At 38.2% G+C, this 72,089-nt stretch overlaps 1 protein-coding gene across 1 annotated transcript; it reads left to right on the top strand.

Annotated features, from left to right (window-relative positions):
• The first annotated feature begins 41,968 nt into the window (after positions 1-41,968).
• On the top strand, positions 41,969-62,523 carry LOC143637084 (uncharacterized). Its single transcript, XM_077104540.1, has 3 exons — positions 41,969-42,479; positions 42,550-43,337; positions 62,287-62,523. The coding sequence occupies exons 1-3, from the start codon at positions 41,969-41,971 to the stop codon at positions 62,521-62,523; spliced, it is 1,536 nt and encodes a 511-aa protein (XP_076960655.1).
• Positions 62,524-72,089: the final 9,566 nt, after the last annotated feature.

Here is a 72,089-nt window from a genome sequence, read left to right as displayed (position 1 = left end):
TGAGTTAGAAAGAAGCACAAAAATTAATTAAAATATACAGTACAATGAAGTAAGAAACAAAAGTTTGATTGTTTGGTTACACTTTAACAACATGGTGATTGCAAAATTTAAAGAAGGCCAAAAGGCATATTATAATATAAATAGAAAATGAAGTTGATAATCATTTCATAAAAAGATACATTGCATCAAAAAGCCTACAGCGCGCTTATGGTTGTATGAAACATAACATGACCGTAGGAGCTTTTCAATTGTGTCATTCTTGGTTTTAAATTGCATATTATGCTAATGCGCTGTTGTGAGTTCGAAAACGCATCAACTGTTGTGATGCGTAGAGATCCTGTGTTGCGTCAATATTGCAGGTCATATTAGGTTATTAAGATATTTGGGGTCATCTTAAGTTATTAAGGTACTTTGAGTCATATTAAGTTATTAAGGTATTTTGGTTCACATGTTTAGAGAAGGAAACAAGTGTATCCTTAGCTTAATATCAACAACACTTTTCCTTTGTTTTGAATGACTATGCCGATATGCCTTTGTTTAAATTTTAGCTTGATGTCATTTATTAGTATGCCTTTGTTTTGAATTTAGCTTTATGGGACAGCAAGAAACTGCATATATTTAAGCATGTTTCAATATATTTACCTTTTTTTTATTATTAGCATGTGATGCGCTCGCATTGCGCATCTCGCACCGGTTTTTTGAACGAAACGCATCGGAGCGCGTTACGCAATTTAAAACTAAGGTGTCATTGCAACTATTTTGTTGAATTTTATTTTTAACTCTTATTTCTTAATTTTATTTAGTTCTCCTTAAGTTTTTAACTGACTATATGCTTAATTTTTAGTAATTTAGATGTTTATCTATTGATTTTTTATGTGTTATCTATTAGATTGTGAAACTTTGCAATTTGTGATAGATGGCATGGATGACCATAGGGTTCATTTCGGGTTCTTGCAAGTAAATGCTACCATTAATAAGTGAGCACTATGAGGTAACTACTATGAGGTAACTGATAGCATTGATTTAAAAATTTCAATATAAAACAAATGGATTTTCATTTTATATGAGCATTTGCTTGAGATCGGCTCCCTAAAAGTTTGAATTGTACTGAGCTTCAACATGCTCGAACTTATATGAGTGAGTTAGTGCTCAAGGCTAACTAGCTTAAAGTCTTAAACGAGTCTCCTATTCATTGTTGTTTTCTATTTAATATAATAAATACATATATACAATAGTTTTTTTTAAAGCATAAAATTATGATAAAAAAATATATATTATGTTGGATAAAAATATTAATGAAATGATAAAAAGTGCATATAAACTTATATTTCTATATAATATATGTGTAAGCGAGTCCAACCGAGCCGAGCCAAAGCTCAACTAGGCTCGAGCTCGGCTCATTTAAATGAGTGCTTGAGCTCGAGTTTGAGTTTGAATCTTAATTACTTTAGGTTATTATTAGGCACAAGAAGGTATACAGTTAATGAGGTTTGCTACTACTCACACTAAATTTTTATTCTTAAATGCCTAACTATAACATTTAGCTAATTGTATTGTAATGCTTGTATAACAAATCTTTGGTTATTTATGGTGGACTCAAGTGTTGGCATGAATGTATGAGTTTTGAAACATAAAATTGTATTCTTATTTTTGTCAAACTTGTTAAACACTGTTGATGTAACTTAGAATTAATATTAAGGATTTAAAGGTAATTATGATATGACGACTATATGTTACTTGTCAAAAGCTTTTTATTGGAGATGGTCTATTTTTTTTTGCACTATACTTATATACATATGTATTCCTTATGATCACATTGTTGTATTGCAAGTTACCCCGCTGCATTGTGCGGGTTTCCAGCTAGTCCTTCCTATTTACATTTTAATATAGTATAGATGTATAATACATACATGTAAGACCATTTGAAATTGAGAACTTTAAGAACCATTTGAGCCACACAAAAAATTCTTATAAAAAAAATAAAAGAAATTTATACAACAAAAAAAGGACAAAAATAAAAAAACTAAAATTTTTAGCTAAAAGAATATCGGTTTAGCAAAGTTATACATATATGTATAGAACTTATTATTTTAATTTTATACAGGTTATTCTTTATACTCATATGTACAATTAAGATAAATGATAATGTACATACGTGTACATTATGTAAATCGAGATTAAAACAAAAAAAAAACATAAGGGTATAATTGGTTTTTGTTATGAAACCAGGATTAAAAATAAAAATTTTAGTTTTTTTTGTTATTTTTAAAATTTATGGTTATTTATGTTTTATAGTTTAATTTCATATTTTAAGGGTTTTTAAGGGCCAAAATAGTTATTAAAGTTCTTAATTTTAAAAAGTTCTTATAGAATCATGTAGCTATGTGAGAACGATAAGTTTCAATATAAAATTAACAAATGGCATTTAATGAAATTTATGTAAGGGGTTAACCTTTTCATCTTAAAAGTTAATTATTAAATAATTGTTACCTACATTCTAAGGAATTGGTTTACAGATCATGGTTACTATACATCAAATATCAAATGATTATTTAAAATATAATAGTAGTGTTGAGTTTAAATAAGAAGTTTGGTTTTCCTAAGAAGGCTAAAAAGGAGGGTATTTAAGTGTGCACAAAACTGAAAAGACCGAACCAAAACCGAAACAACCAAACAAACCGAACCGAAAAAACCAAACCGAATTAGAAATCGGTGGTTCGGTTTTGAACTTTAGAAAAAACCGAAATATTGGTTTTGGTTCAGTTTTGTATTTTGTAAAGAACCGGAAAAACTGAACCGAACCGAAATGACAAAAATCGTAATAACCATAATATCTTAACCGTAACCATTAAAATAAAATCTGTCAATGACTATTTGTTTAGTTTTAACATAAGGTTAATAACAAATATATTTAGTTTCTGCATATGGTTAATAGCTAATAATATTGATACTTTTAGTTTGATTTCAAATTTTGATTTTAAAGTATCCTTAAGCTTTTAATATTTGAGATAAAAAAATATTCAATGTTATATTAATTATTAGTTTAAAGAAAAAAAAATGTCATGCCTAATTTCAATATCTTAGGTCTAAGTTTTTTTTTACCCAAAAAGTTTTTGCTTGATTAGCAAAACCGAAAAAACCGCATCCAAAACTGAACCGAACTCAAAAACCAAAACCGGAAACCGAAAAAACCGAAACCAAACGGTTTTAAAAAATCATAAAACCGAAAGTTTGGTTTTCGGTTCGGTTTTAGTTAAAATCGCACCAAACTGCACCACGCACACCCTTAAGGATTTTTATCCAACTAAATTAAACCTTACATCTCTAAAAAAACCCAATTATGCCATGTGTAATGGGCGTGGGTTAGGGGCGATTTGGGGCGAGAAAGGGCGCAAACACCGCCCCTCCCCTCGACGATATTTGGGAGATTTGGGGAGGGGCCGGTGTAACATCCCAAAATTTCAATAAATAATATTTTATATATAATCTCTTTTGATGGACAAGTTTACTTAAGATGGTAAATAAAATAATAAAGGATGGTGAGATAAGTAAACTAATTAGATGGGTTAATCATGGACTAAAAAGGGAAAGATGGGCCTTGGGTCCATGGGCTTAAGGGAGTATAAATACCCCTTAAACCCTAAATCTTTCCATTTCCATCCATCTTATCCATCTTATTCTCTCTCTACACATAAAACACACACATCCAACCTTTCCTTTTTTCGGCCGTAAGATAGAGAGTGAGAACCAAGGTCAAGCAAGTCAAGATCCTTGATATCCTCAATATTCAAGCTAGCTACAAGATCCAAGTTCATAATCAAGCCTATCCGTAACTTAGAAACATAAAAAAGGTATGTTCTTTACGTAAAGGTTGCGTTGTTGTAAACGGTTTGCTATGAAACTTGACCATAAAGTAGATCGGGTCTAGATGCTTCATAAAATGCAAACTTCATGATTAAAACGAAGTTAATGAATAAAGGGTTATAGACGGATCATAAATGAAACCCTATAACTAGCTTAAAGAACGTTTTAGATTAAAGGTTCAACCTTTATGACTAGAATGGGTTAGATCTTGAAGCCATTAGGTTAACGGGAGGTAGCAAGTGAAAAACGGTTAAGGTAGTTGGGCTATAGATGATTAAAAGAATAACTATGGACCGTTAACCGTTATAAATGGGTTCAAAGGTAAGAACCTGAGCTGAACGCATCAGACCAGGGTCTCAGTGACCTGAGCCTCCGTCTGGGGTTCTCAGTCAACGCGAGAACTCGGTAAAACATTGGTTTTCGGCCAATTGGAGTTCTCGGTCAACGAGAATTCTCGGTGATGAGCGTTCTCGGTGATCCGGGTTTTCGGCCATGTGGTTCTCGGCCATGGGGTTCTCGGTCAAGACCATAGTTCTCGGTCACGGGCTGGGTTCTCTGCCAAGAGTTCTCGACTGACTAGTCCTCTGTTGGGTTTTGGGCTGAATCCAGTGGGCTCAGATAGTGAACAGTTGGGCTTGAAACAACTAAGCCCACATCATGTAAAGCCCATAGTTAAAGCCAGATCAGCCCATCATCATGAACTAAAATAAATAAGCCCAACTTAGAGTCATGTTGGTTAACTTAAATACCAACTTAATCAAGTAGAAGGTTAATTAACAAAAATATATATTACAGTTAGCCGAGCCCAGTTAAAGAAAGGAATTACGATAAACGGCGAGCGCAACAGGATCCAGGTGAGTTTCTTGCCCCATTTCTATGTTATATTTTCGGGGCTGTGTACATACTCGTTGTGGTTGTTAATACCCTTATTCTAAGTGATAAGTGTATGCCTTATGTGGTTATGTGAAAGTTAGGAATGATGGCTTATTGGTACGCGAACGATCTTCCGATATTGCACATACTGATACATTGAAAGGTTAAGGATAATGTAAGTATGATATGTGTGCTTATATGTATGAATGTTGTAAAGTAAGGTTAATGTATGGTAACGAAGAAGGTACCGGGCCCCAATAGTACTCGAGGTATGATGTATGGTTGTATGGTAATGAAGAGGGAATCGAACCCTACTAATATTCGAGAACTAGGAAACCGAACCCTACAAATATTCGAGGAAAGAGGGTACCGAGCCCTAATAATACTCGAGGAAGGAGGGTACCGTACCCTAATAATACTCGAGGAAGGAGGGTACCGAGCCCTAATAATACTTGAGGTAGGAGGGTACCGAGCCCTAATAATACTCGAGGAATGTAGGGCGTAATTCTCTTTATAACGTAAGATATGAATGTAAGTAAGTATGAACTGTATGAAAGTATAAATGAAGTATGTATGTATGTGCGTATGTATTGTATGAGGTATGTTTAACTAGAACTCACTCAGCGTAGCTGAATTTTAGTATGCTCGCAGGTGAGTAGGATGCGACAGCTGGCGTGAGCGGGACACATGGCATAGGAATAAAAGCCTGGCATCTGAAGACCTATTATGTTTTATAAGTTACGTTTTGATTTTGAAAGACAAGAAGAATGTTTTAAGACATGCTTATGATTTGATATGTAATGTTTTATGAAAGTTTTATATTCCGTGTAAAGTTTTTTATTCATTCTGATTATTAGAATTATGTTGATGAGTAAATCCAACGTCCAAATGTGAGGTACCGGTAACGGGGCCTTACAAGTTGGTATCAGAGCAAAGTTCGAGAGATTTAAGCATCCTACATGCTTAGACTCGAACAGAGAATGTGATTAAATTAAGAAAGGAAAGAAGATTCGAGTTCAAGAATGCCATGTGTCGCTCAAGCAAGCTCAGTAAAGGTAAGACGTATGATTAAATATTAAATGATAAAGAAAGGATATGTGAACGATAGGGATAGGATTAATTGATTGTTTTGATTGACTAACTGTTTAAAGTAGAACCAGCACAAATAGACTCATAAAGGGGAGTGTATAGGACACATAAAGTAACGTGATCAGCTAATCACAGCGGGCCACTGTTATTGGCCACTGTTATTACCTGTTAGCCTTACTATCCTTGTACTAAATAGTTCCTTGAGTGATGACGTTTGTGTTTTCCTTTTTAGAATACGAATGGCTGGAGCTAAGAAAGTTTCTGGAAGAGGAGGAGGACGTACGGGACGTCGTGGTAGGCCACGCGTTGTCCGAGAACCGTCAGTAGGAGCAGCTACTAACGCTGAGGGAGAAGGAAGTGCAGCCGGTAGAAATCCGAGTAACAACGAGGGAGTTCAACTGGACCCCGCAATTCAAACGACCATTGCTCAAGCGGTGGCAGCTGCTGTGAAAAACATGAATGCTGAAGGGTCTGCTGGAGGCCGTGAAAGAACTGCTAAAAGGGCAGGGGGAGATGGTAGGAAAGGTGATGAGGAGGAGAGAGAGGCTTCGAGTGTGGTAAGGTCTGTGAAGGTTGACGATAGAAAGAGGGGCCGAGGTGGGTGCAACTATAAGTCATTCAAGGGGTGTGACCCGCCGAAAATGACTGGTTTGGGAGACGCAATCACTACCCTTCAATGGATAACCGCCATTGATAAAATTATCCGAATCAGCGAATGTCATCCCGACCAAGCAGTCAGTTATGCCACCCATTCATTCGGGGATGAAGCTATGTATTGGTGGGAGAGTGTGGAGCAGAAGAAGACCTGGGATGATATTAAAGCTCTAAAGTGGGAGGATCTGAAAGAGTTAGTGATGAAGAGATTCTGTTCTGACGCCGAAGTTGAAAGGGCGGAGATGAAGTTCCTGAACCTGAAAGCTGGAATGATGACACATCATGAGTATACCACCGAGTTCAATCGAATGTCTAGGTTGGTACCCGATATGGTCAACACTGAGGCTAAAAGAATCAAGTGCTATGTGAGGGGATTGCCACAAAAAGTCCGCACGCTAGTCTGGGCAAGTAAACCTGCTACTTTTGACTCTGTTGTCGAACTCGCGGAGATGGTCTATGCGGACCTTGCTGCGGATGACGTTGGGGTGGGAGAAGAAAAGAAGGATAAGAAGTGGGTTGCTCCTGTTAAGCGACCCGGTACTCAGTTGTGGAACTCAACGGATAAGAAACAGAAGGTATGGGAGAACAGGTCGTGCAAGACTTGTGGCAAAGCACACGGTGGCGAGTGTAGGTGGGGTAAGGGTTCTGACGTTTGTTATAAGTGTGGCAAGATGCATGCGGGGGAGTGTAGAGTTGGGTCTAATGCTTGCTATAAGTGTGGGAAGATGGGTCATTATGCTCATGAGTGCAGTGCTAAGCCCGCATGTTACAAGGGCGGCAAGACATGTCATTTTGCTAAGGAATGCACCGATGGTGGAGCCGGAGGAAGCGGAAAGAAGGATGCTGAACCAACAAGGCCAAAGACTAGAGCCTACATGCTGACTCAAGAACAGGCCAAGGAGATTCCAGATGTTGTCACAGGTACGTTTCTAGTAAACGGTATTTCCGCTCCAGTATTATTTGATTCTGGTGCGAACAAAAGTTTCGTAGCTACACCATTTAGTAAGTTAGCTAAAATGAAATGTTGCCAAGTGTCGGAAACTTTTATAAGAGAAACTGCCAGTGACACTTCGGTTAAAATAATGAAAATGGTTAAGGATTGTAAGATAGAGTTAGAGGGACATGAGTTCCCTGTTACCTTGTACGTAATGACCTTAGGAGGGTTCGATGTGGTTTTGGGAATGGATTGGTTGTCTGAGTACAAAGCTCAGATAGTGTGTAAGAGTAGGATGATAAGGTTAAAATCCTTGGATGGTAGTACGGTGACGGTTTATGGTGATAAGGAAAGTTCTGGGCTTAATGTCATTTCGATGATAAAACCCGAGGGCTTGTTAAGGCGATGGTGCAGTGCCTACCTGGCGTATGTTGTCAACGCTACGGCCGAGACGAAAGAATTGAAAGATGTTCCTGTCGTGCACGACTACCCAGAGGTATTCCCAGAGGATCATCCGGGGTTGCCACCGGAGCGAGATAGAGTTCCAGATAGATTTAGTACTAGGAGCCCAACCCGTCGCGAAAGCGCCTTACCGTCCGAGATGAAAGAATTAATGTCCCAACTGCAAGAACTCCTAGACAAGGGTTTTATTAGATCAAGCACCAGTATTATTCGTGAAGAAGAAAGATGGAAGCATGAGAATGTGCATAGATTATCGAGAGTTGAACAAACTTTCGGTAAAGAATAGATATCCTTTGCCAAGGATCGATGATCTGTTTGACCAATTGCAAGGTTCAAGTTGGTTCTCGCGAATAGATCTCAGATCAGGCTATCATCAGCTGAAAGTGAAGGAGGCGGACATCCCTAAAACAACGTTTCGGACACGGTATGTGTCACACCCGGCCCTGAGCGGCGGAAACAGCCGGGCGCGCGCGAGTGGGGATTGATAATTAAGCACGGGCCATTGCAAACATTCAAAGTAAGATTTCATTGCGCATGAAATGTTTAATACAATTACATTACATTGTTTAAAAATTACATAAACACATCCAAGTATAAAAACTGTTGAAGATTTCCACGCCATATCCCCTTGCGCGGCGGGAACAACCACGCGCATCGAAGGGATAGAACTAAAATCTTCCAAAAAGCTAGTTTTAGATGTTCAGCGTGAGGTGCTCTAAGTGTGACTCCATGCGCTACTTAGTTATCTCCTGAAAGACACGTAAAACATTTGAATCAGTATAAACTGAGTGAGTTCACAAGTTTTAGTAACTTGATAAATCGTATTGCATCATAATCTTGATACAAATCATTCTGAAACATAATTCTGATAGCATCATTAAAACACATGCTTGGTAAAACATAGTTCTATCAACATATTCTGATAAAATCGTTCCGCGGGTTACGCGCGAACATTTCTGGGAACTGTGCTAATCTGTGTAAGTGGCGCTGCCACTACGAGCGAAACAAGTAATACTGTCCCGCGGGTTACGCGCGGACACTTCTGAAAAATCGTGCTCGTCTGTGTAAGTGGCGCTGCCACTACGAGCGAATAATACCGTCCCGCGGGTTACGCGCTGACGTTGTGCCGGAAAACAAGGCGCTCGTCTGCGTAAGAGGAGCGACCTCTACGAGCGGGCTCAAACCCATAGTACTGCCCCATGACCATACTAGGCACTCGTCTGTGTAAGAGGTGCGACCCCTACGAGTGGGCGGATCAAACCAGCAGTCCCTACCCTTAGAGTTCCAATGGTAAAGTGATCACTTACTCGAATTCTGGCGCACATACATCGTAAACCAAAGATAACCGTTTGCATTGCTCATCATGAAACATAATTTAAACATAATCGTTTACATAACTTGTAAGTATACCATGATAAATCGTAATTTAAGTACGTGTCCCTCGCCCCGAAAACAGTTTAAAAATAGTGAAAACAGTGAGAATAGGGGCTGTGAGACTCACCTGTGGTTCTTGTTAAGGGATTAATCGAGATTCGGGTTTTCTTGGTGTTGGCCTCGGAATCGAAGGTCTAGAATACGATTAAATAACAAGTATATATATTAAGATCAAGAATTAGGAGAATATAAGGGTTGGAAAGCAGGTCTCAAGGTTATATTCTAGGCTTACCTGGTAACAGGATCGGAAACGAAAACAACGGATGCTTGGGAGATGATTAGTGCAGGTTGCAGTTCTTAAGAGAGAAGTTTGAAGTGTGTTTTGGGTGATAATTTAGGTTACATATTTATAGGCAAATTCAAGGGAACACAATCCCTTGCTTTAGGGGATTGTAATCTCTTCATATCTAGGTGTAGTGATGATAAAGTATGGAAATTATTATTATTTATTTAAAAGTGGAGTAGTGGATAAAAGATTTTGATTTGATTTGGTCAGGACATGCAGGTCTGGGGTTGGTGAGAATAGGGTGGCTGACAGTTGACTTTTCATGTTACAGTGTGCTTTTTCAGGAACTTTTGTCAGTGTACAGTAAAAAGTGGAAAATCTCTGAAACACGCTACTGTTTCCTTTTGGGCGGGAGTAATCTCCCTACGTCTGGAGAATAGACTGTGTTCTGTGCGTATCACTTTGTGCGCATAGCTTTCTGCGTGAAGGACATTCCTTTGCTGCGGGTAGGCACGTAACCTTCTCGCAGTTAGGGACATTGAGTTTCATTTGTAGATTCTCCAGGTGGCCTTGGTATTTCAACATAGTGATCAGTTATGTTGAAGTCAATTCCATCTTGGAGCTTCAGACAAACTAGCTCTCAATGTTCCCGCCATGCGGGGAGGTTAGTTTCCCTTCCGCACGCGCATAAACGATTTAGGATGCACCCGCCTTAGCATCATGCGGGATGGTCAACTCATTAGACAACATAACGTTAAGGTACATGAAAACATAAAGCCAAATCATTCGCGTATGGCGCATATAACATATGCCCACGCTGGTTCTTAACATGGCGTGCTCGCGCAGGGCGCACATAACAAATGCACGCGCTGATTCTTAACATGGCGCGCTCGCGCAGGGCGCACATAACAAATGCACGCGCTGATTCTAACATGGCGCGCTTGCGCAGGGCGCACATAACAAAATTACCTAATATTTAGGTTGATTACTTGGTTTAAGGGATTGGGAATTTACCGGGTGTCACATTCTCCCCCTGTTAAGAGAATTTCGTCCCGAAATTTAGGAGACGTTGCTGGCAGAAGCCATGCTCTGAAAGAGGTGTGGGTATTTCATGCGCATCTGGTCTTCTCTTTCCCAAGTGAATTCAGGCCCACGCCTCGAGTTCCATTGAACCTTTACTAACTTGATTCTGCTTCTGCGTAACTTTTGTTCTTTCCAATCGGTTACTGCTATAGGTTCTTCTACGAAGTGCAGCTGTTTGTCGATGTGAATCTCTTCCAACGGTAAAATCAACGTTTCGTCAGATAAGCACTTTTTGAGGTTGGACACATGAAACGTATCATGAACTCCACTGAGTTCGGCGGGTAAACGGAGTTTATAAGCAACCGGACCGATCCTTTCCAGGATCTCAAATGGTCCAATGTAGCGTGGATTCAACTTTCCTCGCTTGCCGAAACGGGGGACTCCTTTCCATGGAGAGACTTTCAAAAGTACTTTATCCCCTACTTGAAATTCCAATGGTTTCCTTCGCACATCCGCGTAGCTCTTCTGTCTATCGCGCGCTGTCTTAAGGCGATCCCTTATCTGAAAAATCTTGTCTGTTGTTTCTTGGATCAATTCTGGACCAGTCATTTGCTTGTCACCCACTTCAGCCCAGCAAAGTGGGGATCTACACTTGCGCCCATACAAAGCTTCAAACGGCGCAGCCTTGAGGCTTGTGTGATAACTGTTGTTGTAAGAAAATTCAACCAATGGGAGATGAGTATCCCAGCTACCTCCGAAATCGATTGCGCACGCGCGTAGCATATCTTCCAATGTCTGGATTGTTTGCTCGCTTTGCCCATCCGTTTGAGGATGATAAGCTGTACTCATATCAAGGCGAGTACCTAGAGCTCCTTGTAACGATCTCCAAAACCTTGATGTGAACCGACTATCTCTATCAGAAATGATGGACACTGGGACTCCATGTTTTGAAACTACTTCTCGAATATACAATCTGGCTAACTTTTCCATCTTATCGGTTTCCTTGATCGGCAGGAAGTGCGCTGACTTAGTTAGCCGATCTACAATAACCCAGATCGTGTCATAACCCCCAGGTGTCCTTGGCAGTTTGGTGATGAAGTCCATAGAGATTTGTTCCCACTTCCACATGGGAATTTCTGGCTGCTGAAGTAACCCCGACGGCTTCTGATATTCAGCCTTTACTTTTGAACACGTCAGGCACTTACTGACATACGTCGCGATGGCGCCTTTAAGATTGGGCCACCAATACAGCGCTTTAACATCATGGTACATCTTGTCTGCGCCAGGATGTACGGAATACCGTGTCTTGTGAGCTTCGTTTAATACTTGCTCGCGCAATCCTCCCTTGAGAGGGACCCATATGCGGTTAGCGAAATATAAATTGCCGTTCTCTTTAAGTTCCAAACTCTTAATCATACCCCCAATGTAACGCCCTGAAATTCGATTGGTAAACTAGGATCGTGAAATCATCGGAAACTATAGACTTTGGGATTCGGGACGATAAGTTCGGAACCCATATCATTGGAAAAAAAAAAAAAAAAAAAAAAAAATCTGCTTTTATCATTTAAAATGTTTATTTTATAAAACGACATTTACGCCTGAAAAATATTAATTTTTATGCTTTCGAAAAATTAAATGTTCTTATTTAAAAAGATTTCAAATAATTATTCGGGAAATGGTTTTATAAAAGTTTTGCTGAAAAAGTTTTAGTTTGTTTAAAAACTTATGAACTCGACTAGTCTTGACCCGTCGGTAGCCTAAACCCGAACCCGAGTCACCCGAGTATTTAAGCGGAAAATCAAGTATTCTTACACCGTCTCTTTCATTTCCACCAACACTTCCCACCCAAACACTCTCATTCTAGAGAGAGAAACTAGAGAGAGAAAGTCTTCAAACTTCAAATCCGAGTCCACAAATCTGTTTGTTGTTATTCTTGGTATGATCTTCTTGAAAATCATCCATTTTCATAACCATTTTCGGCCTCAAATCGAGCAAAAACACCCATTTTCGTTTCTAGAGTTTTCGGGTCAAAAACCGTCTTGTTTTGGTGTCAAAATGCAGGCTTTTGTGTTTAAAATCACTAGGAATCGATAGCCCTTTCAATCCCGAGCATTTCCATGTCAAAAACTTCGATTTTGGGTCAAAAATCTGGAAAATCTGAAAAACCCGTAGGTTTCTCCGTCGCCCAGCTTGAAGGAGTCGAATCAGACTCATTCGATCGAACCAGTCGATCGAATCAGTCCAGTCGATCGAATAGGAAGGCAACCGAATGGTCTCCAACTCATTCGACCGAATGAGTTTCGTATTCGATCGAACGAGTGTCTATTCGATCGAACAAGTTCCATGTTCGACCGAACGAGTTTTTCCAACTGGTTCGACCAAATGTGTTTCTAGTTCGATCGAGTGTGCCTCAGATTCGACCGAATGTGTGTCTATTCGATCGAACGTGTTCCTATTCGATCGAATCAAGCCAGAACCAAGCTGTTTTCGTCTTTAAAACCCAGTTTTTGCTCGAGGCCGCGTAAGCTCGTTTTCTTAGACTTATAGCACGTTGTTAACCTTATATATATGTTCAACTCTAGGCTAAGGAGATCTATTGTAGCACCATCCTAACCCGAGATCAAGGTGAGTTCATAGCCCCTATTTAAGCTTTTCAAAACTATGGGGTGGAAACATGGTAACTTTACACGTTTGGATAAAATCATTTATGCAAACACTCTTTAAACTATAAACTTTTGGATTTCTACACACGTGCGGAAATCCACAAGCTTTTTAAGAATCTATAAACTTTGGAAATCTATGAACATGGGGAAAACCCATCAACTTATGGAGATCTAAGAACATTGGAAATCAATGAGTATGGGAAATTCTATGAACATTGACATCATGGGAATGGGAATCATATTCATATCATCATAGTCATTGTGTCAGCATGGAAATCTAGAGATCAAAGCATCATGAGTTGAATTGGACGTGAGAGTCTATTCTACTCTCGGTAGAACTCGCGACCATGAGTGGCATTCTATTCTCGGTGGCACTCGTAACTCTTGGGATTTCATACTAGTCTCGGTGAAATCCATAACTCTTGAGGACCTATACTAGTCTCGGTAGGGACCAAGGGAACCCAGGATTCTTTGGGGAGTCTATCCTACTCTCGGTAGAACCTAGCTGAGTCCTGGATGACAAGAACGAGGTAGTCTTGGTTTAAGTCTTGCGTGGGATCAATCAAGTCTTGTGTGATCATTGAGTTTCATCATCATTCATCATCATCATCATTTATTCACCATCATCTTGGATACTAGTAAACAGTGGGATCTTGGTGTTGGTTTATCTAGTAAACTTAGCATGCTCAAATCTATATGTCCTTATTTATGCTTAACTGCTATGTGCTACATGTACCGTTGGGAGACCACAAATCTTTGAGTAATCTTATCACAAACGACTCTAATGGGAGAATAATAAGCCCGCTGAGAGTCCAGGAGAACATTTCATGTTTTACTTACTACAAAAACCTCTTTGGGAAAACCAAGAGACCTTTTCTTACAAACCATCTTAAAACCGGGTATTATATCCAAACATAGTAGTATAAGTTGTAGGAGTGGTGGGTTAGCCGCAGGTACACCCTATATATAAACCCCTACAACCTATACTAGTATGTTTGTGTATAAACTCTTTTTCTTTAAACCTATGAATTCACTCATCTACTTTATGTAGTTGACAGTTTGTTACATGTTTTCAGGAAATAATGCAGCAAGAAATCCCTAGCAAGTTTAGAGGCCTTAGAGAGATGAAGGCTAGTCTAGGAGTTGTTTGGAAACTTGATATTTTGTATTAAAACAATTTGTTTCATGTTACCTGGATGGTGTAATATTTGACATTTTGGTTATGTTTTTTTGCATTTAGACTTTTATACTATTGTGCTCAACAATCACGACTTAGTCGCCGGGGCTCGATTATTCCGCCATCACGATCGGGGTGTGACAGATTGGTATCAGAGCCAGTGGTTATAGGGAATTAGGAAACCGACCTAGACTATAACCTAGGATCCTTGACTCTAGATAGCTCATGCATCACAATCACATGTCTACACTTATATACGTGCTGCATGCTTATGTGTTGTATATTAACTGTTAATCTCTTGAGCCATGTCATTCTGTGTTCTTGGTATAATCTATGTCCTCTATTCTTAATCTTTGGCGTGTCATCGATTCTATCTAACGCTCGTTTTTCTTTTTTTTTTCTTTTCGTTTTGTCAAGAATGCCTCCCAGACGTGCACCCGCCCCCTTGGACTCCGCTGATCTAGCTAACCTTATAGCCCAGCAGATCGCGGCTGTGTTACCAGGCATGGTAACAGCCATCAGCCAGGGGCTGAGGCAAGAAGGAACCTCTGGAGCCAACCAAATTCCAGCTCAGAACGCAAATGAACCAGCAAATAAGCCATACAAGGACTTCATGGCTACCAAACCCACCAGCTTCAGCGGTTCAGAAGGCGCCGTTGGTCTCCTCCAGTGGATCGAAAAGATGGAGGCTGCCTTTGTTATTAGCTCGTGCCCTGAGACACTGAAAGTCACGCACGCGGCAAGCATGTTGTCTAAACGCGCGCTGACCTGGTGGAACAACGAGATAAGAACCCGCGGGCGTGAGGCTGCCTTGGCCATGACCTGGTCAGAATTTGTAGCTTTGGTTACCCGCGAGTTCGTACCTCGCAGTGAGGTGCAGAAACTTGAAGCTGAGTTTTGGGTGCACAAAATGAAGGGCGCTGATCACCAAGGGTACACGGAGCGTTTTCACGAGCTCTCCCTTCTCGTACCACACTTGGTCACCCCTCCCTCCCGGGCTATTGAGCTTTACATCAATGGCCTACCTGACACTGTCCGTGGAATCGTTATCGGGGCTGACCCATCAACCCTACAAGCGGCCATTGAACTAGCTGCCCGACTGACCCAGGACCAGGTTAAGACTGGGGTCCTAGCCAAAGGTACGGGCAAGGCCGCTGAGGGCTCATCCAAAAAGATCAACCGCATCAAAAAGCGTAAGGCTAGCAGTTACGCGATGGTTACTCCCGCAACCCCAATCAACTCTGTCGCTCCTGCTCCCACCCCTTCTGGAAGGCCAAAGAGGGAGTACACTGGGGTTCACCCCAAGTGCGGCACTTGCCAATTTCATCACCCTGCCGGAACCCCGTGCTGGAAATGCACGAACTGTGGACGTTTGGGGCACCTAGCGGAACGCTGCAGATTTCAAGGTAATCAACTGGCAATACAGAGCAGCAGTTCCCAACCCAGCAACACTCGAAGCTGTTTCGAGTGTGGAGCCACGGACCATTTCAGGAGCAGGTGTCCTCGTCTTGCAAATCTTCCTCCGGCCCGAGGCCGAGCCTTTACTATTGGCGCTGCTGAAGCTCGCTAAAATCCTGACGTCATTACTGGTACGTTCATCCTTAACAATCTCTGGATTTCTATTCTATTTGACACGGGTGCAGATAGGAGTTTTATTTCTAGCGAGTTGGTCCCATTGCTTAATCTAGGAACCTCTGTCTTAGACCCCGCTTTCTCTGTCGAAATGGCAAACGGAGAGTCTACCCAAGTGAACAAAATCGTTCGCAATTGCACGCTTACGTTTGATCAGACGTCTCTTAACATTGACCTCATCCCTATGCAATTAGGAAGTTTCGATGTAATTGTTGGGATGGATTGGTTGTCCATCAACCCCGCGGAAGTGGTGTGTGCTGAGAAGCTCATTCGCGTTCCTTGTTCTTCTGGCGAGTCCATAATTATTCAAGGAGAAAGATCAGGCAGATGTCTGAAATTAATCTCCTGCTTTAAAGCTCGGCGATGCCTTCGAAAGAAGTGTCTCGCCTTCCTAGCTTATGTCTCCATCAAGAAATCTTTGGGGAAGAAGCTCTCTGATGTCCCCGTTGTGCGTGAATTTCCAGACGTTTTTCCTAAAGACTTACCCGGACTACCTCCTAGCCGACAAGTCGAATTCCATATCGAATTAGTTCCCGGTGCAACCCCCGTGGCAAAATCTCCGTATCGTTTGGCTCCGTCAGAAATGCAGGAATTATCGAGCCAGCTACAGGAACTACTAGACAAGGGTTTTATTCGCCCTAGTTCATCTCCATGGGGAGCTCCAGTCCTCTTCGTCAAGAAGAAGGACGGATCTTTCCGGATGTGCATAGACTATCGTGAGCTTAACAAACTCACGGTCAAGAATCGGTATCCATTACCAAGGATTGACGATCTTTTCGACCAGCTGCAAGGAGCCACTTACTTTTCCAAGATCGACCTACGCTCAGGTTATCACCAAGTACGCGTCATGGAGGACGACATCGCGAAAACCGCTTTCAGAACTCGTTATGGACACTACGAGTTCCTAGTCATGCCTTTTGGTTTGACGAATGCCCCTGCGGTGTTCATGGATCTCATGAATCGCGTTTGTCGTCCATACCTGGACCAGTTTGTTATCGTCTTCATTGACGATATTCTCGTTTATTCCCGCTCTAAAGCCGACCATGAGCTTCATCTCAGGCTTACCTTGGATCTGCTGAGGAAAGAGCAACTCTACGCCAAATTCTCCAAATGCGAATTCTGGCTAAGGGAAGTTCAATTCTTAGGTCACATCATTAACAAGGAAGGCATTCATGTCGACCCTGCCAAGATTGAAGCCATCAAAAATTGGGGAGCGCCTACAACGCCAACCGAGATTCGTTCATTTCTTGGTTTAGCTGGGTACTACCGTCGATTCATCTCGAACTTTTCAAAGATCGTATTGCCTCTCACAATGTTAACTCAAAAAGGGGAACCATTCATTTGGAACCAAGAGCAAGAAGAGGCTTTCCAAACATTGAAACATAAACTCTGTCATGCACCAATCCTGTCACTTCCTGAGGGTAACGATGATTTTGTTGTTTATTGCGACGCCTCGAGCCAAGGTCTAGGCTGCGTCTTAATGCAACGCGGTAAGGTCATCGCTTATGCCTCGCGCCAACTCAAGAGTCATGAGAGGAATTATGTCACCCACGACTTGGAATTGGGTGCTGTGGTCTTTGCCTTAAAAATATGGAGACACTACCTATACGGTACGAAATGTGTCATCTTCACCGACCACAAGAGCCTACAACGCATCCTCAACCAAAGGGAGCTAAACATGCGACAACGTCGATGGGTTGAACTCCTAAGTGACTACGACTGCGAAATCCGCTACCACCCTGGAAAGGCTAACGTAGTGGCTGACGCGTTAAGTCGCAAGGAAAGGACCCAGTTGCATGCGATCCGTATTCAGTCCAATCTTCCCTCCTTGGTTCTTGAAGCTCAAAAGCAAGCGATTGCTGGTGGTGATCTCAAAAATATGCTATCTTGCGGTGCCGAACGGAAGTTTGAAACCAAGAATGATGGTATACTTTACTACTTAAATCGCATGTGGATTCCAAACTCTGAACCACTTCGAGAACTTATCCTGAACGAAGCGCACAAATCCAGATACTCTATTCACCCGGGCAGTGATAAAATGTATCAGAATCTCAAGTCTCACTTCTGGTGGCCGGGTATGAAGAAAGTCATAGCTTTGTACGTCGGTAGGTGCCTAACATGCTCGCGGATCAAGACTGAACATCAGAGACCATCTGGCCTGTTACAAAAACCGATCATACCGCAGTGGAAGTGGGACGAAGTCTCTATGGACTTCATTACCAAACTCCCGCGGACACCCAGCGGTTATGACACGATTTGGGTTATCGTGGATTACTTGACCAAGTCTGCCCACTTTCTCCCTGTCCGCGAGGACTACACTACGGAGAAGCTGGCGCGGATTTACATTCGTGAGATCGTAACCCGTCACGGTGTGCCTAAGGGCATCACGTCTGACCGTGACCCCTCTTTTGCGTCAAGGTTCTGGAAGTCATTTCAGAAAGCCTTTGGGACAAGTGTGAAACTTAGCTCTGCCTATCATCCTGAAACGGACGGACAGAGCGAAAGGACCATACAAACCCTGGAGGATATGCTCAGAGCCTGTATCCTTGAATTCGGTAGTAGCTGGGAGACTCACCTTCCTCTTGCAGAGTTCTCATACAATAACAGCTATCATGCTACCATCAAATGCGCACCATTCGAGGCACTCTATGGCAGGAAATGTCGTTCTCCACTGTGTTGGTCCGAGACCGGAGATTCTCAAATCCTCGGCCCGGAACTGATACAGGAAACCACTGACAGTATCGCCATCATCCAGCAAAGACTTAAGGACGCCCGCTGTCGACACAAGTATTACGCTGACAAACGCCGCAAACCTCTGGAGTTCCAAATAGGCGATCGCGTAATGCTCAAAGTTTCCCCCTGGAAGGGCATTGTTCGCTTCGGGAAAAAGGGAAAGTTTGCTCCAAGGTACGTAGGACCTTTCAAGATCATCGAAAAGGTCGGACCCGTAGCCTATCGCTTGGAATTGCCTCCAGAACTCAGCCGTGTTCACAACGTTTTTCATGTGTCGCAACTCAAAAAGTGCCTCGTTGACGAGACCGCTCAAATCCCGATCGACACGGTTCACATCGACGACAAACTACACTTTGTTGAGGAACCTGTCGAGATCCTAGATCGAGAAGTCAAAAGGACTAAGCGAAGCCGGATACCCATAGTCAAGGTACGTTGGAACAACCATCGTGGACCCGAGTTCACATGGGAGCGAGAGGATAAGATGAAGGAGGAATACCCTCATCTGTTCGCATAGTCATCATCTTTGTAATTCTAGAAATCTTGGAGTCTATGTAATCGTAATCATGTAATCAGGGACCAATATCAATCAATGAAGTATCATGTTGTTCCTATTTGCTTATAAATATTCTCTTATTTGCATAACACCAAATTTGACTACCCATGACTCGTGCTGGAAAACACAAGTTGTGCATACTTAATCATGTAAACATTGGGGTAAACTATGTATCATTGAGCCAAAATTTGTCATCATTCTAGCATTCATGAAGCATGGTTGTGTGTGTGTGTGTGGTGTCGTGTCGATTTTTCTAGCCGCACACAATGGAGTTTATACATTGATACAAGGTGAACTCGTAATTATAGTCCAGAATATAATTACATCAAGTTCACAGGTGTATACGTGTATAAACAATATGCTATTGTGTAACTATGAGTCGTGAACTCAAGCTTCGTGTAGGGAATTAATCAATGAATGTTGAAGGAGTGGTGGGTTAGCCGCTGGTACACCCTATACATAAACCCCTTCGGCACAAGTTGATTATGTCTGAAGCGAGACTTGGAATTAGGGACTCATAGTTAGCGTGGCAGCTGTGAGGCGTTAAATTCAAGAGTTATTGAGGGAATTATCCATTGGAGATTGAAGGAGTGGTGGGTTAGCCGCTGGTACACCCTACATATAAACCCCTTCAATCCGAAATGAATATGTCTGATGTAAAGCTTGAAGGTGATGCCTTGTAGTGGAAAATAGTGTGTCGTCCTGTGTGTCATTGAACTAATAGGAGTCGAAAGAAATACCCAAGTGGAGTTGAGGGAGTGGTGGGTTAGCCGCTGGTACACCCTATATATAAACCCCTTCAACTTGATTTGGGTGGTATCCAAGACGAATATTAGGGTTAGTGGCGCATAGTGGTCATCATGGGATCATTTAATCTAAAACATCATTGCATCAACTATACTATGTTCTAAATTTCGGGACGAAATTCCTCTAAATTGGGGAGGATGTAACGCCCTGAAATTCGATTGGTAAACTAGGATCGTGAAATCATCGGAAACTATAGACTTTGGGATTCGGGACGATAAGTTCGGAACCCATATCATTGGAAAAAAAAAAAAAAAAAAAAAAAAAAAAAAAAAAAAATCTGCTTTTATCATTTAAAATGTTTATTTTATAAAACGACATTTACGCCTGAAAAATATTAATTTTTATGCTTTCGAAAAATTAAATGTTCTTATTTAAAAAGATTTCAAATAATTATTCGGGAAATGGTTTTATAAAAGTTTTGCTGAAAAAGTTTTAGTTTGTTTAAAAACTTATGAACTCGACTAGTCTTGACCCGTCGGTAGCCTAAACCCGAACCCGAGTCACCCGAGTATTTAAGCGGAAAATCAAGTATTCTTACACCATCTCTTTCATTTCCACCAACACTTCCCACCCAAACACTCTCATTCTAGAGAGAGAAACTAGAGAGAGAAAGTCTTCAAACTTCAAATCCGAGTCCACAAATCTGTTTGTTGTTATTCTTGGTAAGATCTTCTTGAAAATCATCCATTTTCATAACCATTTTCGGCCTCAAATCGAGCAAAAACACCCATTTTCGTTTCTAGAGTTTTCGGGTCAAAAACCGTCTTGTTTTGGTGTCAAAATGCAGGCTTTTGTGTTTAAAATCACTAGGAATCGATAGCCCTTTCAATCCCGAGCATTTCCATGTCAAAAACTTCGATTTTGGGTCAAAAATCTGGAAAATCTGAAAAACCCGTAGGTTTCTCCGTCGCCCAGCTTGAAGGAGTCGAATCAGACTCATTCGATCGAACCAGTCGATCGAATCAGTCCAGTCGATCGAATAGGAAGGCAACCGAATGGTCTCCAACTCATTCGACCGAATGAGTTTCGTATTCGATCGAACGAGTGTCTATTCGATCGAACAAGTTCCATGTTCGACCGAACGAGTTTTTCCAACTGGTTCGACCAAATGTGTTTCTAGTTCGATCGAGTGTGCCTCAGATTCGACCGAATGTGTGTCTATTCGATCGAACGTGTTCCTATTCGATCGAATCAAGCCAGAACCAAGCTGTTTTCGTCTTTAAAACCCAATTTTTGCTCGAGGCCGCGTAAGCTCGTTTTCTTAGACTTATAGCACGTTGTTAACCTTATATATATGTTCAACTCTAGGCTAAGGAGATCTATTGTAGCACCATCCTAACCCGAGATCAAGGTGAGTTCATAGCCCCTATTTAAGCTTTTCAAAACTATGGGGTGGAAACATGGTAACTTTACACGTTTGGATAAAATCATTTATGCAAACACTCTTTAAACTATAAACTTTTGGATTTCTACACACGTGCGGAAATCCACAAGCTTTTTAAGAATCTATAAACTTTGGAAATCTATGAACATGGGGAAAACCCATCAACTTATGGAGATCTAAGAACATTGGAAATCAATGAGTATGGGAAATTCTATGAACATTGACATCATGGGAATGGGAATCATATTCATATCATCATAGTCATTGTGTCAGCATGGAAATCTAGAGATCAAAGCATCATGAGTTGAATTGGACGTGAGAGTCTATTCTACTCTCGGTAGAACTCGCGACCATGAGTGGCATTCTATTCTCGGTGGCACTCGTAACTCTTGGGATTTCATACTAGTCTCGGTGAAATCCATAACTCTTGAGGACCTATACTAGTCTCGGTAGGGACCAAGGGAACCCAGGATTCTTTGGGGAGTCTATCCTACTCTCGGTAGAACCTAGCTGAGTCCTGGATGACAAGAACGAGGTAGTCTTGGTTTAAGTCTTGCGTGGGATCAATCAAGTCTTGTGTGATCATTGAGTTTCATCATCATTCATCATCATCATCATTTATTCACCATCATCTTGGATACTAGTAAACAGTGGGATCTTGGTGTTGGTTTATCTAGTAAACTTAGCATGCTCAAATCTATATGTCCTTATTTATGCTTAACTGCTATGTGCTACATGTACCGTTGGGAGACCACAAATCTTTGAGTAATCTTATCACAAACGACTCTAATGGGAGAATAATAAGCCCGCTGAGAGTCCAGGAGAACATTTCATGTTTTACTTACTACAAAAACCTCTTTGGGAAAACCAAGAGACCTTTTCTTACAAACCATCTTAAAACCGGGTATTATATCCAAACATAGTAGTATAAGTTGTAGGAGTGGTGGGTTAGCCGCAGGTACACCCTATATATAAACCCCTACAACCTATACTAGTATGTTTGTGTATAAACTCTTTTTCTTTAAACCTATGAATTCACTCATCTACTTTATGTAGTTGACAGTTTGTTACATGTTTTCAGGAAATAATGCAGCAAGAAATCCCTAGCAAGTTTAGAGGCCTTAGAGAGATGAAGGCTAGTCTAGGAGTTGTTTGGAAACTTGATATTTTGTATTAAAACAATTTGTTTCATGTTACCTGGATGGTGTAATATTTGACATTTTGGTTATGTTTTTTTGCATTTAGACTTTTATACTATTGTGCTCAACAATCACGACTTAGTCGCCGCGCCTCGATTATTCCGCCATCACGATCGGGGTGTGACACCCAAGGGATTCGTTTTTAGCAAACTCTGGTTTCAAGGCTTCTTGCTGAGCGTCTCGGATGCGGGTAGAGAGATCTGCGTGAATGGTCAACCTTAGAGCCTTGACTCGCAGCGTTTTTATTCGCTCCTTCCTACTTAGCGCGTCTGCCACCACATTCGCCTTTCCAGGGTGGTACTTAATTTCACAATCATAATCATTTAACAACTCCACCCATCTTCGTTGCCTCATGTTTAAATCCTTTTGATCAAATATATGTTGAAGGCTCTTGTGATCCGTAAAAATTATACACTTTGTACCATAGAGGTAATGGCGCCAAATCTTTAGCGCGAAGACAACCGCTCCAAGTTCCAGATCATGCGTTGTGTAGTTCTTTTCATTGGTCTTGAGTTGGCGCGAGGCATACGCTATGACTTTGTCTCGCTGCATAAGGACACATCCAAGTCCCTGATGTGAAGAGTCGTAGTAAACGACGATGTCATCCATCCCCTCGGGCAGAGACAAAATTGGCGCACTACATAACTTCTGTTTCAACATTTGAAATGCTGTTTCCTGATTTTCGCCCCAACAAACTTCTTGTCTTTCTGAGTTAGCGCGGTCAGTGGTAGAGCTATCTTGGAGAAGTTCTCAATGAAGCGTCGATAGTAGCCAGCTAGTCCTAGGAATTGCCTCACCTCAGTTGGGGTTTTTGGCGCTTCCCAGTTTTCGATGGCCTTGACTTTGGAAGGATCAACGTGTATTCCTTTCTCGTTTACAACGTGACCGAGAAAGTGAACTTCTCTAAGCCAAAACTCGCACTTGGAAAACTTCGCATACAACTTTTCTTTCCTTAACAATTCCAAAATCAATCTCAGGTGTTGCTCATGCTCGGCCTTGGTCCGAGAATAAATCAGAATATCATCTATAAACACAATCACAAACTTGTCCAAGTATGGTTTGCACACGCGGTTCATCAGATCCATGAATACAGCCGGCGCATTAGTTAGCCCGAAAGGCATCACTAAGAACTCATAATGGCCGTATCTAGTTCGGAAGGCTGTTTTCGGCACATCTTCCTCATAGACCCTAAGTTGGTGGTATCCGGACCGTAGATCTATCTTCGAATAATAACTGGATCCTTGCAACTGGTCAAATAGGTCGTCAATCCTCGGTAAGGGGTACCGATTTTTGACTGTCAGCTTATTCAGCTCCCTGTAGTCAATACACATTCTGAACGAACCATCCTTCTTCTTAACAAACAGTACTGGAGCTCCCCAAGGTGAAAAGCTTGGGCGTATGAAACCCTTATCCAATAGCTCCTGTAACTGATTGGATAGCTCTTGCATCTCAGATGGAGCTAATCGATAAGGCGCTCGAGCTACTGGCGCAGCTCCTGGGACTAAATCAATACGAAATTCTACTTGTCGCGGCTGCGGCAATCCGGGCAAATCTTCAGGAAAAACTTCTGGAAATTCGCGCACTACTGGTAAGTCTTCAATTCTTCGCTCATCTCCTTTCTTCTCTACGACATGCGCCAGGAAGGCGTAGCACCCTTTCCTTAGGCACTTACGCGCCTTTAGGCACGAAATTAGTTTCGTCGCAACTCCCCTTCTTTCCCCTTGAATCACCAAGGTTTCTCCGTTCAACAGTGGGACCCGAACCTGCTTCTCATGGCAAATAACTTCCGCGTGGTTCTCGACTAACCAATCCATACCTATCACAATGTCAAAACTTCCCAAGTCTATTGGCAACAAGTTAATGTTGAACCCGTGACCTCCCATGACTATTACACATTGTTCAGTTCTTTCGTTCGCGCATAGCTGCCTACCATTGGCTAGTTCTATAGTATAAGGCGTGTCTAGCCTACTGGTTGCTAGGCCTAGGGAGTTTTTAAACTCAGCAGATATAAAACTTAGGTCAGCGCCAGTATCAAATAAGACAGATGCAAAATGGCCGTTAAGCAAAAACGTACCGGTTACCACATTCGGCTCTTCTTTAGCTTCGCCTGCGCCGATCACAAAAGCTCTCCCGCGAGCTTGGTTTCCCTTTTGCGGGCAATCCCGACTAAAATGCCCTGGCTTCCCGCATGCGTAGCAGTTGTCGCTCGCTCCAGCTTCTCTGACACGGCAATTCATCATCTTGTGCCCTGGTCTGCCACATTTGGCGCACGTGACTCTCGCGCATTCACCCTCGTGGTGAAACTTGCATTTGTTGCACCATGGGTAAGGCCCGCTGTATCCTTTCCTTAATGGCTTCGCGGCTTGGATCGCGTAAACCCTTGCGCTTTCCTGCTTCTTGAACGGTGGCTGCTTGGAGTCGGACCCTCGGTGGTGAGAGTTCCATTTCCTCTTGGAGTCAGAGGTTCGCCGCTCGTTTCCGCGCGTAGTCAACATACCCGCACGGACCGTATCCCTTGTAAGGGTGATGGCCCGCGCTACCCGCCTCATCAAAGGTTTGAGGCGCTGCGGCGTTGAGCGGAACCCTAACAACAGGAGGTAACCCAAAGATATACCTCTCGATCTTCTTTTCCTCCGTGTTTGCCAGGTCTGGCACCAACTGGCAAAGCTCGTTGAACCGGTTGTTGTAGGCGTCGATATCCGTTCCTACCATTGTGTGGTTCCAGAATTCCTGCTGCAGACTCTGGATTTCTGCGCGAGAGCAGAACTTTCTCATCATCATCTCCTTCAGTTCTTCCCAGGTCTTGTGAAGAGCAACTTCTCGCCCCAAAGTCTTCACTTGAAGTTTCCACCAAGACGAAGCTGCTTCTTGGAACATGCATGTCGCGTAAAGAACCTTCTGGTTCTCACTACATCTGCTAATGGAGAGAACTGTCTCCATCTTGTCAATCCAGTTGTAGAGTCCAATGGCCCCTTCGGTACCCTTGAATGGCCAAGGCCTACAGGCCATAAATGTCTTATAGGAGCACCCTTTGTCCAAGGCTCCTGAATCGGGTTCTGGGGTCTCGTTCTGACGACCCTGACTTGATTCGGCCTTGCTGGCCTCATGTGTTGCGATTGCTTGCGCGATTATTTCCGCGAGTTCCTCGGGTGTCATGGTAATTCCCTTGGCTTTAGTTGGAGGCATTCTCGCTTTAAAAGAGAATGAAAATATATCAAACTTAGCGCATGTACTCTGAGCACATAATGTTCTTTATCTTTATTCACTAGACACTGTGTGACCCGTGTTCCTAAGTGTGTGTATAGTTTCTTTTGAAAATATTCTTTGAAAAAAATATTTCATGCGATTCCCCAACGGTTATAGTCTAGGTTAAAACTTCTTTTCCTAGTTCGCTATAACCAGTGCTCTGATACCAATCTGTCACACCCGGCCCTGAGCGGCAGAAACAGCCGGGCGCGCGCGAGTGGGGATTGATAATTAAGCACGGGCCATTGCAAACATTCAAAGTAAGATTTCATTGCGCATGAAATGTTTAATACAATTACATTACATTGTTTAAAAATTACATAAAAACATCCAAGTATAAAAACTGTTGAAGATTTCCACGCCATATCCCCTTGCGCGGCGGGAACAACCACGCGCATCGAAGGGATAGAACTAAAATCTTCCAAAAAGCTAGTTTTAGATGTTCAGCGTGAGGTGCTCTAAGTGTGACTCCATGCGCTACTTAGTTATCTCCTGAAAGACACGTAAAACATTTGAATCAGTATAAACTGAGTGAGTTCACAAGTTTTAGTAACTTGATAAATCGTATTGCATCATAATCTTGATACAAATCATTCTGAAACATAATTCTGATAGCATCATTAAAACACATGCTTGGTAAAACATAGTTCTATCAACATATTCTGATAAAATCGTTCCGCGGGTTACGCGCGAACATTTCTGGGAACTGTGCTCGTCTGTGTAAGTGGCGCTGCCACTACGAGCGAAACAAGTAATACTGTCCCGCGGGTTACGCGCGGACACTTCTGAAAAATCGTGCTCGTCTGTGTAAGTGGCGCTGCCACTACGAGCGAATAATACCGTCTCGCGGGTTACGCGCTGACGTTGTGCCGGAAAACAAGGCGCTCGTCTGCGTAAGAGGAGCGACCTCTACGAGCGGGCTCAAACCCATAGTACTGCCCCATGACCATACTAGGCACTCGTCTGTGTAAGAGGTGCGACCCCTACGAGTGGGCGGATCAAACCAGCAGTCCCTACCCTTAGAGTTCCAATGGTAAAGTGATCACTTACTCGAATTCTGGCGCACATACATCGTAAACCAAAGATAACCGTTTGCATTGCTCATCATGAAACATAATTTAAACATAATCGTTTACATAACTTGTAAGTATACCATGATAAATCGTAATTTAAGTACGTGTCCCTCGCCCCGAAAACAGTTTAAAAATAGTGAAAACAGTGAGAATAGGGGCTGTGAGACTCACCTGTGGTTCTTGTTAAGGGATTAATCGAGATTCGGGTTTTCTTGGTGTTGGCCTCGGAATCGAAGGTCTAGAATACGATTAAATAACAAGTATATATATTAAGATCAAGAATTAGGAGAATATAAGGGTTGGAAAGCAGGTCTCAAGGTTATATTCTAGGCTTACCTGGTAACAGGATCGGAAACGAAAACAACGGATGCTTGGGAGATGATTAGTGCAGGTTGCAGTTCTTAAGAGAGAAGTTTGAAGTGTGTTTTGGGTGATAATTTAGGTTACATATTTATAGGCAAATTCAAGGGAACACAATCCCTTGCTTTAGGGGATTGTAATCTCTTCATATCTAGGTGTAGTGATGATAAAGTATGGAAATTATTATTATTTATTTAAAAGTGGAGTAGTGGATAAAAGATTTTGATTTGATTTGGTCAGGACATGCAGGTCTGGGGTTGGTGAGAATAGGGTGGCTGACAGTTGACTTTTCATGTTACAGTGTGCTTTTTCAGGAACTTTTGTCAGTGTACAGTAAAAAGTGGAAAATCTCTGAAACACGCTACTGTTTCCTTTTGGGCGGGAGTAATCTCCCTACGTCTGGAGAATAGACTGTGTTCTGTGCGTATCGCTTTGTGCGCATAGCTTTCTGCGTGAAGGACATTCCTTTGCTGCGGGTAGGCACGTAACCTTCTCGCAGTTAGGGACATTGAGTTTCATTTGTAGATTCTCCAGGTGGCCTTGGTATTTCAACATAGTGATCAGTTATGTTGAAGTCAATTCCATCTTGGAGCTTCAGACAAACTAGCTCTCAATGTTCCCGCCATGCGGGGAGGTTAGTTTCCCTTCCGCACGCGCATAAACGATTTAGGATGCACCCGCCTTAGCATCATGCGGGATGGTCAACTCATTAGACAACATAACGTTAAGGTACATGAAAACATAAAGCCAAATCATTTGCGTATGGCGCATATAACATATGCCCACGCTGGTTCTTAACATGGCGTGCTCGCGCAGGGCGCACATAACAAATGCACGCGCTGATTCTTAACATGGCGCGCTCGCGCAGGGCGCACATAACAAATGCACGCGCTGATTCTAACATGGCGCGCTTGCGCAGGGCGCACATAACAAAATTACCTAATATTTAGGTTGATTACTTGGTTTAAGGGATTGGGAATTTACCGGGTGTCACAGTATGGACACTACGAGTTCCGCGTAATGTCATTCGGCCTAACGAACGCTCCCGCAGCATTTATGGATATGATGAGTAGGGTGTGTCGGCCTATGTTGGATAAATCAGTAATCGTCTTTATTAATGACATATTGATTTATTCAAAGAACGAGAATGATCATGCTGAACATTTGAGAGAAGTGTTGGAGACTCTGAAGAAACATAAATGTATGCTAAGTTTTCGAAATGCGCGTTCTGGTTGCGAGAAGTGCAATTTCTAGGTCACGTGATAAATCCTGAAGGGATTACCATGGATCCAACTAAGATTGAGGCAATAACAAATTGGAAGACGCCGCAGAATCCAACTGATATACGAAGCTTCCTAGGGTTCGCTGGCTACTATAGGAGGTTCATCGAAGGTTTCTCCAAGATAGCCGCACCGTTGACCGGTATGACCCAAAAGATGATAGTATTCAGTTGGGGAAAGTTCCAAGAGGAAGCTTTTCAGGAATTAAAGAAAAGACTCATGCAAGCTCCAATCCTTGCTTTACCCGATGGTGACGAGGACCTGATTGTTTGTACCGATGCTTCGCATCGTGGGTTAGGTTGTGTGTTGATGCAGCGAGGTAAAGTAATAGCTTACGCGTCTAGACAGTTGAAAGTCCATGAGAGTACTTATCCGACGCATGACTTAGAGCTAGCAGCTGTAGTGCATGCTCTTAAGATTTGGAGGCACTTATGGTACTAAGTGTACCATCTACACGGATCATAAGAGTTTGAAATATTTCTTTGAGCAAAAGGAACTGAATATGAGACAGAGAAGGTGGTTAGAGTTGATTAAAGATTATGATTGCGACATTAAGTACTATCTCGGTAAAGCTAATGTGGTCGCTAGGGCTGCACTAATGCAAGAAACCGGACCGACCCGGGCTTAGCCCGACCCGACCCGGGAACTGAAATTGTATGAAAACTGGAACCGAAAACCGGACCTACATATTCATTTTGGGTATCCGTCTGTCTCGGTTTCGGGTAGGTTTTCAACGGGTAAATGACCGAGTCCGAGAAAATGATGAAGATGATGAAGCCACATAACCAAGTTACCAATACAATAGAGTGACCAAGGTTAAAAATGTTGGGTTTTATACAAGTTTATCAAAGTCAAGTTAACCACATTTAACTAGAAAACGCAACGGAAGCTTAGATTTTAAATCTTGTTATGAACATACCATTATGTTAAAATCAAAACCCAATGAACAAGGATCAATATTACAAGAACAATATGCTCACAAATGTAAATATACCTTTTCTACCTTTAGAAGAAGATGTAGGTGAATGAAGAAGATGATGACTCGAAATGGCAAGGTTGCAAGGTAGAAACCCTCAAGCTAGTATACCCCAAGCTTTGTAGCAACAACACCAATTAATTGCTAGGATTAGAACACTTGAACAAGCTCAACAAAACCCCTAAAATCTGCCCACTTTGGCCGTGGGTTTTAGAGAGAAAGAGAGAGAGATTGTAACTTGATTCAACACACTTGAAAATTCAAAAATGAAAGATTACTTTTGCATGTCTTGGATGTGGAGATAAATAATAAATTCATCACATGGAGACAAGGGATTTTATTGGGTAAAACCACCACCCCACATGGGTGGCCGGTTTTGATGTTATTTATTTTTTTTTTTTTTTTTTTTTTTTTTTTGTTTTGTTTTAACAATTAAAACATCTCCATCTCCATTTATTTTATAAAACTCATTTTTATAAAATGCACATACATTTATGTAATTATTTAACCAATTAAATAATTAATTTATATAAACAAATTATCCAGATAATTTATTTAAATCCTCAAGTGTGTTTGTTTAGAAAACCAATTTTCTAAACACGTAGTGTTCGGTATTCGTTTAAATGATCAAATCATTAAAAGAATACATTTGGTGTTGTCTAGCTTGTTATTGGGTATGACCCGACTTGGATTAAACACAGTTAGCCACATTAATATAAATATGTGTCTCGGGCATACGTAATTCCAACAATCTCCCACTTGTACGAGATACATAGAAAATTAATGCAAGTGGTGAATACCGCCTAACAACAGTTCACCACCCCTAATGTGTTTGACGAAGTGCCATTCAATAACATCATCCCTTCAAGTCCCTTACTTGATATGATTTAGGTGAATCTATCATTATATCCCTTTGTTACTAGATGTCATGTTGGATCTAAGAGACATAGGTGATCATTCTCTTTACAATTCAACTTTATCAGGCCTTAGACATCTAAACTCTCAACACATAAGAGGAACAAATTCCGTCTTGACTGTATACGCCTCTCACTATCACTTTATACTCCACCCGAGCTCATCCTTATGTACCATCTTTTACGAATAGCGAAGGGGAGAGTCAAAGTGTAATACTCGGTGAAAATCAAGACCCAATATACATCTCAGGTCTAAGGATAATATGAAATTCTCCTTTACTCAAGATTACTAATGATCAAGTCAATCGACTCCATGTAGTAATATTGAGAGCGGGTCAGTCCAATATTTGTATCCCACAAATATCTATGAACTTTGGCAGCAAACCTATGCTCCATATTCATTTCTTATGAATATCCACCAAACCTAGTTCATAATAGTCTTGCTTCATATTTGTTCCCACAAATGTGATCGACTACGGACTTTTAAAATAAGATAACTTATTCATGGATTAAACATGCAAAATTAGAATTTAACTCAAGATTCCATAATCATATAAAAGAGTTAAATTACAAAAGTCTTTTAAACTTTAATACAAAATAGATCAAATCCAATTACTAGAATATCGAAGTCCTAAGCCACTCGCATGACGCTCATGTTTAGGTCTTTCTAGGAGCTTCCTGAATGGATCCGCAAGATTTTGATCAGTTCCAACTTTGCGAATACATATCTTTCCCTTTTCAACTTCATCCCTTATGTAGTTGAATCTCCGCTCTATGTGCCTTGTCTTTTGGTGCGAACGAGGTTCCTTGATTTGTGCAATCGCACCCTCGTTGTCACAAAAGATTTCTAGGGGGTCTTGAATGGAAGAGACCACCCCTAGATCAGTAATGAATTTCTTCAACCATGCAGCTTCTTGAGCTGCCAATGAAGCGGCGATGTATTCTGATTCTGTAGTGGACAATGCTACCACTTCCTGTTTTGAGCTCTTCCAAGAGACAGCTCCTCCATTAAGAGTGAACACATACCCAGATTGTGATCGAGAATCATCTCGATCAGTTTGGAAGCTCGCATCTGTGTAACCTTTTATAGCGAGTTCCTCCTCACCAGATCCATATATCAGAAACATATCCTTAGTTCTCCTAAGGTATTTCAATATGCTCTTAACAGCCATCCAATGACTGTCTCCTGGATTCTGTTGGTATCTGCTTGTCATGCTCAAAGCGCATGACACATCCGGTCTAGTACATATCATCGCATACATGATGGATCCTATAGCAGAAGCATATGGGATTTGTTTCATCATGTCTTGCTCACCCTTTGAGCTTGGACATTGAGCTGAACTCAATATGGTCCCTCTTTGAATAGGTACAAAACCTTTCTTGGAGTTTTCCATCTTGAACCTTTTCAAGATTTTATCAATGTATGTACTTTGGTTCAAACCTATCAAGCGCCTTGACCTATCCCTATAGATCTTTATTCCCAAAATATAGGCAGCTTCACCAAGATCCTTGATGGAAAATCTACTTCCAAGCCAAGCCTTAACGCTTTCCATGGTTGGAATGTCATTTCCAAATAGTAGAATGTCATCGACATACAATACTAAGAAGGTAATTATACTCCCACTAGCCTTTTTATACACACAAGCCTCATCAGCGTTCTTGATGAATCCAAAATTTTTGATTTCTTCATCAAAACGATGATTCCAAGTTCTAGATGCTTGTTTCAATCCATAGATTGATTTCTTTAACTTGCATACTTGATTAGGATGTTTCGGATCGACAAAACCTTCAGGCTGAACCATATAGACATCTTCCTCAAGATATCCATTTAGGAAAGCGGTCTTGACATCCATTTGCCAAATTTCATAATCATAATGTGCAGCTATGGCAAATAATATCCTAATAGACTTTAGCATTGCCACAGGCGAAAAAGTTTCATCATAATCAACCCCTTGAGTTTGAGTGAAACCTTTAGCTACAAGTCTTGCTTTATAAGTATCCAAGTTTCCATGCATATCAGTTTTTCTTTTGAAAACCCACTTACTTCCAACAGCTTTGGTGTTAAGTGGTGGTTCAACCAATTCCCAAACTTGGTTGTCATACATGGATTGCATCTCAACGTTCATGGCTTCAAGCCATTTGTCACAATCATTCTTGGACATTGCATCACGGTATGTGGTTGGTTCATCCGAATCTACCACGTAGCAACCTTCTACAAAAAATCCATATCTTTCGGGTGGATTGCTAGCTCTACCAGATCTGCGAACGTTTTGTGTGTTTTGATCAACCACTTGATCACTTTCAACAACCTCTTGTTGAGTGCTAGTATCAACCAATTGTGTATCATCTTGTGATTCTTGATCCTCATCAAATTTCACTGTTCTACTATTAGTTCCTTCCTTAAGGAACTTAGTTTCCAAGAACTTACCCTTTCGAGCAATAATAACATTTTGCTCACTAGGATCGTAAAAGTAATATCCTATATCATCTTTAGGGTAACCAATAAAGATACACTTAGTGGATCGGACTTCTAATTTGTTTGGGGTGTATTGCTTTACATAAGTTTCACAACCCCAAACTTTTAAGAATGATAGCGATGGAGCCTTTCCATGCCATATTTCAAAAGGTGTCTTCTCCACTTTCTTGGTTGGAGCCATATTCAATATGCGAACAGCGGAAAGTAAAGCATAGCCCCAAAATGATAGAGGTAAAGTGCTTCTAGCCATCATCGATCGAACCATATCTAATAGGGTACGATTTCTCCTTTCAGACACACCATTATGTTGTGGTGTTCCAGGTGGAGTAAGTTGTGAAATAATTCCACAACTCTTAAGATGATCTTGAAAAACACCACTTAGGTATTCACCTCCTCTATCACTACGAAGTACTTTGATTGTTGTCTTAAGTTGTCTTTCTACTTCAGTTTTGAAGTCTTTGAACATTTCAAAAGCTTCATCTTTGTGTTTCATTAAGTACACATAACCATATCGACTATAATCGTCAATAAAGGTAATGAAGTATCTTTCACCATTCCTAGTCATTGGTCTAAAAGGACCACATACATCCGAATGTATGATACCCAATAATTCTTTTGACCTTTCAAAAGTCTTATTAAAGGGTTGCTTTGTCATTTTGCCTTGTAAACAAGATTCACATACATCAAATGAATCAAACTCATTGGTTTCTAGAATACCACTCTTGCGAAGAGTTTGCATGCGATTCTTGCTTATATGTCCAAGGCGACAATGCCAAAGATAGGAATCACCCAAGTCTTTCTTGAGTTTCTTGGTGTTGACATTATACATTGAACTACTATGTGACATACCACTTTGATCTATTTCATATATACCATTCATGGGTATAGCTTTAAAATAAAATATGCCATTCATCAAAACATGAATATCATAATCAATAAACTTAAGATCAAAGCCACATTGTTTTAAAAGGGACACGGAAATAATGTTTCTCCTTAACTTAGGAGCATACAAAACATTTTTCAAAATTACTTCCAAACCACTTGGAAGCTTTAACATGTAGTCTCCTTGAGCTTGGACTTCAACTCTTGCTCCATTGCCCATAAAGAGACTAATGTCCCCTTTGTTGAGTTGTTTACTTCTTTTGAACCCCTGCAACAAATTGCAAATGTGAGTTCCACATCCGGTATCAAGTACCCATGTATTTGAAGAAATAACATTTAGTTCAACATATATAGTAAAGATAATACCTGAGGTTTGCTCCGCATCCCTCTTATCTTTTAACGCTTTGAGATAGGTCGGACAATTTCTTTTCCAATGACCTATCTCTCCACACTCAAAGCATGGATCTTGCGTCGCAACCTTTTGCTTCTTTTCCTTCGGTTTGTAGGGCGTAATGGCTTTCCTCTTTCCCTTTCCTTGGACGTGGCCCTTGCCCTTAGCAACACTTGCTTTGGGTTTGGAGTTATGTCCCTTTTTGCCTTCATTGATTGTTAGAACGGGTAAAACCCTTTTACCCATTCCCGCTTCGGCCGTTCTTAGCATTGCGTGAAGCTCTCCAATGCTTTTGTCCCACCCATTCATGTTATAGTTCATGACAAAGGTTTCAAACCTTTTGGTCAAAGAGTTGAGGATCAAATCCGTAGCCAACTCATTAGAGACGGGACAATTCAACCTACGAAGTTTTTCAATGTAGCTTTTCATCTTTAGGACATAAGATGAGACGCTTTGGGTTTCCTCCATACGACATGCATGAAACGCTCGAACCGTTTCGAAACGTTCCGCTCTAGCTTGTTGAAGGAACATTTCCTTCAATTGAGTTATCATGTCGTATGCCCCATGATGCTCGAAATCCTTTTGGATTTCGGGAATCATAGTTCCCAACATGAGGCAAGAGGCTTGCACCGAATCTTTGGTGTACTTGACCCAATCGTAATAAGCCTCCTCATCTTCCACGTTAGGCTCGTCGGGAATGGGATCGTCTAAGACATATGATATCTCTTCTTGCTTGAGAACTATTCTCAAGTTGCGATACCAATCCATAAAGTTATTATGGTTTAGACGATCCTTTTCAAGGATGGTTCTTAAGGATAGGTTACGGGTGTTATGGGTAGAGGTGTTTGCATTGTTAGCGGCCATCTACAAAATTTTAACAAAGTTTTATTTAGTATTATAAACAATTTAATTATTAATACCCTTTTATTCCAAATTTTAAAATAATAATTAAATTCTAGAATCCAACGATAAATCAAATTTCGGTTAGGTGACCTTTATCCCGTTATTTGATTTAACAAGGTAGTCAACCTTGACGATTGCAACCCTTTGCAACTTCTAGAGGTATGGGACCATTCGAAATCCTTATTTCGTGTTGGCATGTTTATCCCATCAACACCATTGGACCCCATGCTTAGGTGACCTTTATCACATGGTTTCCAATTCAAGTCGTCCTACTTGTAAAAACATGTAAGATTAACATACAAGTGGTTAGGTGACCTTTATCCCACAAATATGTTAATATTACCTTAAGTATATTAGTTTGCTCTAAAATGGTTAGGTGACCTTTATCCCATTTAAAGTTTCCTAATACGTTAAGTGTCTTACAAAAGGATGGTGTTAGACTTGTTTCCTTGGTAATTATGAAAAAAAGATTTTTAAGTTTTCCAATATTCTAGTTTGAAAAACATTATGCCATATCCTAACATGCATTTAGTAATATGGCGATTTTGAAAACCAATTTTCAAGGTTCTAGTTATAATAAAACCAATTTTATTATATGTGAGTAATCGCTTAGTTTTAATAAATCCATTTAATTAAACTAATTGACGCGATATTACCAAATATATATTAGAACCCGTTTTATGCTTGTTGTCGTTCCTATGTGACGGTTTGGATATCCTAATATCTATCAACCACACATTACATAAAGTAAAACAAACAACCAAGCATACATGCAAAATATAGTCATAACCGAGAACCGCTAAGTTTGACCATACTTGTTAGCCGAAACAAGTATAGGTCATAAGTCACACCTAAGGGACAAAACATGACACAAGGATGGAATGTTGACTCCCACTTGATCTTGCATCCAAATGCTTCAAGTATCCTTTCAAAGTTGTTGTGTTCTTGTTGGGCTTGTAAATGGGCTCCAAACTTCCAAAAGTCTTCTTGGGCCCAAGAGTGAAATTTATGGGCCTAATGGGCTTGAATCCCATGATGGGCCGGTGAGGCCCAACAAGCCCAAAATTTCGGTCCAAGGCCCAAATCCACCAATTCTTGCATCTTCAATTTTTACAAAATGTATCCTAATACATATTTTTCTAAAAAAAAGAAATGCAACTAATCTATTTATTACAAACCAATTTATGAATAAATAAATTACACAAGCCTAAGATTATGAATTATTACAACCATATTGAATAATAAACATAATCAACATACACAAACAACAATCAACACATCCAAGGTCTAGGTTTCGGTTATGACACAATCAAACATACCAAATGTTCTAAGCATGCAACCTAAGCAACCAATGCCTAAATACATCAAAAAAAAAAGGGCAGCCCCCCCCCCCCCCCCCAAAGAAGGCTACGGCTCAACCCCCCCCCCCCCCCAAAATTTTGCAATTTTGATATTTTCAACATCCAAATGTTAGTAATGGTTTCCTAAGATCTTTGCATGCATGTCAAGATCTTACAAAACCATGAGGGGTAAAATCCACCAAAATTTCGGACCCCTTTTCACCCATGAAAAACCCGAAATCTATGAACATGCAAGGAGCATAAGTCCTTGTAACCGGCTCTTGATGCCATTGTTGGGTTTTATACAAGTTTATCAAAGTCAAGTTAACCACATTTAACTAGAAAACGCAACGGAAGCTTAGATTTTAAATCTTGTTATGAACATACCATTATGTTAAAATCAAAACCCAATGAACAAGGATCAATATTACAAGAACAATATGCTCACAAATGTAAATATACCTTTTCTACCTTTAGAAGAAGATGTAGGTGAATGAAGAAGATGATGACTCGAAATGGCAAGGTTGCAAGGTAGAAACCCTCAAGCTAGTATACCCCAAGCTTTGTAGCAACAACACCAATTAATTGCTAGGATTAGAACACTTGAACAAGCTCAACAAAACCCCTAAAATCTGCCCACTTTGGCCGTGGGTTTTAGAGAGAAAGAGAGAGAGATTGTAACTTGATTCAACACACTTGAAAATTCAAAAATGAAAGATTACTTTTGCATGTCTTGGATGTGGAGATAAATAATAAATTCATCACATGGAGACAAGGGATTTTATTGGGTAAAACCACCACCCCACATGGGTGGCCGGTTTTGATGTTATTTATTTTTTTTTTTTTTTTTTTTTTTTTTTTGTTTTGTTTTAACAATTAAAACATCTCCATCTCCATTTATTTTATAAAACTCATTTTTATAAAATGCACATACATTTATGTAATTATTTAACCAATTAAATAATTAATTTATATAAACAAATTATCCAGATAATTTATTTAAATCCTCAAGTGTGTTTGTTTAGAAAACCAATTTTCTAAACACGTAGTGTTCGGTATTCGTTTAAATGATCAAATCATTAAAAGAATACATTTGGTGTTGTCTAGCTTGTTATTGGGTATGACCCGACTTGGATTAAACACAGTTAGCCACATTAATATAAATATGTGTCTCGGGCATACGTAATTCCAACAAAAAAAAGGTTCAATTGAGCCATAGAAGATGTTTAAGTTCCAGTGACTTCACGACGGTGCACTGCTTCATGGTGGTGGTGGTTTCTCTTTTTTCTTTTCTCCTGAAAAAGCACACCATGGTTGGATCTTTGCTTAGCACACATGATTCCACTATTGTCCAACTTGTGTACTCGCCGTTAACCGCTCTGTCATTGTATCCGCCAGATTCTTGTACTCTAGGGATTACTGGAACTTGGAAGTGTGGATGAAACTATGAAAGCAGGTTTGATTGTTTGAAAAGTTAAAATGAAGACTTATAAAAAATAAAGATGTATTTAATTATTTTATTATAAGTTTTATTGGAACTCGGGAATGCAGGGCATTGCAGGCTTTCCAATATATTAAAGCTCTAGTTTCAAGAATACAATGAGCCATATTTCATCACATTTTAAATCCGACTTCATCGTCTCAGTTACTCGGGTTTTATTGAATTTTGAGTTCTTAAGACCGATGACCCGACCCGAAACCGAAAATAGTGAATTTTTAGGATCGAAATAAAAAGGAGAATTGTAGGGTCGGTCCGGATTCGGGTTTTTTAAGGTCGGTTTTCTCGGGTTTTTCGGTCCGTACCTAAATATGCACACCCCTAGTGGTCGCCGACGCGCTAAGTTGTAAAAATGAAGAGGTCATTGCAACAGTAAAGTCATATCAACGGAAATGGGAACACATCACCATGGATTTCATAACTAAGCTACCTCGTACAGCTAAGCATCATGATACCATCTGGGTGATTGTGGACCGTTTGACCAAAAGTGCTCACTTTCTGCCTATACGAGAGGTTATCTCGTCAGAAATGTTAGCAAGTTTGTTCATATAAGAGGTTGTATCTAAGCACGGTGTACCATTATCGATCGTGTCTGATAGAGATACACGGTTTACTTCAAGGTTTTGGAAGAAGTTCCATGAAGCTATGGGAACGAGATTAAACATCAGTATGGCGTATCATCCTCAAACAGATGGGCAGTCCAAAAGGATGATCCAAACCCTTGAAGATATGCTACGTGCTTGTGTTTTAGACTTTGAAGGAAGTTGGGATGATCATCTGCACCTGGCAGAGTTCTCCTATAATAACAGTTACCATTCAAGTATTGGTATGCCACCATTTGAGATGCTTTATGGAAGACGGTGTAGGACTCCCGTGTGTTGGGGAGAGATTGGCCAGAAAGAAATGGGAAGTCTAGAAGTGGTTCAAGAGACATCTTCAAAGTTTGATATGATTAAGGCTAGAATGAAAGCTGCTCAAGACAGACGGAAGTCGTATGCTGACAAGCGGCGATGACTGATTGAGTTTAACGTTGGCGACAAGGTGATGCTCAATGTCTCATCTTGGAAAGGAATTATTTGCTTTAGAAATAGGGGGAAGTTGAGTCCGAGATACATTGGACCATTCAAAATTTTAGATCGAGTGGGTGAAGTAGCTTATAAGCTGGATTTGCCTGAAGAGTTAGAGGGAATTCACTCAACCTTCCATGTTTCTCTCCTGAGAAAGTGTCTGGCTGATGACACGTCGCACGTGCCAATGATGGACATTGAGGTTGATGAACAGTTGAACTATATTGAACAACCAATCGAGATAGTGGACCGCAAGGAGAAGCAACTTCGTCATAAGGTTATACCCTTAGTAAAGGTGATATGGAAGCACCACAAGAGATCGGATGCCACTTGGGAAGCCGAGGATGAGATGCGCAAGTTTTACCCTAAACTGTTTATGTAATAGTTAGGTTTCGGGGATGAAACCTCTTTAAGGAGGGACGACTTGTAACATCCCAAAATTTCAATAAATAATATTTTATATATTATCTCTTTTGATGGACAAGTTTACTTAAGATGGTAAATAAAATAATAAAGGATGGTGAGATAAGTAAACTAATTAGATGGGTTAATCATGGACTAAAAAGAGAAAGATGGGCCTTGGGTCCATGGGCTTAAGGGAGTATAAATACCCCTTAAACCATAAATCTTTCCATTTTCATCCATCTTATCCATCTTATTCTCTCTCTACACATAAAACACACACATCCAACCTTTCCTTTTTTCGGCCACAAGATAGAGAGTGAGAACCAAGGTCAAGCAAGTCAAGATCCTTGAACTATACTCGATATTCAAGCTAGCTACAAGATCCAAGTTCATAATCAAGCGTAGCCGTAACTTAGAAACATAAAAAAGGTATGTTCTTTACGTAAAGGTTGCGTTGTTGTAAACGGTTTGCTATGAAACTTGACCCTAGAGTAGATCGGGTCTAGATGCTTTATAAAAATTCAAACTTGATTATTAAAACGAACTTAATGAATAAAGGGTTATAGACGGCTCATAAATGAAATCCTAGAACTAGCTTAAAGAACGTTTTAGATTAAAGGTTCAACCTTTATGACTAGAATGGGTTAGATCTTGAAGCCATGAGGTTAACGGGAGGTAGCAAGTGAAAAACGGTTAAGGTAGTTGGGCTATAGATGATTAAAAGAATAACCATGGACCGTTAGCCGTTATAAATGGGTTCAAAGGTAGGAACCTGAGCTGAACGCATCAGACCAGGGTCTCGGTGACCTGAGCCTTCGTCTGGGGTTCTCGGTCAATGCGAGAACTCGGTCAAACATGGGTTTTCGGGCAATTGGAGTTCTCGGTCAACGAGAATTCTCAGTGACGAGCGTTCTCGGTGATCCGGGTTTTCGGCCATGTGGTTCTCGGCCATGGGGTTCTCGGTCAAGACCATAGTTCTCGGTCACGGGCTGGGTTCTCTGCCAAGAGTTCTCGACTGACTAGTCCTCTGTTGGGTTTTGGGCTGAATCCAGTGGGCTCAGATAGTGAACAGTTGGGCCTGAAACAACTAAGCCCACATCATGTAAAGCCCATAGTTAAAGCCAGATCAGCCCATCATCATGAACTAAAATAAACAAGCCCAACTTAGAGTCATGTTGGTTAGCTTAAATACCAACTTAATCAAGTAGAAGGTTAATTAACAAAAATATATATTACTGTTAGCCGAGCCCAGTTAAAGAAAGGAATTACGATAAACGGCGAGCGCAACAGGATCCAGGTGAGTTTCTTGCCCCATTTCTATGTTATATTTTCAGGGCTGTGTGCATACTCGTTGTGGTTGTTAATACCCTTATCCTAAGTGATAAGTGTATGCCTTATGTGGTTATGTGAAAGTTAGGAATGATGGCTTATCAGTACGCGAACGATCTTCCGATATTGCACGCACTGATAAGTTGAAAGGTTAAGGATAAAGTAAGTATGATATGTATGCTTATATGTATGAATGTTGTAAAGTAAGGTTAATGTATGATAACGAAGAGGGTACCGGGCCCCAATAGTACTCGAGGTATGAAGTATGGTTGTATGGTAACGAAGAGGGAATCAAACCCTACTAATATTCGAGAACTAGGGAACCGAACTCTACTAATATTCGAGGAAAGAGGGTACCGAGCCCTAATAATACTCGAGGAAGGAGGGTACCGAGCCCTAATAATACTCGAGGAAGGAGGGTACCGAGCCCTAATAATACTCGAGGAAGAAGGGTACCGAGCCCTAATAATACTCGAGGAATGTAGGGCGTAATGCTCTTTATAACGTAAGATATGAATGTAAGTAAGTATGAACGAATGTATGAAAGTATAAATGAAGTATGTATGTATGTACGTATGTATTGTATGAGGTATGATTAACTAGAACTCATTCAGCATAGCTGACTTTTGTATGCACACAGGTGAGTAGGATGCGACAGCTGGCGTGAGCGGGACACATGGCAGAAGAATAAAAGCCTGGCATCTGAAGACCTATTATGTTTTATAAGTTACGTTTTGATTTTGAAAGACAAGAAGAATGTTTTAAGACATGCTTATGATTTGATATGTAATGTTTTATGAAAGTTTTATATTCCGCGTAAAGTTTTTTATTAACTCTGGTTATTAGAACTATGTTGATGAGTAAATCCAACGTCCAAATCTGAGGTACCGGTAACGGGGCCTTACAGGCGGGGTGTTCTTGTCGCCGGCAATTGTTGAATAATAATAATATAATAATAATAATGTTACCGTTGGGGGGGGGGGGGTAACGGCTATATAAAAAAATTTAATTAAAAACTTAATATAAATATCAAACCAGTTAAACCATTTTCACCCTATCTACACAAACCTAAACATAAAAATACCAATCATTTTTATTATTTTCATACTTCTTCAAACTAAATGAGTTCCCCAGATTCCACGAACTATACCGAGATTTGGGATCAATTAATCAACGAGAGTCGAAGAATTCATCAGATTCATCGAGAAGTGGCGGAAGAGCATTTAGAGGTCACAAACGCGGTTCGGGCTGTCGCCAATAACATGGTGTCTGGCGCTGCTCCGTCTACGTCACCACGTAGATGGTCATATATCCTTCGGGATCGTAAGCAAGCGAACGCTCGTTTGATTAAGGACTACTTCATCGATACACCTACATTTAACGACGCTATGTTTCGACGTCGTTTTCAGATGTCCAAGCGTTTAATTTTGCGCATCGTTGGAGATATGGAGCGGGAGTATGAGTATTTTCAACAGAAACCCGACGCAAGAGGATATTTAGGATTCTCCGCCATCCAAAAGTGTACTTCGGCTCTACGCATCCTTGCATACGGCAACATGACCTATATCAATGACGAGTATTTAAAGATGGCTGAGAAAACAACAAGAGATGCGTTGGAGAATTTTTGCATCGGTAAAATTTAAATTGCTTGTATTAACTATTGTTTTGAATATAAATATTGTTTAATAATTTATTTGTATAGGGATAATACAATTATACTCTCGTCGTTGTCTGAGGATTCCTACTTCAAACGACCTGACTCACATATATGATGTACATGAAAGCAAACATTCTTTTCTAGGCATGAGCGGGAGTATAGATTGCATGCATTGGGAGTGGGCCAATTGTCCAACCGCATGGCGAGGTCAATACACTTGTGGTGACCATGAAGTGCCAAAAGTTAGTCTTCAAGCCATTTTTTCACACAACCTCTGGATTTGGTCAGCCAACTTCGGCTCAGTCGGGTCCAACAACGATATAAACGTTCTCAACGCGTCACCCGTGTTAGAGTATTACATCAGCCGTAGCATACATGTCTTACCGTTTTATGCCAACGATACCTTCTATCGTCACGGATACTATTTGGGAGATGGGATGTATCCAGAGTACTCGATCATCGTCAAGACGTTTCAAGACCCTATCGAAGAAAAAAGAGATTATTTTAAGAAGAAGCAAGAGTCCGCGAGAAAGGATATCGAGAGGTGTTTCAGGGTTCTAAAAAAACGTTGGCATTATGTGATAAACCCTTGTCGTGTATGGACGTTGGCAAAAATGAGCGATGCCATGTATACGTGTATTTTATTGCATAATATGATTTTAGAAGACGAGGGAAAAGCAATATGTCAACACTATATACCAGGAAGCATTCCAGAACAGTTCCCTGAACCAACCCAAGACCAACGAACGTATAACATTCACCAGCTCACATCAAGTGATATACATAACCAACTGAAGGCGGATTTGGTTCAACTCGTGTGGGATAATCGTCAAGTTGAGGACGAAGACGAGGAGGAGGAGGAGGAGGACGACGACGACGACGACGACGACGAAGACGAGGACGGGGACGAAAACGAAGACGAATAGATTAGTTTTTTTATTTGTATTTTTATATGTATTTTGTTGAGGTGTGTTTTTTTATTATAATTTATTTTTATTATTTGTGTGCTTTTTTTAGTTTTATGTATTTTTTTTGTATTTATTTTTTAAATTTAATACATTTTTATTTAATTAGTTTAATTATAAAAAGAAAATAATAAAAAAAGAAATTGTGGGCCCAACTCACCATTACACCCCAAAAACCAATTCACACCCTTTGCTGACTATGCGTCACGTGTCACAATTCGCCCCCAATTGTAGTCCATCACTACACATAGCCTTAAAACCATGCTTCTTTTACATAAATTACATTCTCACAGCTCCAACCACCACGACATCACCCCCATCCACTGCTGGCATCGGGCATCGGCTATCCTCCGTCATCATCTACTGCCATCGTTCCACCGCCCATCGCCATGACAAACCATCGTCACCGAGCTCCTACATCTAAAAAAACCCAAACACACTCTCCCTGTTTTTCGGCAAAACCGCTACCACCAATGTACATATTTGTATCTACACCTCCATGGCGACCATCAACCCTACACCACCATTTCACGGCAGTTGCCTTTTTCTCAACATGTAACCATTGTCGCCCACAATCTTATGTTGAATCTAATCTAATTTTTAGGGTTCCATATAATAAAAGACAAAACTTTATGATGATACTGACGAAAATGATTGGAGTTCTTGAAGCATCTAAAGAGATTAGAGAGAGTATGTGGGATGGGTGGTGTAGGGTACTTTTAAATTTTCAATTGACTAAATAAAACACAATTGTATACGCTGTAAAACACAATTTATATAAAAAACACAATTGTGATTATCTTAAAACACAATTTTGTTTTTCACCTCAAAAACACTATTTTAAAACACAATGATCACCTATATTAGAGCATTCTCAACCCGTTCCCCATCCTTATCTCTATAATTACACTAAAAAACTACATATCTTTCTCCTGTTTAATTAAATAATATTTTTTTATACATTTATCATTACAGTTTTCTATCTCCTCTACTCACAACCAATCCAACAAATATTAAAAAATAAATAGGGGAAACAATGTTTCCCCAAATTTACAAAAAATCACTACATTTCTCTCTCCGTCCTATAATTTACACTCACAATCACTCACAACCTCACCCTATAATTTGCAAACTTCCCTCACATATTTATAGAGAATGGGATGAGAATGCTCTTACATCGTATTTTTCTTCTCTATAAAACACGATATTAAAAACACAATGATCACCTATAACATAATACATAAAAAACCCACTATTTTTTTTTAATATTTAATAACAATATGGTACACATATGAAAGTTAAAAAAAACTTTTGTTATTATGGTGAAATTAGTTTCTTAAAAAAACGTGGTATCAAAAAGTTATTAACGATTTAAAATGATGGGGAGTTGACATGTGTATTGCATGTGGATAGAAAAAGCTAACAAATATAGGTTATTCCTATTATGCCATTTTTCCTTATTTTATACTTAATTTTCTTCCAAACTAAACTCAACCCTTCAAATTTAAAATCAATGGAATATATTATTTTTTATCCTTGTTACAAAAGACATACTTCTTATTATAACTTTACCCTATAATAATATTATGGCTATATAATTGTTTTGAATCAACGAACAATTGAGACAATATCATATAATAGTTTTATGACGAACTTATGGTTGGATCCTTATGTTGTAGACAATGACATAGTTTTTTGAATTTTAAAACAAACTATATATTAATCTTAATTATCGACGGTGTGAATATGTTTTGATAGGGCCCCGATCCCAATGCTTTAAATGAACGTTGGATTTACTCATAAACACGGTTCTAAATATCATAGTTAATTAAAACTTTTCCTGGAATATCAACTTCAACCATATTAGTACATATCATTTAAAATCTTGTCTTATCACCTCTTTTCTTTCAACATAAAAACAATATGAAATAAAAATATCACATGTCTTCAAACGTTAGCTTCTTATTCTTCTATCATGTGTCCCCCTCAAGCTAGCTGCCTCATCCTACTCATCTGTGTGCATACTAAAAGTCAGCTACGCTGAGTGAGCTCTAGTTAATCAGCCAACATACATTACATTCACATACTTACATAAATACGTATCCGAATATACATATTTTTATCTTTCCTTACATATTTGCATACTTTCTTTCATACTTACAAACATGCATACTTTCATTCATACATATATGTTTTAAAGAGCATTCCGCCCTATAACCTTCGCATATATTATTAGGGTTTGTTCTGTACATTCGCAGATATTACTAGGGTCTGTTCCCTACATTCGCAGATATTCCTATGGTCAGTTCCCTACATTCGAAAATATTATTAGGGTATGTTCCCAACATTCGCAGATATTATTAGGGTCTGTTCCTTACATTCGCAGGCATTATTAGGGTCTATTCCCTCTTAACCATACCTTCCATTCGCCCTATAACCATACATACCTTTTTTTATATACTCATACTTTCGTGCATACTTATTTCATTACATACTTTCATATATACATATTTCATACTAGGCATACTACACATTACTTTCCATGTGGATACGTGTAATATCCGAAGATCGTTCACACACCGACAAACATTCATTCAAAACATTCATACATACTATCACATCAATCATCATAGCATACACTTACCATTCAAGGTAAGTGTATTAAATTTCAGTTTAAGTATGCAACAGCCCCGAAAACATAATCAGGAAGTGGGGATAGAAACTCACCTGAGCTTGGTTCCTTTCAGAGTTAATTGTAACTCCTTTCTTTAATTGGGCACGACTAACTGTGTAACAATTACACGTATCAATCAACTATCACTATCCATATCGTATTTCTTGTTTAATATAACCCTTAATGAACGGGGGTCAGGGGCAGCACCCCTGGCAACGGGGTCTAGGGGCGGCAGCCCCCTAGAAGGGTCCAAGGGGTAGAGCCCCTGACTGGGGTCGAGCTGCCAGGTCATCTTGGAAAAATTTTATTTTCATTAACAGTCATTAACACAATTTTCATTTGAATTCTTAAATTATTATTATATTCGCTATCCTATTCGTGATAACGAATGGTGTCTGGTTGAGCTTCATTTGTTATCCCATTCGTTATGAGGAATGGTTCCATTCGTAAAGAATGGTCTGATCTGAGACGAATGAATGCATAACGAATGAATAAGGCCATTCGTGCTTCCTATAAGGCGAATAAGAGACTTATTCGTTAGAGGAGCACACGGATGCATCTATAACGAATGGTTCCATTCACTGTCTCCTCATGGCGAGTGAACGGGTAACGAATGACGAATGCCATTCGTTAATTCTGTAGGACGAATGAGGGATTCATTCATTATAAAGATTCGCGAATGCACCCTATTCGTTATGACTACGTAACGAATGACTAGCTATTCGTTTATCTTAAGGAATGGATATCTGGAATTATCCATTCGTTGACTACTTGGTCAAAGTCAAAATTGTCAAGAACAATATCAGTCAACGGACACCAGTTTCTCAATTAAACCTCAAATCTTGATGAAATAACACGAAATTGGTATCGCTGAGCTCGTATACCCAGCGCCTACAAACCCTAATCATCTAAACATCGCGTTTAAATAGTGCGTTTGATCATTGTTTAAACCCGATTCTTTAGGCTAACAATTAACCTATCAAAGGTTAACGAATTTCGTTGAGAATCGTTGTGTTTGATTCGTTTTTACCATTTATGTACAGATCTAGTAACAATAACGAGCCGAACAAGTTTTTGTTTTAAAACTTACCTTTAAGCGAGTCGGTTTGCGAGCACGATCTTACCTTAATGCAGGTTTTGCTCGTCACGATACTATAACACTAACAAGCTCGGGTTTTTACATTCGGATCTTGGCTCTGGATATTGGAGGGTGTTTGTGTGTGTTTTTTAAGGTGTAGGCTATGGTGTAAAGATGGATGAAAAATGGAAAGAGTTAGGGTTTAAGGTGTATTTATACTCCCTTAAGCCCATGGCCCTAAGGCCCATTACCATCCCCTATTCCATATTTTAAGTGTCCAAGCCCACATTCTAATAGTTTATTTATCTAAACTGATTAACGACCCATTAATAACTAAACGAAATTTATTTTATTTATTCTTTTCAAAAGCAGGATGTTACAAGTCTTCCCTCCTTACAGAGGTTTCATCCCGAAACCTAACTGTTACTTAACAACATCTAGGTAAAACTTGCGTATCTCTTCTTCAACTTCCCAAGTAGCATCCGATCCTTTACGATACTTCTATATCACTTTCATAAATGGAATAACTTTATGACGGAGTTGTTTTTCTTTGCGGTCAACGATCTCAACTGTCACACCCCGACTTAAGGCCTAGGCGTGTGACCAACAATTGGTACCGGTTTTGTAAATATATCATAGTTTGTTTTAGCGGAAGACTTTTTATTATTAAAAATAAAATATTTATATATTTTGAAACCATTATAAATAAAATGTTAATTTTTTTATTTGAAAAGCTTCTCGGGTAATAAATACCCGAGTATTTGTTTTATAAATCTTGTTTAATTTTGTGTGTTATTTTAATAATTTAAATATTGAGCCATCTATACATTGCGAACACCCACTTCATGAATGGCTCTAATCCATGATACTGTATTTTCCTGAAATGTTAAAAAAAATACGTCAGCTATATGCTAGTGAATACGCTGACGCGAAAAATATTTTTATTTACTCAATTACCCCTCGAGACGTAACTTAGGTCCGGCCCAGCGTGACTTAGTTATAATCAAGTTTAAAACATAAATCAAATTATAAACTTAAGCTCAACTTGAAACCGCTCAGCAAACGCCGCAACGTTCGAGATTACTTAGCTACCATAGTATACACATGATTACCCTCACTCGGACATAAATTAGGTCCGCCCGTCATGGCGGAGGCAAATAACCAGATGTGGCGCGGTGTGCCCACCGACTTACCACATATGAAAGGATCCAAACAAACGTACACAACAGCCTGAGGGCCAATGGATACTTATTGTTTTTAAAGTTTTAGGAGACGTAATCCCATGTAATTTTCTATTTGACACATCTAAATATTATTTTTAAATGTTGGCGTTTTCATGTTTGTATAAAGTTTGGACGTATTCACCTTGTTGACGATTCAGCTTTACTTCATTGATCGACGTTTCTTTCTTTGTTATCTCAGACCTATAGTACTAGTATAACTGTTTGTTATTACCAGATCAATTATTTGGCTTAAGACCTTTAGTCTTGTTTACATAATCTTTACCTTGTTCTTTTCTTATTGAACCTTAAGTTCAAAAATACTTTCTTTTTCTAACATGTTTGAACCTATAGTTCAAATCATGTATCTTTTATTCTTATGTTGGGACCTTTAGTCCGACATGTTTTCATTTCTAAAATCTACGTTTTTCCCAAAACGTATACTTATATATATATACATCATTTAGTATATAAAACATAAACAATATATATATATATATATATATATATATATATATATATATATATTCATTTACTTATTTAAAATACTTTAAATAATACTTTTATCTTTATTTATTAATAAAGATTATTTCATTTATTTTTCTTTTATTTCTTTTCTTTTATTATTATCTAAGATCATTTAAATAATAATTTCACTTTATCTATAACAAATAGTTATATGCATATCCTTATCTTTATATAATTTCTTTACTTTACTTTCTTTTGTTTATTTTCTAGGTATCGAGCATACCCTCAACTAAGGTCTAAACCCTTTAATATTTTATTAGGGCATTACCCCTACTTTACTTGGCTTATTATTTTCTAGACTCTTGGACAGCACTTTGACGCTTGCACGTATATCGAGAATCTTGATCAACACCTTCTTTCACGTAAAACAAGGTTTACTGGTCTTCAAAACATGGTGGAACACACTTCGAGGCGGGACGCCAGTTAGTCTCGGTATGTCACACACTTCAATGTATGTCGTCGGTGTATTGCACGTACTTCGATGTATTGACGGTTTATGGCACAGATTATGAAAAGGGTCGACACACTTTACGCGGTTGAGAGAGTTTTCTAGAGAGAGAAAGGGTTGTAGGATATGGTGTGTGTGAGAATGAAAGGCTTGATGCCCTATTTAAAGGATGAAAACGGTTCTCCATCGCGATACGCAATGGTCTAAAGTAGAGTCGCCGCGTATCGCAACCAGCTTTGATGAGTCACGATATAGGCTTGCCACGTGGCTGACGTAGTGACACGTGGCGTACATAGTGCCACGTGGTGACATGTGGCGGACATAATGCCACGTGGGGACACCTGGACCTTTGTTAGACCACGTCATCGCGATACGCGATGACGTTGGTTCAAAAGTGATTGCGTATCGCGATCGGACCAAGAAACATAATTTTTCATTTTAGTCTCTGCACTTTGAAACTTGGTATTTTTGATCCAAAAATTTCGTGATGTTACATCCTCCCCAACTTGGAATGAATCTCGTCTGCGAGATTCGTTTCTTAGAATAAGTGGGGGTATATTTTCTTCATTTCGGATTCAAGTTCCCAAGTATACTCGGGGCCTCTTCGTGAGTCCCACTTTACTTTGACCAATTTCAAGGTTCGTCTCTTAAGTTTCTTAGTTTTAGAATCTTCGATTTGTATGGGTTGTTCTATGAATTTAATATTTTTGTTTATTTCAACATCTTTTAAGGGCATAGACAAAAATTCATCGGCTAGACATTTTCGTAGATTAGAGACGTGAAATACATCGTCTCTCCCATTCATTTCCTCGGGTAGTCGCAAACGGTATATGACAGTACCGATTCGCTTGAGTATTTCAAATGGTCCTACGAAACGTGGACTTACTTTTCCTTTCTTGTCGAAGCGAACGACACCCTCCTAAGGCGAAACTTTCAGTAAGACTTTATCGCCTACAATGAAATCTAACGGTCTACGACGGATGTCGGTGTAACTCTTTTGACGATCTCGCGCCTCTTTGAGTCGCTAATGGATTTGTAATACTTTATCCGTCGTTTATTGGACTACTTTGGGTCTTGACATTCGGTTATCCCCCGTTTCAGACCAACACACGGGCGTTCGGCATTTATGTCAGTATAACGCCTCAGAAGGTGCGGCTTGAATGATTGTGTGATAACTATTATTATATGAGAATTCTATTAGGGGAAGATGATTATCTCAACTTCCACCTAAGTCTATCACACATGCGTGGAGCATATCCTCGAGCGTTTGGATCGTTCTTTCACTTTGCCCATCCGTTTAGGGATGAGAGGCAGTGCTAAAGTTCAATCGAGTCCCTAACGCTTGTTGGAAAGTATCCCAAAAATGGAATGTAAATTGACTGTCTCGATCAGAGATTATGGATAGCGGCACACAGTGTAGGAACATGATGTTGTTCACATAAATTCATGCTAATATATCCATCGAGTACGAATCGCTAATTGGGAGAAAAATGAGCAGACTTTGTTAGTCTATTAATGATAACCCATCTTACATTGTGTTGGCGTGTAGTTTTGGAAATCTTTGTAATGCATTCCATGGTTATTATTACCCACTTCCATATGGGGAGTTCGGTTTGTTTAGAGTAGTCCGAAGGTTTCTGGTGTTTGGCTTTAACTTGTAAACAAGTTAGACAATTCATTTCATACGAAGCGATATCTTTTTCATGTCGTTCCACGAATAATTCGATCTAAGGTTGTGGTATATTTTATCACTTTCTGAGTGCGTAATGTACTTATTATCGTTTCGCGTAGCTCTCCAATTTTTGGTACCCAATTTCGGTTTCCGAGTCTAAGGATATCGTCATCTCCCTTGACTAACAAGTCGATTGTGCCATAACATTTTTCTTCAGAGATTTGGTTTTTGTTGATTACTCACTTTTAAGGTTTCTTGGTTTTGCTTTGTTTATGTCTACTTAAATTTTTAAAACTCCAATGTTCTAATTCTCCTGGTCTTCTCATTCTTTTGTTTATGGGTAGTAAAAAACTTCAGACTCAATGGTTTTCTCTTAGCATTCTTTAAATCTACTGTCTTAAGTAGATATTCTAATGTTATACCATCTTATGTTACATCCACTCTTTATGTAATTATGCCATCCTCTTTGTTAATACATTTTCCGTGATTTGATAAGGAATAGATAGCCTCTTTCTATGGCTATCTTGCTTGACTTTTTACTAATGATTTCGAGTTTTGTAGTATATCTCTTTTTTTAATTCTACATCTTTGGATGATATAGTAAATTTATAGTTTAGAATATCATAAGTAATTGTAAATGGCTAAACACAGTGGCCAATTGTGTTTAATTATTTACCTTACCTCCAGTATTATGAATATTTACTAATGTTAACTATATATTTCTCGGATTCAGTCTATTGAATCTCTTTTTGCAGAAATCTTCATGACATCCTATTCTTCATGATTTTGATAGTTTCCTTCCATCGATCGTCCTTTTGATTCTTTCTTAGTTTCTATCTACTTTAAGGAATGATATTGTTATGTCCAATTTATTCGATTCCTTTCTTTATATTCATTTTTCTGTTCATGATAGATTATTTCATTTGTAGTTCTAAAAATTTCTAAACTTAAATAAATAATAACATTCTTGTGTAAAGACATGATCTATATGCTAATATTTTCTTTATATATATATATATATTAGGGACTTAAATACCCATTTTGTCGTTACAAAATATCTTATTTAAAACGAGTTTGTAAACGGGTTACAAGAGTTAACTAAACTAATAGTTATTACAAGAGTTAACATTCCTTTGACCTACTCTTGTCTTTGTTTGTTTGTCTTGACATTTCTTCATGTATTCGCCGTGAGTGTTCCAACGTTCTTCTTTTCATCTTTGCTCCTACATGTTTCATTTTCCGGACATTCATTCTTGAAATGTCCTTTTTCTCCACAAACGAAACATGTATCCATTTTCCTTCTACAGTTATTTTCTGAATGACCTTTTCTCTAACAGAAAGTGCACATGACTAATGGATTGTTTTTAGAAATGTTGATTTGCTTCCAACATTTTCCTTGATGCATTTTTCCACAATTTTCACACATGGGTCTTGTGAATTTAGACGATCCTTTTTCTTCCTTGATTTTCTTCACTTATTTTGTGTTATTGATCTCTTTTTCTTCAGGCTTTATTGCATGTTTGGCTAACATCATGGCCTCGGAGGGTTTTCTGTGGTATATGGAATTTTACTACCCTTATCATCTCTTTTGATAGCCCAGATATATATTTCGTAATTTTGTCGTACTCCAAATCATCCAATTGCGGAGTTACTTGACAATATTCTAAGAATTTAGCATTGTATTTCCTGAGATTGTTATCAACAACCTTCTGGTCCCATGGCATGCTTTGGTTTTTTTTTTGTTTTGTTAATTGGGCAAAATTTCTATAGAATAAGATCTTTAAATTTTTTCCAACTTAAATTGTACATTACTTCATTTCCTTTAACTTGAAGTAATATTCTCCACCACTCAAGAGCTTTATCTTTGAACATTTGTGAAGAACACCAAATGGCTTGTTTACTTTACAAGTAATATTGCTCAAGATTGACTCTTGCTCCTTAAGCCATTTCAAGGCAGATATGGTATTTTCATTTCCACGGAATTTCTTAGGTTTATAGGCTTTGAAACTCTCAAAATTATATTCCGAATGAAGCTTGGGTTTCTTTTTATTCTTATTCTTTAAGTTGTTCTCATGAATAAAGTGGTTGCAGATTTCTTTTGAAGAATCAGACTTGTTTTGAGTCCTTTTTATTGATCCTAATTGACTAAGGTTACTAAGTATCTTCATTATCGGAGCCATAGCTTCATTAATCATTTCCCGAACTTTGTCTCTATATTGGTCATTCATTTATTTGTTTCTAACGTTCCTCTTACTTCTAACTTCTTTGGAAGAGTTTCTTTTTATATTTTCTTCTTTTGACATGCTACAATAATCCATAGATATGTTTAATATTCAAGGGAATTAAAACATATTTTGTATTGCGCAAGATTTTCTACTACTAAATGGTTTAGCAAAATATTATTGCTACAAATTGGATGAATCAATTGTTTTATTCTTTATATATTATTTATAATCCCTGCTCACTTATTCATCATGAATGAGGATCTTTATATCTTTATATCAACTAATTTATTTTACTTGATCATGTTTCAAGCATTTTTCCTTTGTTTTTGTTTGTTGTAACCCTTTTACTATTCATATAGTGAAAATTTGGGGTAAAGCTAAATTCGTATTTTTTCTTCCTTTTCTATCAGAAATTGACTTTGTTCTTTTAGTGGGATGGCAGTCGGATATTTCAACATTATTGATTAGGTAGAAAGGCGTTCATTTCTTATCCGTACTTGTTATATCTTATCCTTAACCCTCATTATATATTGTCATAATTTTGATATTGTTAATTTAAATATTTAAACTATACTAAACTTATAAAATCTTGTAATAAAATTTTTATCTATCACTTGATCAAAGCCTAGAAAAAACGAATACCTAATTCTCTAAGATCGATAGCTCTGATACCAACCTGTCACACCCCGACTTAGGGCCTATGCGTGTGACCAACAGTTGTACCGGTTTTTTAAATATATCAGAGTTTTTTAGCGAAAGACTTTTTATTATTAAAAGTAAAATATTTATATATTTTGAAACCATTATTAATAAATTTTAATTCTTTTATTTTAAAAGCTTCTCGGGTAATAAATACCCGAGTATTTGTTTTATAAATCTTGTTTAATTTTGCATGTTATTTTAATAATTTAAATACTGAGCCATATATACCTTACGAACATCCACTTCATGAATGGCTCTAATCCTTGATACTTTATTTTCCTGAAATATTAAATACAATATGTCAGCTATATGCTGCTGAATAAGCTGCCACGAAAATATCTTTATTTACTCAATTACCCCTCGAGACATAACTTAGGTCTGGCCCATCGTGGATTAGGAATAATCAAGTTTGAAACATAAATCAAATTATAAAGTTAAGCTCAACTCGAAACCGCTCAGCAAACACCGCAGCGTTCGAGATTACTTAGCTAGCATAGTCTACACATGAATACTCTCTCTCGGACATAACTTAGGTCCGGCCCGTCATGGCGAAGGCAAATAACCAAGTGTGGCGTGGTGTGCCCACCAACTTACCACATATGTAAGTCTCCAAACAAACGTACATAACAGCCTGAGGGCCAGTGGATACTTATTGTTTATAACATTTCAGGGAGACGTAATCCCATGTAGTTTTCTATTTGACACATCTAAATATTATTTTTAAAAGTTGGTTTTTTCACGTTTGTATAAAGTTTGGACATATTCACCTTGTTGACGATTCAGCTTCACTTCACTGATCAACGTTTCTTTCTTTGTTATCTCGGACCTATAGTACGAGTATAAGTATTTGTTATTACTAGATCAATTATCTGGCTTAAGACCTTTAGTCTTGTTTGCATATTCTTTACCTCGTTCTTTTCTTATTGAACCTTTAGCTCAAAAATACATTTCTTTATCTAACATGTTTGAACCTATAGTTCAAATCATGTATCTTTTATTCTTATGTTGGGACCTTTAGTCCGACATGTTTCATTTCTAAAATCTACGTTATTCCCAAAACGTATACTTATATATACATCATTTAGTTTATATTAATAACATAAACAGTATATATATTCATTTACTTATTGAAAAGACTTTTAAATAATACTTTTATATTTATTTATTAATAAAGATTACTTCATTTATTTTTCTTTTATTATTATCTAAGATCATTTAAATAATAATTTCACTTTATCTATAACAAGTAGTTATATTCATATCTTTATCTTTATATAACTTCTTTGGTTTACTTCTTTTGTTTATTTTCGAGGTATCGAGCATACCCTCGACTAAGGTCTAAGCCTTTTAATATTTTATTAACATTTTATTCGGGCATTACCCCTACCTTACTCTGCTTATTATTTTCTATAATCTCGGGCAGCACTTTGATGCTTGCACGTATATCGAGAATCTTGATCAACGCCTTCCTTCACATAAAACGAGGTTCACCGGTCTTCAAAACTTGTTGGCACGCACTTCGAGGTGGGACGTCGGGTCTTTTCGGGATGTCACACACTTCAATGTATGTCGTCGGTGTATTGCACGTACTTCGATGTATTGATGGTTTATGGCACGAATTACAAAAAGGGTCGGCACGCTTTACTAGGTAAAGAGAGTTTTCTATAGAGAGAAAGAGTTGTATGATATGGTGTGTGTGAGAATGAAAGGCTTGATGCCTTATTTATAGACTGAAAACGGCTCTCCATCGCGATACGCGATGGTCTAAAGAAGAGTCGCCGCGTATCGCGACTAGCTTTGATGAGTCACGATGTAGGTTTACCACGTGGTGACACGTGGTAGACATAGTGCCACGTGGTGACATGTGGCGGACATAATGCCACGTGGGAGGACAAGTGTCCCTTTGTCAGAACACGTCATCGCGATACACGATGACGTTGGTTCAAAAGTGACCGCGTATCGCGATCGGACCAAGAAACAGAATTTTTCATTTTAGTCTCTGCACTTTGAAACTTGGTATTTTGGATCCAGAAATTTCGTGATGTTACATCAACAGGTTGTTCGATATTGTTTAACTGCTCATCAACTTCAATGTCTACTAATGGCACATGTGACGTGTCATCAGCTAGACATTTTCTCAAATAAGAAACATGAAAGGTAGAGTGATTCTCTTCTAACTCTTCTGGCAAATCCAGCTTGTAAGTCACTTCACCCACACGATCGATGATCTTAAACGGTCCATTATACCTTGGACTTAACTTTCCTCTCTTCCTAAACGAATAATTCCTTTCCAAGGCAAGCCTTGAGCATCACATTCTCACCAACGTTAAACTCGATTGGTTGTCGCCGCTTATCAGAATAGGACTTGTGTCGTTCTTGAGCAGCTTTCATTCCTGCCTTGATCTGATCAAACCTCGAGGAGGTTTCTTGCACAACTTCCAAGCTTCCATCTCTTTCTAACCAATCTCTCCCTAACATACAGGAGTTCTACAACGTCTACCATACAACATCTCAATCGGCAGTATACCAATACTTGAATGGTAGTTGTTGTTATAAAAGAATTCTGCAAGATGCAGATGATCATCCCAACTTCCTCCAAAGTCTAACACATAAGCCCGTAGCATATCCTCAAGGGTTTGGATAGTGTTTTCAGACTGCCCATATGTTTGAGGATGATACGCTGTACTGATATTCAGTCTTGTCCCCATAGCTTCATGGAACTTTTTATAGAATTTAGAAGTAAAGCGAGTATCTCTATCAGACACAATTGATAGCGACACTCCATGTTTAGCCACAACCTATTTAATTAACACATTTGCTAACGTTTCTGACGAGATAGCCTCTCGTATAGACAGAAAGTGAGCACTTCTAGTCAAACGGTCCACTATCACCCAAATGGTATCATGATGTTTAGCTCTATGCGGTAGCTTAGTTATGAAATCCATGGTGATGTGTTCCCATTTCCATTCAGGTATCTCCAAAGGCTACATCTTCCTATAAGGTTTCTGGTGCTCAGCTTTGACTTACAAACAAGTTAAGCACTTACTAACATAATCTACTACATCATTCTTCATATTTGTCCACTAGTAGCCTCTCTCAGGTCCTGATACATCTTGGTGGATCCTAGATGAATCGAATATCTCGACTTGTGACCTTCATCTAAGATTCGACCCCTGAGATTTCCATGGCGTGGAATCCACATACGGTCGAACCTAGTCTTGACACCATGAGTGTTATTCATAAGCTCGTTTTGTTGTCCGAAAATTCTTTCTTTCTTCAGTAATCCTTCATCTGTCAGTACCTCAAACCGCGCCTCAATGATTTCTCCAAAGAGATCTGAGTTGATAAGCAACTTATAAGACTTCACTGTTGCAATGGCTTGTTCATTCTTACGGCTTAACACGTCGGAGACCACATTAGCAGGATAGTACTTGATGTCACAGTCATAGTCCTTTATCAACTCTAACCATCTTCTCTGTCTCATGTTCAGCTCTTTCTGCTCAAAGAAATACTCGAACTCTATTGGTCAGTGTAAATAGTACACTTGGTACCATACATATAGTCTCTCCATATCTTTAGAGCATGCACCACTGCTGCTAATTCTAAGTCATGCGTTGGGTAGGTACTTTCATGAACTTTCAACTGTCTTTTCTTCAACTCTTCAAAATCTTTCCTGAAACTTACCCCAATTGAATACTACAGACTTTCGGGTCATACCGGTCAATGGTGCGGCTATCTTGGAGAAGCCTTAAATGAATCTCCTATAATAGCCAGTCAACCCTAAGAAGCTGTGTATATCAGTCGGGTTTTGCGGAGTCTTCCAGCTTGTTATCGCCTCAATCTTATCTAGGTCCATGGTAATCCCTTCAGGATTAATTACGTGACCTAGAAACTACACTTCTCGCAACCAAAATGCGCATTTTGAAAACTTAGCATACAACTTCTCTTCCTTCAAAACCTCCAATACTTCTCTTAGATGTTCAGCATGGTCAGATTCGCTTTTTGAATAAATCAATATGTCGTCAATAAAAACGATGACAGACTTGTCTAACATCGGCCGACATACCCTATTCATCATATCCATAAAAGATGCAGGAGCATTCGTTAGACCAAATGACATCACGAAAAACTCGTAGTATCCATACCGCGTCCGAAACCCTGTCTTAGGGATGTTTGCCTCCTTCACTTTCAGCTAATTATAGCCTGATCTAAGGTCTATTCATGAGAACCAACTCGAACCTTGTAGTTGATCAAACAAATCATCAATCCGTGGCAACGGATATCTGTTCTTCACCGTAAGCTTGTTAAACTCACGATAGTTTGTACACATTCTCATACTTCCATCCTTATTCTTAACAAACAGCACCGGTGCGCCCCACGGGGAAACACTTGGTCTTATAAAACCTTTATCGAGGAGTTCTTGTAGGTGGGACATCAATTCTTTCATCTCGGATGGCGCTAGGCGGTAAGGTGCTTTCGCGACGGGGTGTGCTCTTGGTATTAGGTCTATCTGGAATTCTACCTCACGCTCCGGTGGCAACCTCGGAAGGTCCTTAGGGAACACTTCTGGATAGTCGTGCACAACAGGAACATCTTTCATTTCCTTCATCTTGGTCGTAGCTTTGACAACGTACGCTAGGTAAGCACCGCACCCTCTCCTTAACAATCCTTCGGCTTTTATCATCGAAATGACATTAAGCCCTGAACTTTCTTTATCACCATAAACCGTCACTGTACCACCATCCAAGGACTTTATCCTTATTAATCTACTCTTACACAATATCTGAGCCTCAAACTCAGATAGACAATCCATTCCCAAAACCACATCGAACCCTTCTAAGGTCATAATATACATGGTAACAGGGAACTCATGTCCCTCTAACTCTATCTTACAATCCTTAATCATTCTCAATATTCTTACTGAGGTCTCACTCGCGGTTTCTACTTTAAAAGTTTCAGGCACATGGCAACATTTCATCCTTGCTAACTTACTAAATGCCGTAGCTACAAAACTTCTATTCGCACCTGAATCAAACAATACTGAAGCATCAATACATTTTACTAGAAACGTACCTGTAACAACATCTGGGATCTGCTTAGCTTGCTCTTGAATTAGCATGTAGGCCCTAGTCCTTGGCCTAGCTTGCTCAGCATCCTTTCTCTCATTTCCTCTAGCTTCACCACCCGTACAAGCCCTTGCTAAGTGATCTGTCTGCCTGCACCTATAACACGTGGGTTTTGCATGGAAATCCTGGGCAAAGTGCCCCACCTTACCACATTTGTAACAAGAGTTCGACCCTAGCATGCATTCCACATCATGGGATTTTCCATACTTATGGCACACATCAGAATCAGTTCCCCACTTGCACTCACCAGCGTGCATTTTCCCGCAAGTCTTACACGACTTCTTATCCCACATTTTCTATTCTTATCTCTAGGGTTCCATGATTGGGTACCGGGTCGCTTGGCAGGGACAATCCATTTCTCCTCTTTCTTCTCTTCCACTGTCACACCCCGACCAAAAGCGGCGGAACATGCCGGGGCGTAACGTATTGATTGGACAGTAGCTCAAAAGACACTAATTAAGGTGGCAATTATTATTTAATTTCATTAACTTAATCAAGTACAAAATTACAATAATTAAATCAAATAAATCATTCATTTGTGTAATATGAGTAGATATCCTAAGGTCAAACTATTGTCTTCAATCTTGAATAATATCAACTACTTGTACCTATAACATGTACGAAATAGAGTTTGTCAACGCGAATGTTGGTGAGAATACATAAGTTTTAGTTATATATATATATAGATAAATCACAATTCATATGTAAATAAAGAGTATTACAACTCTTATGAAAAATGTAAACAACTAAATAGATGTGGACCCGTTCTTAATGATATGAAATCAAAGTACTTGGGTAAATGTATGATCATACTAGATGAGGATAGATGATGATGAGATACCAACCACCAAACATAATATAAACAATTAAGCACATAGAGCATTATCATAGAGCATGCAATAATCACACGTAAACATATATTGAATTGTGTTTTGAATAGACGTGGAAATAAAAACGAGTAATTTAAATAGGGTATACATGCCACCCCTAAAATTTAAATGATGAAAATAGGGATTATGTAAACTCACCTTAACGAGTGGATTAAAGGGAACGAGATGGCGATAAAAGAAAATTTGAGATAAAAGCGGCGAGCTCCTTGGGTTACGTCAACAAAAGTTCCTAGTTGATATTAATATTAACTAAATAAGATTAGTGAAATAATAACAAGGCGTATGATGGATTTGGGAATTGATATGGTTTAAGTACATTATTTGATAAGAACAAAAGTTGTTATTAAATTTGTAAATAATATAAATTAGAGGGTATAACCAATAAAATAAAATGACACGACTTAACGGCTACAAATCGGTTAAAAGGATTTTGGAGTCCTTTAGGATTTAAACTATTACTATTAATGTTGCTATTATTATTATTATTATTACATTTAACTTTTACATAAATAAGGTAGACATTAATAATATATGCATATATTATCGAAAAAGTTAAATGAAATATTTTGAATATCTAATATAATTTGGTTCGTTAGTGAGAGTCGTAAAAGGACTATTGTACATCTTTTTTTTGTCGTAGTTATTAAGTGTATGCGTATAATATATAAAGTTATATATTTATATATAACATGAATATGTAAAGGAAAGAGTTGTTTCAAGGTTCGGTTTATCAAACAATATTTATTTAGATGTTATATATGTATAATAATAGTAACACCTTTTAAAAATAAAATTTTTAAAACTAAAACACAAAAACCGGGCCTAGGGGATTCAAACCCGCGCCCCAGGCCATTTTTCAAGCTCTACGTAACACGCGCTGGCCATCAGGCCAGCGCCTTGACTTGTATGATAACTGAAAATGAAAATTTATAAACACATCTAGTCCTTGTTCTTCCCAATTAACTTTAAAACCCTAGAAATCAAATCCATTCAATTATTTGTGTTTATTCAAATTAAGTTAGGGTTAAGGATTGTTGCTTAAAAACGAGCATAACACAATGTTTAATTACCGTAATAGATGACGAATTGAGGGTGTACGGCGAGATGGGTTCTGTGGCTCAAGATTTATATCAAAACTTATATTAACGAACTTGTATGTTGTAATTAGGTTAGGGTTTTGATTTGCGAGGTTGAGGTGAGTGTGTGTGCAGTTTTAATTGTATCCTAGACGTGTATATATAAGGATTTAGAGAGGGTTTGGCCGAGGCTTGATTAGGTTGTGATTAGCTGTCAATTGTTAATCATTTACCGTGTTTAGGGTGTCGGTGGACGCGTTTTTTGGTTATGAATTGATTGGTTACATCATGTTTGTAAATTAATCCGAGAATTAGGGGCTGCAACTTAGGAAAGAAGGGGTGTCGGTGGCTGGTCGACGGGGAAGGGAAGAGTGGAGGGAAGATTGAATAATTTTTGCAATTAGGTCCTTGTTCTATGGATGTGGGTGCATAAATGGTTAAAGCTAAGTTAAGGTACTTGTTGTGCATATTAGTAATAGTTATATATAATTAAATAGATAATTAAATAAATACATAAATAAATAAAGATTAAATCTTAAACAAAATGCGAGATTTTATTGAAAATTTTCCGAATACGAACCCGGGTATGGATCGGGTTGGGTCACGATTACAATATGAAAAGAACAAAAAACAACGAAATGTAACATCCACCACCACCATGTCCTCCACATTCAGATCATCATAAACCATCTCTACGAGTTCAACAACAGAGTCGAATGTAGCAGGTTTATTAGTCCTAACTAAAGTGCGGACGTTCTTTGGCAGTCCTCTTATGTAGCACTTGATCCTTTTAGCTTAAGTATTAACCATGTCGGGAACCAACCTCGACAGGCAGTTGAACTTAGTGGTATACTCGCGATGTGTCATCTTTCCAGACTTCAGATTTAAAAACCTTATCTCAACCCTCTCGACCTCAGCATCAGCACAGAAACTTTCATAACCATCTCCTTCAGGTCATCCCACCTCATAGCCTTAATTTATTCTCGAGTATTCCTCTGCTCTACCGACTCCCACCAGTACATAGCTTCATCTCTGAACGACTAGGTAGCATAACCCACTGCTTGTTCAGGACGACACTCGCTAATTCGGATAACCTTGTCTATGGCGGTTATCCATTGGAGAGTAGAGATCGCATCCCCCAAACTAGTCAGCTTCGGCGGGTTGCAACCTTTGAATAGGTGACAGCTGAGGAATATTATGACTTGTACAGTCGTACTAATTATGATGAAGGAATTCCATTTTTCACATCTAAGCATTTTAAAGAAGCTAAAGATCGGTTACAGAAAGACAAAGAGAAAATAAAAGGTAAAGGTAAAGAATCTGACACCGGGACAAAGACTTCTGATGATGGGATGTTCACACACAATAAATCTAAGATGAACAATATTATTGATGTGTTAAGGTATATTGAATGAGAAGACAACGTAAAATCAAAGGCTCGTGTGACAGCACATCAAATGAAGAAGTTTATTGCTGAAAAGACGGTGAAAGGTGATATAGTCTCTTCGATGTACGACTCGGATTTTAAGGTATGTATTGTTATATGGGAACACGTTGTTCAGTATTAAAAACATGTTACTGATGTGCTGACTATGCCGAGGTGGGATGTATGTACATTAGCAAATAGACCGTTCATAAATTGTGGTAAAAATCAGTGGGATGAATGGTTCTATCAACATTTTCTAAACGAGGTAAAGTATGGATTTAAATATTTCAAGCCTCATGTACCAACTCGTAAGTACATTGATGAGATAGATCCGCGCACCGGCTGGAGAAAACTTGTACTTAATGTAAAACCGCCTCACACGTTGAAGAAAGTTCATGTAATATAACATTCGATAATTTTCAAAACAAAACCCGACCCGTTTTAAAATTTCGGTTTTGTTTCTATTTAATTTATATATTTTTATAATGTTATTAATTAATCTCAATTTTCGTTTCATGTATTTTATGTGATCATTTTTATGCAATTATACTTTGCACCACCCTTGTAGTATTGCATACTTATTTAAAACATTCATAATCAAGATCAAATATTTATGTACATGTTCAATGCAATTTACTTGAAATATAATTGAACTACTATTACTACTTTTATTATTATTATTATTATTATTATTATTATTATTATTATTATTATTATTATTATTACCATCAAATTTTCATATGTTACTTAACTAATAAAAACTAATGAATGTTTTAATTCAATAAAATTGATTAAAATAGTTAAACCTTTTGAAAACCCCATTAAACTATTTTTAATTTATGTTTTAATTATATTAAACATTATTTAATTTCTTAAATTCTATAAAACATAACCATTATAAAAATTCACTATAATTTAGGACTAATCCTCCATATTTTTCACATCTCAATACATTCCTTTCTTAAGATTAAGAACAATAACAAGTAAGTTTTTACCATTCCATGCATTTTATAGCTTTTGCTTTGATTTTACCTTGAATGTCCATACTTGTTCATAAGGTGTTCTTCATGATCATGTTAATTTTATCATAAAAATCTTATATTTTGGTTTTAAGAATCATAATGATCATGGATATCCAAGATAAATACTTTGATTTTTCTAAATCTTCAATCAAACCTAGTTATTTTGCAAGAACAAGCATGAATATATATTTATTCAAATCTTATGATCCGTTGATCATCATAAACTGTAATTTTATTAAATATGTTACTAGAATAAAGAAAACATTTAATCATAAATTGTTATTAATATTGTTATTTAATCTTATATTAATAAGTTATAATTATTTATCTACAAATAATTTTTCAACTAATAAACATCAAATGATTTATATAAACTTTAAATTCATTGTTGTTAAACTCATTTAAATAAAAAATACCCAAGTCCCCATTTGCCATAATTTAATAAAATATAAATTAAAATAATGTCAAATTCCTAAAACTAATATTATTTAGCTTTTATAATCACGATAGTTAGTCTTTAAATTTTGTATTTTCTTTTTAATTATTGTTCGTGAGGTTCGATCGTTGTGATTTTCTTAAACGCGCTTTGGGTTGTTATCTCAATTTTAATTTCAATTTCAAGGTGAGTTTCTCACACGCCCTTTTTAATGTTTTTTATTACTTTTGGGGGTAACATATGTATCCTACAAAACTCAATTATTTACGATTTCGCTTACAAACTATAATTCGCTACATGGACTTGTGTGTTTACTTGTTAGTTGCTCAAAATTACTTGCACATGGATTTCATAAGAAATTATGATCATACTCCCCCCCCCCTTGCACTCAGGACCTTGTTGCTATGAGTGGAAAAGGGCCTCATTATCCAAGTACGTTGGTTGTTACAATCGGGAAAGGACCTTATTTGCTTTTCACAAATTTTGATGGAATTGCATGGTTTTAAGGTATTATATCAAACTGTGTGAACTCACCAACTATTAAATTAGTTAACATTATTTTATACATATTTTACAGGTATGCTTATTACAGGATGAAACAAGAGAAGACACTAGACTTAGGATTATTAATAAAGTGTTTGATATGTTTCATTTCCTTGTAACTTTCTTATTTGCAAAACAACTTGTTATTTGAATCATTAATGAAATAATGATAATATTGTCACTGAATAGTGTCACATGTGTTTTGAACAATCTGTATGTCACACTCGGGCGTATCTCTCTTTAGCCGGGGTGTTACATGTAAAGACATTTCCACATAGTCTTTATAAGAATTTCACTATGTAGTACTACAATAACAAGATCAGTGAAGTTGTGATAGTCTTGGGATCAGGCTTAAAGATGGATTTTATTAGGGTGATCCACCCTATGTGGCTGGTGAACTTATCTAAAAATCTGAAAACAATGCGTTATTAAAGAATCAAATCATATGGGCAGAAGTTAGAGATTACGAGCTAGCTATGTAGTTCCAAAGCATTGTTCGTGTTTGTCATGTGTTTGGGATTCATAGTTGTGCAGATTGGAAATCCAGCTGGTTTATAAAATAAAGACAAAGAGCTCGAGACGAGGGGGAGTTTGTTGATACACGTTTTAGCGTCTCGGGCTTTGTTTAATGTATTTGGTTAATAGTATGAAGTCTAGGGGTATTTTGGTAGTATTACAGGCTCATTCGCTAATGTATAAGAAAAAATTGTTAGAGTAGCTAATAACGAATGTGTCTCCGCCTGTTAGTCGCACTCATTTGTTAGTCAATGTTAACGAATAAGATAACGTATCATTATATTCGTTAAAAGAACGAATGTGACTAAAGTATGTTAACTTATGAGACCACATTCGATATGGCTTGTATAGCGGATAAGATCGTCATCTATATATACAATGTATCTTATTATGATTTATAACGGTGATTATTATTATTGAATTAGCCTCGTTACTATGCCCAATTACTCTCTCAACACACACACTACACACAGTTAACGTAATCCTAATCGTAATTCATATCGAAGACTAGATCCGTGATCATAATCGATCAAACATGGTTTCTCAAGAATAAAACATATTCATTAACAACTAATTTTATTATACAAACTTTTAAACACGAATATGGTTCATTCACCAATCTAGCCACGTCCACAAAGTTTTAACCTTCTAAGGGTGCTTTCCCTAAAAACATTTTAAAAACATATTTTATTAGCTTTCGCTAGGTAAGCACACCTCTTGATTTCAAATATAATTTTTTAATTTTAATTTGAATTTAACACCCAAATTCCTTTGGATTTAAGCACCCTGAATTCCTTGCACACTTATTTCAATCCATGAGAAATTTTAGCTCCCTAATTTTATTTCATTCAGAGTTTAACACCTTAACTCCTTAGGATTTCAACGCCCGAAATCCAATCATAGTATTTGGAGTTTCAACATCGGAAACTCTCATTACTTGTAACCCTTCTTTTATCAGTGGCTTACCCTCATTTTGTTGTAAGATTATACCCCTTTTTAAGCCAACCATTCACATATTTAGAGCCGTTAAATCATAAATCATACTTGATATAATCATGTATTTTCATACTAAATTAACATGTATAACACATTATAAAAATAACATGATTTAGTTACGAATCTATGTAAGGTGTTGGTAACTCGATGCCTCATTAGTTATTATGATCGAAACTGCGTCCAAATATATACTACAACACCTAGGTTTTCTTGCTCCAAATATTAGACCCACATGTATTCATTTAGCCACTTGAGGATTGTTTTCTTTTGTTTCTAAAACTTCCGTATGTGAAGTCTATATATATATATATATATATATATATATATATATATATATATACTCAAAACTTTTCTTACTAGTGAAGAGTTCTTCACACTTAAGATTCTCTAATATTAACAACATGCAACATGGCATCCAAATATATTATTTAGTTGTTAAGGCTACATATGATTTTATCTTGTTGTTGTCGTCGTTGTCGTATTCGTTGTCGTTGTCGTCGTCGGCGTCGTTGTTGTTGTTGTTGTTGTTGTTGTTGCTGCTGTTGCTGTTGCTGTTGCTGTTGCTATTGCTGTTGCTGTTGTTGTTGCTGTTGCTGTTGCTGTTGCTGTTGTTCTTGTTCTTGTTCTTGTTCTTGTTCTTGTTGATGTTGTTGTTGCTGTTGCTGTTGCTGTTGCTGTTGCTGTTGCTGTTGCTGTTGCTGTTGCTGTTGCTGTTGTTGTTGTTGTTGCTGCTACTACTACTACTGTTGTTGCTTTAGTGAAACTCGATTCAATTGGTTTTCAAGAAACTCAATTCGATTGGTTTAGTGAAACTCGATTCGATTGGTTTCGTGAAACCCAATTCGATTGGTTTTACAAAAACTCAATTCGATTGGTTTTCATAAACTCGATTCGATTGGTTTGTGGAAACTCGATTCGGATGCTTTTCCAAAAACTCGATTCGATTAACCCCAGCCAGGGGCAATGTCCCTTGGATCCTGCTAGGGGTTGCCACCCCAAGGACCTTGCTACCAAAGGCCCTACTCCCGGACCCCGTCTGTAATGGAAACAGTATCCCATTGACTAAGTTAAAGTAGTTCACTAACCTAGAAATATGATCCGGTTAAGAGTAGATAAGAGATGTTTAATATTGTTAAACAGTTAGCCGTGCGCAGCTAAGGAGAGGTGCTACAGTTAACTCCAAGTGAAATAGGATCCATATGAGTTTTTCTAGCCCATTTCTTTTTTTTTACGTGGCTATGTGCATACTCCTATGTGATTAGTCAATACACTTACCTTAAGTGGTAAGTGTATGCAATATGAATGACTTATGAATGATATATGAACGATGTCTGAATGTAGCAAAGGTTAGGAGTATGTAGGTAGATATATGTATAATAAGAAATGTATGTATGGTTGCATAGAAAGCAGGGACCAGACCCTTATAATATCTAAGAGGATATTTGTATAGTTGTATGGTGGTACGGTTAAGAGGGTGGCAGACCCTAATAATATATGTGTAAGTAAGGTGACAGACCGTAATAATATATGTGAAAGAAAGGTGACAGGCCCTAATAATATATGTGAAAGGAGAGTGGCAGACCCTAATAATATATGTATAAGCAGGGTGGCAGACTCTAATAATATCTGTGAAAGGAGAGGGTAGCGGACCCTAATAATATCTATGTGGTTTTAGGGCGAAAGGCTCTTTCAAATGTTGAGATAATAATGTATGTATTAGTAAGCTAAAACAAGAAAGAATGAAAGTATGAAAGAATGTAAGTAGTAAAGCGTTAAAGAATGTATGTGTGTGTATGTATGTATTTATGTATGTATGTATGTATGTATGTATGTATGTATGTATGTATGTATGTATGTAAGAATTAAAGGTAAGTATGGTAAGTATGAAAATGCGTCCTCAGATACATATATATGTGAATGTAATGTATGATAACTTTTAGTATGCACGCAGATAAATAGAGTGAGTTAGTTGGCTAGAGGATCACACATATATGACAAAAGAATAAAGAAACTGGCATCTGAACATTCAAAGTTATGATATTTTGTGATGTTTGAACTTAAAATACATGTTTGAATGTTTTTTAAATTTAAGACATATGTAACAAATGGTTGATGTCTTATATTTTCGGGAAAGTTTTAATTCACTCTGATCTTTAGAACTGTTTTTATAAGTAAATCCATGCCAAAGTAGCGCACCGGGCTCGGGGCCTTACTCTCTCTATATATATATATATATATATATATATATATATATATATATATATATATATATATATATATATATGGAAAGGATCAAGAGAGAACTCATTGTTAGGGAGAGAACTAAAGAACTCTTAAGTATAGGGTTATTTTTGTAAAATTACCCCAAATACATATATACACTTCTGATGGCTTCTTTCCTTTGTACGGCCTTCCCCTCTACGACTTTCCTATGTTTGATGGACTCTCTCCAAACACCTGCAAATCGTGAATCATTACAACTTGATGATTAAGAACCCTTAATCATCAAATATATTGTATATCGTGTCTCTTTATCATTGATTTCAACCATTATACATGACATTTGAATGTACTTTTGAATTCTAACTTTTATCTTCCTTTATCATGTGTGTTAGTGATTTTCATTGTTGTCCCATAAAACTGATTATATTGCTCTATCTACACATTCTACAATCAATAATTACTCTGTAATTGCAGAATTTGGCGATTATATGTCATAAACAACCTAAATTAGGTGATTCTAGGTAAAAAAAAATAGCCAAAACAAGGCGATTCTAGGTCAAAAATAGTTATTACTAAAGGAAAAACCATAATTTGTTTGCTTTATGTATTGATTTGATGGTTTAATTGATTAGCCATGAACAATTTAGGAGATACATAAGTATAACAAATGAGCAATAATATGGAATACATAGTATTGCATATATGTAATACTGTTAATATTACATTTATGTAATAAAAAAATAAATATTACGATATGCAGTATCACATTGTTGTATATGTTCAATACCCGATATAACATATGTTCAATACCGAGTATTGCATATGTGTAATATTGTGTAATACCAAGTACTGCATGTATGTAATACTGTTATTATTTCGTATTATGTAATATACAAAAATTGATTTATGAATAAGCCTAACCTTTATATATTTCTATCCTCTATGTGTTGATAGCATTGCTTGTTATCCATTATATTGACCCGAGCTTTGCATTTGCCTTTGTCTTATGTTGATATCAACATTAGAAGTAGTTATCTTAAGGACTATAAGTTTCCATTTGTGTTAGAATGTTTGAAGGTTTTACTATTCATTTGTTGGAATAGTGAAATTAGTTTGCTATTAGTTTGTCGTGTGTTAGTTTGAAATTAGCTTTAGGTTAGTTTGTCATGCGTAATAAAGTATAATAACATCTGTTGGTTAAAAAATAGTTAGTCTGACATTATATCTGTTTGCATATATTCTCTTTATTATTCATAAAATGAAGGGCATTTTAAAGATTCCATTCGAGGACATGTTTCGGTCTCGGAGTATGATCAAATCATATTAGGAGTTCTTGGCTTGACTTTTACATGTCAACATATTAGTCATGGTGCGGACCTGGGCACTGGGTTAACAATCTGATATTTAAATTGCACTATTTTTCATGATGTTATGCCCATGCCGCGAACATCATGGTAACAAACTAACAATGAACTGTTTTTTTGTTAGTGCAGATAAGATGTGATCTTATATTGGGTAGTGATGTGTGTCTAATGATTATTTTTTTCTACGGGACTCACAACTAAGCTTTAAATTTAAAATGGAAACTCCTAATAACTCCACACACAACCGACAAGTGTACCGATCACAAGTAGTATAGACCTAATAAGTCTGAGTATCGAACACAAGGACACGTGATGACACCTATGATCATTAAACCCTAGACAAGACCTTTCTAAGAATAATATTTTTTTAATTGGTTTTTGATAATTAAACTACTTGACCTAGATTATTTTAACTAAATTAATTAACTTAACTTACTTAACTGGACTGACGGAACTTACAGACAAAAGTTTCCTAATTTAGAGACTTTAACTTACAATGGAGAAAACGTCTACCTAGGTAAGAATCAAATTGACGATCTAACAAGCTAATGGATTGAATGATCTCACGACATCGGTATCTAAAGATGACACAACTAAGGTTCGCTCAAGAAAGCTAGATCACCTCTCGGTCTTACCAACAAACCCTAACTTACACTTAATTGATTTTAAGAACAAACCAGGAAACGAATGCTAAAGTGTTCTAATGTCAACTCTCCTCTCGGACTCACCGACACATGACCCTAATGGAAATGAATAATATGCAACCAAGGATAGAGGAACAATTTGATTTAACATAAACTTGACGAACTAATCGCTCGGGAACCCAAACCCGACAAGAACCGAACCCGCTCTCGCGCAATCCTAATCCTAACAAGCAAAAGCTATGAGACGACTTTACTTCCTATCACCTCTCGGTCTCTAAGAAGGTGCTCACCCGCAGAATTATATCAGTTAACAATCTCAACAAAACCCTACGATTTTACCTACCGCAAACAAACTCTAAACACAAAGTGAATACTTGAACATGCAACTATCAATCAAAACCATTTCAATTAATCAAAGCATGAGATTATGAGATAATATCAAAAATATGGCAGCCAATAAACACAACCTAATTCATCATTAAACCAAACTTTCAATAGCAATTCAAGTCATATTAATCAAACAATCCACACAACTCATCAAAACCGAACAATAATCATCTAACCTAGGTAGAACAAAGAAGTTTAGCCAATCATAATTTAGGACAGCAGCTATAACTCAAATTAAACATCATATTAATCACCAAAAACATAATCAAAATCATCCAACAATCAATTATGATCATACACAATTCAATCTTCAACTCATTTGCAAAACAATTCACTTTAAAGAACAAAATAAAAGAGTTATGGATCTTGAACAAGAAAACAAAGTGTATGGATGTTGTACTCTAGTATGGGGCTGAGATATGTGATGAGACCCCTCCCTAGTTGATGTCCCGATTCTGCTTCCTTTCTTCTTCCTTTGGTCCCAAGAACTTCAAAAGTTATATATGTTGTACTCCATTTGATTAGTCACTGTTGGAATATGTTTTTTATGACTGCACTATAACCGTTAAACTCGATTCAAATTGTCAGTTTCGTTACGTTGATTAAGTCATGCCCATTTGCTATAAAACAACCACATAAAAGTAATGAACTATCTTTTACTTAAATTTGTTTATGAAGTTTTTATGTTGTTATTCATTTCGTTTGTCACGAATATGTTTTTATGAATGCACTATAAATGTTAAATTCATGTTTATGAAGTTTTCTATGCTGTAATCCATTTGATTTGTCGCTAGTGGAATATGTTTTTTATGGCTGCACTATAACCGTTAAATTCAATTCAAATTTTCGGTTTAGTTATTGTTTATAATTACACCATAATGTTTATGGCAATTGCAGGTTATTGTCGCTCGCGATAACCGTTCCCTGAACCTACAGTGAAATTTAGCGGCGTCTCCTCGGATTGGTATAATCACCATTTTCTCCATATAATATGTGTAATATGTAATGTAGATATAGATAGATAAGGTTATCAAATACTAAAAAAAAAACTTGGCCTAAACTTAACTGATGTTACCTACACATGCACAACCTAACTGCTTAACCGATTTCTAACAGGTCCACCACTAAGCGCCGCTTAGAAACCGGCATATATTATTGATTTCACCAAACAGTTAACCATTTTTCTCAAAACTCTATTATTTTCAAGATTTTATCACAGAAAACAAATAACCGATCAATTTTGGCTAACTAACATTGTCAACGAACAAAACTGCAACAAGTAAACTAAAACGAGATTGTTAAATGGGATTAGAATACCAAATGTAACATGTGTTACTTTAGAGTAACGAGCCGGCCCCGTTAGCGCTCGAGTGCGGTTGTGAGTACTTTTTAAAATTTAAATCTTAGCTGGGGGGTCGTTTTGT

Source organism: Bidens hawaiensis, unplaced genomic scaffold, assembly GCF_021521415.1.
Source record: "Bidens hawaiensis isolate Kalapana, Puna unplaced genomic scaffold, B.hawaiensis_p1.1 tig00008123_1, whole genome shotgun sequence".
Taxonomy (NCBI): Eukaryota; Viridiplantae; Streptophyta; class Magnoliopsida; order Asterales; family Asteraceae; genus Bidens; species Bidens hawaiensis.
Note: the sequence above shows the minus strand (reverse complement) of the source record. Positions and strands in the feature narration are given on the sequence as shown.

Excerpts from the sequence above, each read along its gene's own strand:
- LOC143637084 (XM_077104540.1), top strand. The coding sequence starts at position 41,969 with ATGAGTTCCCCAGATTCCACGAACTATACCGAGATTTGGGATCAATTA. Across the intron at positions 42,480-42,549 it reads GTTGGAGAATTTTTGCATCG|GGATAATACAATTATACTCT; the intron begins GTAAAATTTAAA and ends TTATTTGTATAG. Across the intron at positions 43,338-62,286 it reads TCGTGTGGGATAATCGTCAA|GTGACAGCTGAGGAATATTA; the intron begins GTTGAGGACGAA and ends ACCTTTGAATAG.